The sequence below is a fragment of the Marmota flaviventris genome, chromosome 1 (genome assembly GCF_047511675.1).
Source record: "Marmota flaviventris isolate mMarFla1 chromosome 1, mMarFla1.hap1, whole genome shotgun sequence".
Taxonomy (NCBI): Eukaryota; Metazoa; Chordata; class Mammalia; order Rodentia; family Sciuridae; genus Marmota; species Marmota flaviventris.
Genome location: NC_092498.1, coordinates 113,322,561 through 113,383,229, shown reverse-complemented (window position 1 = coordinate 113,383,229; position 60,669 = coordinate 113,322,561). Strand labels below are relative to the sequence as shown.

The window sequence follows — 60,669 nt, the reverse complement described above, 5'->3', positions numbered from 1 at the left end:
TATAAATGTCAGCTTTATGTAGTACATGAATGATTATAAAAAAAAATAATAAAAAGGTCTGGAGGATGTGGTTTAGTAGTAAAGCACCCTTGGTTTCTATCCCCAGTAATAAAAAACACAAAGAAAAAAAAAAAAAGAAATACTTATTGATTTCTTTGTGCACCAATCTGTGTAAGGTCTGAGAGCTCTAGAGGTAAACAAAACACAAGTGGGTTTTCTGCCCATTCTGAAGCCTACAATTTAATGGGAAAACAAATAATAAATAGTAGTACAGCTGGGTGAGGTGGCACATGCCTGTAATCCCTGAGGCAGAAGGATTGAGAGTTCGAAGCCAGCCTCAGCAATGGTGAGGTGCTAGGCAACTCAGAGAGACCCTCTCAAAAAAATACAACACAGGGCTGGGGATGTGGCTCAGTGGTTGAGTACCCCTGAGTTCAATCCCTGGTACCAAAAAGAAAAAAAAAAAAAAAGAGCACACAAATTATTATATAATTAAATGTGTTATGTTTTATTCTAGGACCTCTGTGGGTTTTTGCTCCTAGCCTCTGTCTCCTTTTTTCTAACAATCCTTTTTTCTATTTGGGAAACCATACCTCCTCACTCTCAGGCCATATAGTAGACTAAATAATGGTCCCCTAAAGATATCCAGGTTGTAATTTCCAAAACCTATGTGCATGTTATCACATAAGGTATATGGGACTTTGCAGAAATGATTAGGTTAAGGATCTCAAGATGTGGAGATAGTCCTGGATTATCTGGGGAGACCCAGTACCAACCAAAGGGTCTTTGTAAGAGAAGGACTGGAGGATCAGCCAAAGGAGGTGATATGCTAATGGATGCCCAGATTGGAGTGACTTCACAGATGAAGCAAAAAGCTACAAACCAAGAAGGCCTATAAAAGCTGGAAAAGCAGAAAACAGATTCATCCCTAGAGCCTACAGAAGGAACCAGATTTTTACTGTAGTCCAATGAATCTAATTTTGGACATATATGTGTTCCAGAATTTGAAGAGAATAAATCTGTTATCTCATCAAGTTTGAGGTGTTTTGTTACAGCATCCATATGACCCTAATATAGGCCATGTGCTGGCAAGGAGGGACCAAAGCTTCCAGAGTTGGAATCCCTTGGCAGAGGAAGGAAGTATCCAGTGCAAAAGGCCTTCCTCATCCAAGAGGCCCCTTCTCTAGGTTGAAACCTGGAGGGCAGGGATGAGTCTCCTGTCTGCTGAGCAATCCTAAATACTGGTTATGGTACCAAGAGTTGATACTACCTACCTGTGAGAAAGGTTTTGTGGCTACTCCCAGTAGCAGGGGAGGACCCCCAAGGCTTAAAGTGAGTCAAATAACCAGGGTTATGCAGCTGCTCAGGTTGGAATGAGGACCTAGATGAGTCAGTTGGACACCAAGCTGTTAGCTCCTGATAACTGTGTTACTCTGGGTGTATTGAAACGTACAACTTCTGTTGCTGAAATGAATATATGGCCCAGCAAGTGTGCCAGCCTGGATGAACACTGAGCCTGAAGTAAAGAGGGGCTGCACTTTGGAATGTGCCCCAGCAGGGGAACTATGGAAATGTCATGGACAATTTCAGCTGAGTAGATTCTAGGTGCTCCCTTCCCTTTAGGCCCCTTTCCTCAATCTGCCCACCCTTGTCATGAATGGCTCAATTGAGTAGTTCAAAGGGGTCTTTGTCCTGGATTTCTCATTTGCTTTAAGACCCTTCTTAGCAGGGCACAATTGCTTACACTTGTAATCCCAGCCACTCAGGAGGCTAAGGCAGGAGGATCTTGAGTTCAAAGCCAACCTAGCAAAAGTGAGGTGCTAAATAACTCAAGTGAGACCCTGTCTCTAAATAAAATATAGTGTAGGGCTGGGGATGTGGCTCAGAGGTCGAGTGCCCAGGATACACACACACACAAAAGAACCACTTCTTAAAGCCAAGGGATTCTTTTGTTCAGCCTGCTTCTTTTAAAAGAGAAAAATCTCCTTGGGAGGGTGACAGGCTGCAATGAGCCCTGCCTAGGAAAAAGAGCCTCCTCCTAGTCCTCACAAGTCCCTATTTCCTTTGGAGGAGAGCTTTTGTGCTGAGTCAGACTGGCCGTCTTCCAGCCAAGAACAGAAGTGGAAGCTGCAATGCAGGAGCCAGTAAAGAAACTATTTTTAGGTTCCATTTTAATCGTATTCAGCACAGGCAGTGAGATACAAGGACTGAAGGTGGCCAAACCAAGAGGATGCCTGCAGGGACAAAGTCCCAGGTAAGTAGGTCAGGAAAAAAGACAAGATTTTGCTATGGGGAAGGAAAGAAGTGCCTAGAGGCTCGAGACAAAATTTTATTTTTTGGGATATTCCCAGTAAAACTTTCTCCTTTCGGGGCTGGGGCTGTAGCTCAGTGATAGGATGCTCGCCTCACACGTGTGGGACACTGGATTTGATCCTCAGCACCACAAAAAAATAAAGGTATTGTGTCCATCTACAACTAAAACATTAAAAAAATTTGTTCCTTTTACAACAATAAACAAACTTTGGTCTCCATTATAAGCACATTTGGTAAAAGTGGGTTTATTGACTGTTTCTCCTGCCTGCTCAGCTGATCACTGAGCGTCCCAGGATTAAGATTTTTCTGAAGGAGAGGCCTATCACTGAGCTCCTAAGACAAGAGACTAGGTGCAAAAGACAGAAGAGGGGAGCTGCTCAGAGAATTGAATACTGGAAAAATAAGGGAGGAAAGTACAGCACCTTCCAAAAAAAGACTAGGGCACACTGCACCTGGGGAGCTTGTTAAAAATATACTTCCTTGGCCCATCTCAGGTCAACTGAGTCAGAATAGTGGGAGTGGAGCTTGGAATGTGCACTTCGGTTCAGTTCCCAGGATAGGTGATGCAGGTGCAGTTTGAGGGCCTTTGGGCAGGAAAGTACCTGTCTGTGTTGGGCACTCAAAGGAATTATTAAGGCCAAGGTGAAGGAGAGGCTCAGGTAGTGGTGGTCATTTGGTGGCTACTTAAGGTACCATTTTCCTCTCTGGCTGGGGTCCAGTTTCCATATATAAAACAAAGGGCCCTAATAGGCCTTTCCTGTATTGATTTTTTTTTTGGGGGGGGTGGAGGGCAGATATAATTTTTCTGACAAAACTATCCAAGAATACTCTGTGTCATCCTTCACTTTGTCTTCTAATAGAGGATCATGAAGGAGGTAAGCTTAGAAACATTTTCCCAGGACTTCTCCTAATCCCAAGAATCAAATCATTTTTTAGGGGGACATTTATCATGTTATTTACATGAAGATTCTCCACAAATGTCATCTGGTCTCATTTTGCCATTGTCTCACTGGCCAGCAACTTTGCACATGATTCTCGTAACATCACTCTCACTGACTTCATGAAATCTTGCAAGATTTAGAATTATGCTGTATGATGTATTTGTCTTCTATTTATACTGTCAAATATTTATTTATTTATTTTTCATTATTTATTTTTTAGGTGTAGATGGACACAACACAATGCCTTTATTTTTATGTGGTGCTGAGGATCGAACCCAGGTCCCGGACATGCTAGGCGAGTGCTCTACCACTGAGCCATAATCCCAGCCCCTGCACTGTCAAATATTTAAAGCACCCATCAGAGAGAATCCAGCCATCATGGATAATGAAAGTAGTAGTGAAGAGTTGGGGCAGGAGGAACAGGAGCTTGTGCTTTTTGGCTCTGCCTTTGGCTTCTCCACCTAATAGCTGAGACCTAGGAAAATAAATATGAAGATGATAAGAAACGCTCTGCCCCAAGCCAGGCGCAGTGACACATGCCTGTAATCCCAGCAGCTCAGGCAGTTTTGAGACAAGAGGACTGCAAGTTCAACGACAGCCTCAGCAATGGCGAGAAGCAACTCACTGAGACCCTGTCTCTAAATAAAATACAAAATAGGGCTGGGGATGTGGCTCAGTGGTTGAGTGCCCCTGAGTTCAATCCTTGGGACCCCCCCTCCCCGCAAAAAAGGTATCTGCATACTAGAGGATGGCATCTCTTTACAGAATCAGAATCTCTTGTTTGCTTTTCTTGGCCACCTTTTAAAACGCTCTTTCACACTGTATCATGGCTCCCAGCTGCCCTCAAATCATAAAACCACCTCCTCAAGGAGGCACAAACAAAGGCTGTTTGGTCAGGTGACACTTTAATAACCTAGTATCTCCAGAAACTATCAAGAGCCACATGTGGCCAAAGCAGAAAGCAGAGGCCTAATACTCCGGGCAGCAACAGGCAGAGTAGCAGGTCAGCGATGGCTGAAGAATCCTTGAGGATGGTTATATTTAAACGGCTTCATCCTGCTTGGACCCCTAGAGAAACAGGAGAAGGAAAAGCAGTTAATACCATGCCTCCCAGACTGATAAGTTACAGTTCACTCACAGAGGGAATATCATGTAGCTGTTAGAAAAAAAGAAAGGGGGACAGAGATACATGGCACAGGACATTGTGAGAAAAACAGACTGTAATACAGTAAGGTGTGACACTATTTTTGTAAAAAGTCTCTATGTGCTTGCAAATGTGTACACAAAACCTGGAAGGGCCCTAAAGAAGATGGGCACTGAGGGGACAGGGATTGGGCACCCTCACTTTTTAGATAATTATTGTTTATATAACAAACATGCTTTGTTTCTATAATTTACATCATGTAAAGAAAAAAATTAAATATTCCTTGTAGGGAGATTCCCATGCAAGCAAGAGTCTGGGACTAAAAAGAATCTGCACTACTGCGTTCGGTGGCACACACCTGTAATCCCAGCAGCTTGGGAGGCTGAGGCAGGAAGATCACGAGTTCAAAGCCAGCCTCAGCAAAAATGAGGCCCTAAGCAACTCAGTAAGATCCTGTCTCTAAATAAAATACAATACAGGGCAGGGGATGTGGCTCAGCAGTTGAGTGCCCTGAGTTCAATCCCTGGTACCAAAAAAAGATCTGCACTATCTGCCAAGAGCTATGGGTTTATACTTATTACCTCTTAGGTGCCACTTCTATCATTGTACAAATTTTACAGATGAAGAAACAGGTTGGGGGTGGGGTTAAATTATCTGCTAACACTGTATGGCCAGGAAGAAACAGAGCCAAAATTTGATAACAGGTCTGATGCCAAGCCTGTTTGCCCCAGGAAGGCTGAGAGTCATGGCTGGGCAGGGCAGGACCTGAATCCAAAGCCTTGATCCTGTGAAACGTAGGTGCTTCAGCTGTAATTCCAGGTGCCCTAACAAAACTTCACATGGGGCCTCTTCCCCACAACTCCACAAGCAGTGGATGCCCAGCAATAAAAGACTCCTTCCCCGTTTCTGTCTGTCTATGATTGAAATTCAATGGTAACCAAAGGTGATGTCCTGCGTCTTGTTTGTGTGCATGTGCGTGTACGAATGTGTGGCAGGGATTATAAAGAGGGGAGAAAGATTTTTATTCCACCACCAGTGGCTGAGGGTGTACTCAGCTTGCAGTACTTGGCACTTGACACCCTCCATCTCATTTAATTTCATCCTCCCAGTAACACCTGAGGCAGGTGCTGTTACAGATGAAGAAACTAAAGCTCAGAGGGGCTAAGCATAGGCTTAGCCTAATCACACAGTCAGAAGCTGGAATTTGAACCTTCCAGAGCCTCTTTCTGGCACTGGAGTTGTGGCTCACATCTATGACATCACTTGTCTCCCAACACTATAAGAGCACAGAGTCACCAGGTCTAGATACAGTGCTGATGGAGAAGCCTTAGCCTGGCAGTCCCTGGCCAGGGGCTAAGTTGCATCTTAGGTCTCCTGCTGCTCACACCAGCACTCTGAACTTGGTCCCTTGGTTCAGTCCCAATCCCAGTGATCATCTGGACTCTGGGCCAAAAGCTTCACATCTCCCATCTGCCAGTCATGGAGTTAATTAGATCTGAGTCATCAAAGCAGCACCTTTCCACAGTGTAGACAGAGGAGTTAACACTTCAGGAAATGGGTCCTTTGGGAGAAATCTGAGAAGAGGAAATAAGCACAGGGCATATGGGGGTTCCTATCCTGGAAATGTGCTACAGGGAGCTGGGAGGGTGGGAAGAGCTGAAGTCTCACACTGACCCACAAGGGATAGCAGATCCTAGAAGGTTCTACAAGAGTCACCAGCTTTGCCTCCCTGCAGCCACATGGGGGTTTATTATTAGTCAACACAATAAACCAACCCAGTGGAGGTGCTGGGACTGCTTCCTGGGGATGGAACTGCATCTGAGAACAAGATGAGGGCAAGATATAGCACCATTCAAACTGACAGGGACAAGAAGGGTGGCCCAACTAGAAAGAGTTAGCTCGAACTCCACTTGGAAAGGAGGCCTGAGCAGTAAATTCAGTTTTAAAATGTATAAAAATAGGAATTAGTGGATGAAAAGAAAACAAACTAATGCCAAAGAGAAAGGAAAAACAGCCAGAACTGACGTGAGCCCAGATACTAAACATCAAGGTAAGGTACTAGGATCTGCTGGCATATTCTGAGGAGCTGTCTTATGCCAGGAACCACCTGGAAACTACATGAATCATCTTGGATTCACAATGAGCTAGAAAGGTATGCTTTTACCACTTCGGCCGTAGGGAAAGAGGCTCAGGGCTGAGTAGTTGCAATGACTCTTCTGTGGTCTCTGCACTCGTCTGTCTCACTTGGGAGCTGGTTCCTCTGTGCTGCTGACTATGCACAACCAGAATCTCCAGACAGGGAGCACTCTAGAAGACTACAGAAGACTACCCGGGGACTATGGCGTGCACATCACTTAAAATACTTATTCAGATAGTTAAAAGCAAACAGACCCTACTGTTTTCCATAGAAAGTTCTGGAAGTTCAGCCACATCCTCTTGGTTTGTGGCCTGGCACTGTTTCCTTGGTTGGCTGTTCATGGAGAACAGGTAAATCAGGCTGCAGGACTCAGGAAGGAGGGCATAGCTCTCCCCAAGGAAATCTGGCAGTAGGATTTTAATTTCTGCTCTGAACAGAGGTAAACGCACCTCAAAAAGCACATACCCTCCATGTCTGGCCCTGAGAGAATTGGTCTCCTGCAAGACTCTGATCTCTGCTCCATCTCCCTTCAAGAGGTCACCAGAAGGTTGAGGCTTGGGCCCTCCCTCACCTGAAAAGCCGCAAACACATCTTCTCCTGAGGAAATTCCTTGGGCCCCTCCACACTGTCATCGTGACTCTCTGTCTCCAGGTAGACATCCAACAGCACGCACAGCCGCTGCAGTTGGTTGGTTAAGAGCTGGTGGCTGGGCCGGGGACCGCACAGCTCCTTGTAGCACACATTGACCTCGCTCTCCATGGCCTGTGTGGGTGGGAAAGCCAGCACCTTAGCACTACCTTCCTGAGGGTGGCTCACTACATTGGCCAGCCTTTTGTCCCAGGGTGGGTGTGAGGGTGCCACAGGAACTGTGGCTGTGCCTCAACACGAGCTACGCCTGCAGATAAAGCCAGACTGCCTCCTATTGAGGTCTCCTTTTCCTCTATACAATAAGGTTTTCCTGATCCTGACCCATAACTTTCCCTGCCTCAAATACCCACAGCCAGGAACACATGTATGGAGAGAAAGAATCTTGAGACAATAGGCAAGTCAGAAGGTAAGACATCCTTTATAGCAATAAGGGTACTACCAAGTCATATCAGCAGGTGTAACCCTAATTAAACAGAGTGATTTCATCAGTTTCTCATTCCAGAGCTTCTGTAATGCTTCTGAGTTTACTCATGTCTTCACAGAAGTCCAAAACAACAAACTTTCAAGGCAAGCATTCCTATTTTATAAAAGGGGAAACCCATGAGCCCCAAGGTAGGTGAGCAAGAGAGATGAGCCTAAGCCTTCTCATATTATAGGCTTTGGCATACTTAGTGCCCATGACCTCAGCTGAGACAGGTTGTGACTGCCCACCTCTCCACAAGGCTTTTCTTGTTCCTCCTGTCACCCCTCACCTCCTACCCTCACCCAATGGGCCTCACCCGAATGTTGTCATCATTGCTGTTGGTTTTCTCCCCTTTCCAGTTCAGACAGAGCTGGAAAATGGGTGGGATGGAAGAGTAGCCAGGGTTCAACACCACAGCAGCCTGGAGTTTGGCTGGGAAGAAAGGAGAGGAAAAATTAGTTCTACCACCCAGTTTCCCAGTATGGCAGCCTTCCCACAGTACCCAAGGCCAGCTCAGATGTCTCCTATTAATCCAAGTGCTGCAGAGTACACTCTGGCACTAATTGTTCTAGAATCTCCTAAGTGGAATTGCAGAATGTGAGGTCTGGTAACTCTGGTCCTTTCAAGGACTTTGTTCTAGTTGGTGTGCCACAGAGCTATGAACCCTCCAGCATCTGGCCTACCTTGGGTTTACCCACAGGCTCAATTTGCCATTCTAAGAGAATTTTTATTGTTATTTCTTCATATGCCAGGTTAAGGTGTGGTACTGTTTTGTTTTGGGAATTGAACCCAGTGCCATTTTACCATTGAGCTTCATCCCCAGCCCTTTTTATTTTTTCTTTGGAGACAGGGTCTAAGTTGCTTAGGGCCTTACTGAGGGTCTAAATTGCTGAGGCTGGCCTCAAGTTTGTGATGGTCCTATCGCCTTCCAAGTGGCTGGGATTACAAGTGTGCATCACCATGCCAGACCCCCTAGCCCTTTTTATTTTGAGACAGGATCTCACCTAAGTTGTTGAGGATTTTTCATATGAAACTTATTCTATTGTTTTTTCTTTTCAACAATATTGTTATAGGGGCTGGGATTGTAGCTCAGTGGTAGAGTGCTCACCTAACACGTGGGAAGCCCTGGGTTCGATCCTTAGCACCACATATAAATAAAAATAAAATAAAGGTCTAACTACAATTAAAAAAATAAAAAATAATAATATTGTTATATAATACCAGCAGTTATATAAAACATTTTGTCTATTCTCTTTCTTTTGTTTTATATTTTGTTATATAAAATTCTTTTTTTCTTTTCTCTTGTCCTTTCTCCAGTTCTGGGACTGAACTCAGGGCTTATGCTAGGTAAGCACTCTATCACAGAGCTATGCCCCCAGCCCTGAAATTCTTTTAAACAGCCAACATTTGTTGAGTCCTTACTGTATTCTAGGCTCTACTAAACACATTTTATTCCATCCTAACTATGATTCTATGAGATGGGTACAATAATCCTGATATACAGTTTATTATGTGGCAACTGGGGCTGACAGAAACTACCTCACCACCAAAGAGTTGCAAAGCAGTAATGCTGAGTTGAACCAGAACTGCCTGATGTCAGAGTTGCACCCATAATTTTTAAACAAAATATCTGTATTTCTAACTATATTCATTTTTCCTCTGATGACAGCCTTTGTCTTTTTACAGGATGACATTTATCCTCTCTACCCATGGGCACTGTCTTAGAACTTGCTGTGATTTGCATATGGTTTGAGTGTGTCCCCTGAAGGTTTATGTGCTAGAAGGTTGGTTCCCTGTGTGGCAGTGTTGAGATGGGGGTAGAACCTTTGAGAGGCAGGCCTAATGGAAGATGATTAGGTCTTGGAGTTGGACACTGCCCTCGGAAGGGATTAACATAGTTCTGGTGGGATTCTGGTTAGTTCCCATATAAGTTGCTATAAAAAGAGCAAGCCTGGTCCATCCATCTCTCTGGCTTCCTGTTTCACCATGAGCTCTCTTCCACAAATGCTCCTGTCCTTGTGATACCATTGATAAATATTAAGTCCTTACCAGAGATCAAACAGATGGGCCACCTAATCTTGGAATCTCAGCCTACAAAAATGTGAGCTAAAAAAAAAAAATCTCTCTTCTTTATAAAGTATCCAGCCTTAGGAATTTTGTCACAGAGTCCCCAAACAGACTAGTACAGAAGTAAAAACAACTTCTATAGCTTGGTGATTATAGCAGCAAACCTAGGAAGTGAGATCTTGTGAACAGGGCCAGGCTTGCTGAGGCTGGGGTGAGACAAATTCCTTGAGCACAGGATCTGAGTAGCTCCATCAGGAAGCCTCAGAGCCAGATGCTGGAAGAGGTGTGAGGAATCACAGCTTTTGATGTCTCCAAGGGGAATACAGGAGTGGAGAAAAGGAAGGGGATCCAGGGCCCTGCTCTTTTTTTTTTTTTTTTTTTTTTTTAGTTGTAGCTGGACACAATCCCTTTAGTTTATTTATTTTATTTTTATGTGGTGCTGAAGACTGAACCCAGAGCTTTGCACATGCTAGGCGAGCACTCTACTGCTACATCACAACCCCAGCCCCTAGGACTTGCTTTTTTTTTTTTTTAAATATTTTTTTGTTGTTGTAGTCGGACACAATACCTTTGTTTTATTTATTTATTTTTACGTGGTGCTGAGGATCGAACCCAGGGCCCCGCGTGTGCTAGGTGAGCGCTCTACTGCTGAGCCACAATCCCAGCCCGGACCTGCTCTTTATAACCTGAGAGTGACACCTCTGCCCTTCTGAGGAGAGGATGGGGGTCTGATGCTTGACAATGGTTAAGCAAAGGGTAGAGGGCTCAGGCTTTGAGGTCATCCCAGGTGACCTATAAAATGGGAAAGATCCTATCATCCCCAAGACTATCGTGAGGATTAAATGAGATAAAGGGTAGATGTGAATGCATTACAGAACAAGTCCTTGCTGAGAGTAGCTCTCACAATCACTATTTGCTAAGTCTCTGCTGGCAAGATTCCAGGATCTTTTGCTTCCTTTAGGCCACCCCCAGGCATGTTTGATTCTTGGTGGCTCCCCTTACCTAGAACCATTGTCAAGAGCAGAGAAATCACCTACCTGTGCCCCTTTCAACAAGCGCCATGTAGTAGAGATTGGTGTCCCCAGCCAGTCCTGCCTCTACAATGTCTTTGGTAAAATGCAGATCCTAGAATAAGCACCATGGACAAAGACTCAGTTGTTGTCTTCTCTAGTTAAGCTCCTTGCACTTCTAGGATGGGCAGGAGCTAAAAGGTGACATGATCAGTATTTGTGACCTGTCACTCCTCCACTTACCATGTAATCCTCATGAGCAATTGTCACCCACTTCACCAGGCGAGACACAACCTTGGCAGGGAAGAGATACTGGCAATCGCTGGTAACTGGCACAATGCCATGTTCTAAATGATAGCAAGATAGGTGATGTCATGTGTGGAAATCATGTACCATAGCTAGCATCTGTTCAGGGCTGTCTGGAGGGCTATGGTGGCCCTCCATCTGTCCAGATACACCTGGCACTCAAGAGACACAGGCATACCAACCTGACCTTCACTCAGAACTATGTGCATATGCACAGACCCAGCACCAGCATTCACAGTGCTTTCTCCTTAATGCAAATGTTGGCCAGCAAAACAAACCCTGAGGCCAGAACCAGTTTCTGGGCCTCTGCAGCAATGACTGTTAATTAGATCAAATAGCTGAGAGGGCTGCATTTTCACAGCTGACCTTGACAGAGGAAGCCAGTGAAGTGTTCTGTGTCAGTTCCTCTAAGGGAGAAGAGCTGGAGAACTGCTCCAGGGTAAATTCCTGCTGGCAATTCAATAAGCAAATATGCCAACACAGTAAATGCTGTCCTGGATGACAATCATTCAACCTTGGGACAAAACAAATTCAGCAATGCTGATAGGGAGCAAGGTCTAATGGACAGGCAATGCTGCCCTGCAGAGAACAGGGTCCATGTGGAACCAGTGAAATAGCCTGGGAGGTGGGGTCTCTTAATGGGTTAAGGAAAAACAATGCTTTTCCTGACAGTGACTCAGAAAGATCTGACACTCCCACCCTGCAAGTGCTGTACACTCCGTAAACCAGTTAAGTATTTACCAAATGAATAAATTAAAAGCCCCAGATGGCTACTACCTAGGTCAGAAGTTCATCAGAATCACCTAAGAGCCTAGGAGAAAACACAAGGACTCATACCACCTTAGGGAGTATCAGATCAGTAGGTCTTGAAAAAGAGATGAGGGTGTAGATCCACAGTACAACGGTATTCAAATGAGCTGCATGTGAGCGCCATGAAGGCAGGGGCTCTACTGTTCTTTCCCCTTCATTATGCTTGGCACCTGGCATGAACTAGATTCTCATTAAATACTTGTCAGATCACATCATCATCTGTGATGAATGGATCTAGGATGAGCTGCCCTGATCAGCCCATGAACTTGTGACACCCAAAGGTTTGGGGCCTCTTCTGAGAAGGCAGGACAGCCCTCATGATTCTGCAGGGAGCTCAGAACTCTGCCTGGATAGGTCTGCAGCTCTCCCTAATGGCCCTGACAACATCCCTGCTCAGTAAAGCCATAAATCCAGGTCTCTTTGATTAGAATTAGGAAAAGCTTGTCATTTTTGTCCTGTGTTGTCTGAGTGGCTGTTAAGTCCCAGCCCCAACAGTGACTTACCCAGGGATGCAAACTGTTTGTGGAGGGCCAAACGGGACTGTACCCTGGTCTTCAGCAGTTTCATCGTGGTTTCCATGTGGCTGGCACTCAGTGAGTGGTCAGCGATCACCGTGTGCTGTGAATGACAATGAGAGGCACATACCTGACAGCTCCCCCACTTCCTCCAGGGAACACGACTCTCCAGGGATTTGCCAGCCTGCATAGCCTGAATCATCCATGCCCTAAGGTGCATGCCACTTAGGAGTGGCAGGGTTTACCCACTATGAATGGCCACACAGGAACAACATAAGTTGCTGGGTTCTCAAGAGACTGTGGCTAGCTCCTGAGAAAAAGCAGGCTTCTGCTAAGATGCCTGGTCCTCTGGGATTTTGTTCATACCTCATTTTTGGCATCCTTGCTCACAAAACTGAGGGTGGCAGAACCTGAAGCCATGTTGCACCCAGAGGAAGAATCCAAGTTACCTTGGTCTAGAAAGCCACTAGGCTTACAGAGAAGGCAAAAGGCACATTAATACTCATAGCCCCAGACATCTGAGTGTACTGAGTGGATGGACAGAGAACAGATCACAGTCCCAAATAAAGACATTCTGCTAAAATAAGCCCACAAGGCCACCAGAAGCCTTTCTGGAATCTATACAGGAGAGGAGACATAGAGCCCTTTGTCCAAAGAGACAGGGTTAGTGTACATACCTGGGGCTGCTCTTTGGGGAAGTGGAGGCCACCCAGCTTCTGTACCCACAAATAGGGGTGACCCAAATCAAGTACATAGTCTCTCAAAGTCAGGATGCTACAGAAAAAAACACACATTAAGATTATTTAAATAATGTCTGCTATAGTCCCTGGATACAGCCTTCTCCCATCCTCCTATGTCCTATAGACAGGAGGGTTCACAGACTCAACCATGTTCACAAACAGGCAGCCCACAAAGCCCCTTCACTTCATCAGGTCCTTACTGGGAATTTCATCTCTCCCACAATTGCTTTCTTCTTTTCCCCCCTGCAGCCCCAAGTCAAAAGCAAATAAAAACCAAAAAGGCAAAGGGTACACTGATGTCTTCATTGGCCTACCAATTTATAAAATGCTGGGGCTGGGGATTTGGCTCAGTGGTAGAATGCTTACCTAGCATGTGCAAGGTCCTGGGTTCAATCCCCAGCACCATGAAAAAAAAGAAAATGTTACATATGGGCTGGGGGTATGGCTCAGTGGCAGAATACTTGTTAGCATGTGTAAGGACTTGAGTGTGATCCCCCAGCACACTGAAAAACCAAAACAAAACAAAAATGCTACATATTTTTAATATGTTTTTTTTGTTGTTGTTGCTAGGTTTTTAAAAAAATGGTACTGGGGATTAAACCTAGTGGTTCTTAACCATTCAGCCACATCTTCAGTCCTTTTTTGAATTTTTTTTAGTTGTAGAAGGACACAATATCTTTACTTATTTATTTTTATGTGGTGCTGAGGATCGAACCCAGTGCTTCACACATGCGAGGTACGCATTCTTACCACTGAGCTACAACCCCAGTTGCCCACACCCGCCCCACCTTTTTTTTTTATTTAATTCATTTATTTATATGCGGTGCTGAGAATCAAACCCAGTGTCTCACACATGCTAGGCAAGTGCTCTTTTTTTTTTTTTTTTTAATTTCAATATTTATTTTTCAGTTTTCGGCGGACACAACATCTTTGTTTGTATGTGGTGCTAAGGATCGAACCCGGGCTGCACACATGCCAGGCGAGCGCGCTACCGCTTGAGCCACATCCCTAGCCCCCCGCCCCACCTTTTTTATTTTGAAATAGGATCTCACTCAGTTGCTTAAGGCCTCACTACATTGCTGAGACTGGCATTGAACTTGTGATGCTCCTGCCTCAGCCTCCCAAGTTGCTGTGATTACAGGTGTAAGCCACCAAACCTGGCTATATATGTGTTCTTTCAGTTTTTGTTTTTGTGGTGTCAGGTACTGAACTGAGGGCCTTGTGCATATTAAGCAATCATGGGAAGCTACAACCCCTGCTCTTATCATAACATACTTTTCAACTTTTCTATGACATTCCTTTGCCTTGAAAACAAGAAAAGTGCTGCCTCCTGTCCTGGGGTCTCCCTTGTCCCCTGGGTGGCCACTGGCCCTAACAAATCTCCACCTTGGGCTTGAGCCACCAGAGATACTCAAAAGCATAGAGGTTGGGAGAGAACAAGACGCAGCAGACTCACCCAACTTTATCAAACTGATACTGATTGGCTGGATTTGGAGTTTTCTTTCCATGATCTCCAGGATACAAACAGCTCAGGACGGAGTCAGGAGATAGCAAGTCCCTGAAAAAGGGAGAAGAGGCCACAGTGAGAATGCCAGCCAGAAATCTTGCCTTGAGGTAGACCTGTGCATCTGAAGGTGAGTGCTTTCTATGGGCCAAAACTTTTTTTTTTTTAATATTTATTTTTTAGTTTTCAGCAGACACAACATCTTTGTTTGTATGTGGTGCTGAGGATCGAACCTGGGCGGCACGCATGCCAGGCGAGCGTGTTACTGCTTGAGCCACATCCCCAGCCCATATGGGCCAAACCTTTTATGTGCTGAAGTTACTGGATTGTGACAACCATATGAGGTAAGGAGAAATATTATTTCCGTTTTGAAATACATGGCTTCTCCAAGCTTACACTGCTGGTAAGTGCTGGAGCAGGGTTTGCACAGTCTGATAAAAAGGAGTAATAATTTATATAGATACTTTGTGGGGGTACCAGGGGTTAAATCCAAGGGTGCTTAATCACTGAGCAACATCCCCAGCTCTTTAAACTTTTTTTTTTTTTTGAGACAGGGTCTCACTAGGTTGCTTAAAGTCTTGCAAAGTAGGTGAGGCTGGCTTCAAATCTATGATCCTCCTGCCTCAGCCTTCTAGGCTGCTAGGATTACAGGAGTATATCACCACACCTGGCTAAGAATAGTATTTTTAATCACCAAGCCTTTTTTTTTTTTTTTTTAATATTTATTTTTTAGTTTTTGGCGGACACAACATCTTTGTTTGTATGTGGTGCTGAGGATTGAACCTGGGCCGCACGCATGCCAGGCGAGCGCGCTACCACTTGAGCCACATCCCCAGCCCATCACCAAGTCTTTTATAAAACCTACCTCTTCACCAGGCACAGTGGTGCACACCTGTAATCCTAGTGGTTCAGGAGGCTGAGGCAGGAGGAGCCCAAGTTCAAAGCTAGTCTCAGCAAAAGCGAGGTGCTAAGCAACTCTATCTTTAAATAAAATACAAAATAGGGCCGGGGATGTGGCTCAGTGGTTGAGTGCCCCTGAGTTCAAACCCTAAAAAAAGCAAACCAAAACAAAAAAACCCTACCTCTTCACTTCAAGAATTGTATGGTGGCCAGGGCCTTACCCTGGAGGAGCAAACCTGCATCACGCTAGCAATAATTATAGTAATAATTTATTTTGTTTACATGTGAAGTTAGGTTTTCTGCTTGTTTTTTGTGTTTTTGTGAGCACCCAAGGCCTCACTCATGTCAGGCAATCATTCTAACACTGAGCTACATCCCAGACCTACGTTTTTATTTATATAAACTGCATGTATTTATGGTGTTCAGTGTGATAATTTGATATATACATACAATGTGTAATGATCAAATCAGGGTACTTAGCATTTCTATTTCCTGAAATGTTTATCATTTCTTTATGTTGGGAACCCTTAAGCTCCTCTCTTCTAGTTCTTTAGTCCTTCATAACGTACAGTAAGTTATCATTCTACTATGCTGTAGAACATTAGAACTTATTCCTCCTATTTTGGACCTGTTATCCAATTTCCCACCATACTTCCTTCCCAATAAATATTATCTTCACAAAGCACAACACATCCCTTTCCATTCCAAAGAGAAAAAGTATAGAGCTTTGACTTAATCTCATGATAATCACAGAAAAAGCCCTCCTTTATAATCCTAGAAAAAGATAACATTACAAGTGCTAGAGACAAGGTGACCCAATGCTATAAGCAGAGAAAGACAGTTTCACTGTTGCCACCCACCTAGAATGGTTAGGGGACAGCATGTAATTAAATGTGACAAGCAAGAAGAGATGGTGCGGGGATAATGTAGTAATTTTTATCACAAAGGACAACAAGGCCATTCTTTTCTTGAACCAACAGGGGTTCTCCTTCATCTTTCTAAGGAGAGCATCAGGAGCTGTTCATCAGGACATGAAAAACGTGCTACTGAGTCACAGGAATGCCTTTAGGAACTTAACATTAGGACAGTGGTAGCTGCTGGCTCTTCCCTGTTCTGTCTCAGAGTCTCTCTGCTGCCCCTGGGCCTCTGCCCTTTTCTCTGTCTCACACAGAGAACTGGCCAGAAAACTTAAGTTTTTCGGTCTTTCAGTCTTCCAGCATGTCACACATGCTAAGCTAGCAAGCTACCACTGAGCTACAACTCCAGCCCCATCTTTTAGTCATTTTTTTGGGGGTATTGGGAATTGAACCCAGGGGTGCTTAATCACTGAGCCACATCTCTAATCCTTTTTTATTGAGATAGGGGCTTGCCAAGTTGCTTAGGGCCTCACTAAATTGCTAAGGCTGGCTATAATTTGCTATCCTCCTGCCTCAGCCTCCTAAGCTGCTGGTCTTACAGGCATGCACCACTGCACCCAGCCAAGTTTTTCAGTCTTTTAGCCAGATTGAATCAACCCTAATAAAAGAAAACAGATAAAGTACATGACAAAAAGTTTTAAACCTGGGTCCTCAAACATCTCATATGTGCTATTACACAAGTGCTCTACCACTGAGCAACACACCTAACCTTTTTTATTTTATTTTGAGAGAGTGTCTAAATTTCCTGAGCTGGCTTTGAATCTGCAATCCTCCTGTTTCAGTCTCCTGAGTAGCTTGGATCATAGATATGCACCACCATGTCTGCAACAACAAGGTTTTTTTTTACAGTTTTTTTTTTTTTTAACAGTACTAGAGATTGAATTCAAGGGTGCTCTACCACTGAGTTACAACTCCAGCCCTTTTTAAACACAGTCTTACTAAGTTGCTCAGGCTACTTTCAAACTTACAATCCTCCTGCCTCAGCCTCCTGAGTCACTGGAATTATAAGTAAATGCCACTGTGTCAGGCTATTGTAAAATTTTGATGAAAAGGTATTAAAAAACCTTAGAAAGGGGCTGGGGCTGTAGCTCAGTGGCAGAGCACTTGCCTAGCATGCACGAGGTACTGGGTTCAAACCTTAGCATCACATAAAAATAAACAAATAAAAGGGCTGGGTTTTGGCTCAGTGGTAGAATGCTTGCCGAGCATGTGTGAGGTACTGGGTTTGATTCTCAGCACCACATTTAAATAAATAAATAAATAATAAAGTTCCATCAACATCTCAACATCTAAAAAATATTTTTAAAAAGATAAAGGCATTTTGTCCATCTACAACTACCAAAAAACAAAACAAAACTTAGAAAGTTGGTGTGGTGGCACATGCCTATAATCCCAGAAACTTGGGAGGCCGAGGCCAGAGGATCATTAGTGCAAACCCAGCCTCAGCATCGTAGTGAGGCTCTAAGCAACTCAGTGAGACCCTGTTTCTATTAAAATATAAAAAAGGGCTAGGGGGGGCTGGGGATGTGGCTCAAGCGGTAGTGTGCTCGCCTGGCATGCGTGCAGCCTGGGTTCAATCCTCAACACCACATACAAACAAAGATGTTGTGTCCACCGAAAACTAAAAAATAAATATTAAAATTCTCTCTCTTAAAAAAAAAGGGGGGGGGGCTACGGTGTGGCTAGGTGGTTAAGTACCCCTGGGTTCAACCCCTGGTACCAAAAAATAAAATGAAAATAAAAAACCTTAGAAAAGTAAAAATGATTAAGTTTAGTAGGGCTGGGGTTGTAGCTTAGAAGTAGAGTCAATGCTTAGCACACAGGAGGCCCTGAGTTCAATCCCCAACATCCAAAACATCAACAACAACAACAACAACAAAAAAAAAAACAGAAAAGGAAAAGAAGAAAGAGTGGATAATGAGAAACCAGCTGTCATTTACCAAATGCCTCATCTATGCTAAACACATGACCTGCCTCTTCATTAGGGCCCTAGTGGAGGGGATATTACAATTAATGAACAGAGTGAGGAAATAGACTTTGAGGTTAGACATACAGCTTACTGAGGAACTGGTATAAAGCATTAAATTAAGCCAGACAGCAGCCCTGTCATTAGCATAAATCAAGCAGACTTCTCCTAACAAGACAGCAATGGTGAGCTGGGTGCAGTGATGCACGCCTGTAATTCTAGTGGCTTGAGAGGCTGAGACTGCAGGATTTCGAGTTCAAAATCAGCCTCAGCAAAAGCAAGGCGCTAAGCAACTCAGTGAGACCCTGTCTCTAAATAAAATGCAAAACAGGGTTGGAGATGTGGCTCAGTGGTTGAGTGCCCCTGAGTTCAATCCTCGGTACCCATCCACCCCCACCCCCACCCCCCAAAAAAGAGAGAGAGAACAATGGTGACATACCTGTAACCCCAACGACTGGGGAGGCTAAGGCAGGAGTTTGAGGCCAGTCTCAGCACCTTAGTGAGACCCTGTCTCAAGCTAAAAATAAAAAATGCTGGGGATATAGCTCAATGGTAGAATGCCCCTGGGTTAAATCTCCAGTTCCACATACTAAAAGAGCTTCATCCCATACAGGGAGCACTAGAGTTACTCACTAAACCAAGAGCCCTGGCTGAGCAGTGTAACTGGGCACTCAGAAGCAAGTCCTGGGCTCCCTCTGCTGGGAACAGGGTAGATTTCATCCAGTGTCCCCTGGTAATCAAGCACTTTTTTTTTTTTGGTACCAGGGATTGAACCCAGGGGCACTTAACCACTGAACTGCAGCCCAACCCTTTTATTTTTTGAGACAGGGTCTTACTAAGTTGCTGGGGCTATCTTTGAACTTGCAATCCTCCTGCCTCAGACTCCTGGGTCGCTGGGACTACAGGAATGCACTACCGTGCCCAGCCCTACAACACTCTATTTTTTTATTCTGTATTTTATTTATTTTTATGTGGTGCAAACCAAGTGCCTCACATGTACGAGGCAAGTGCTCTGCCACTGAGCCACAATCCCAGCCCCTCTACAGCACTCTTAATGTAGAGAATACTGATGCCAAAAGGGGACTAAAGAAGACACCTGAAAAGAATAAAATTAAATGCATATACAAACAAATAATAAAGGAGTCACTCTATTGTCAAGCTCAATGAGAAGGGGTGGGAAGAGCCCCACTCTACCAAGTGCCAAACCTGTGCCCCCCTGATCTGGGCAGGGCCTGGAGAACTGGGCTGGGGTGGTATTCTTTTTCAGTGAAAGCTAGTCCATCCCTAGGCTGGCCCTCTTTGTCCTCCCTTTTTCCTACACCTGGCTGCAGAGCGAGACTGACAAGGTCAGGTGAGTCCTGGGGATGCTATGGCAGTCATTCTCATGCCTCTGCTTACCCTCCTCAAAATCTCCACTGGGATGCTTCAGTCCTCCACCTACCACCCAGGTAAGGACAAACCTGGGGATTGAGTGAGATGGAGAGCAAAAATCCCAGCACCTTGGGACAGAAAGAGAAAGAGTGGCCTCATTTGTCAACCTCGTCATGTCTGCCAAATCTCATTTTTGTATTCACATGCTTTCCACTGGTTTCAAGAGTTTGGTGGCTCTGCCCTACTCACTCAATTTGTATATATGCTGCTGGATTTATTATCTGCTGTGTAATAAGAGGACTTCACTAATACAAGTCAGAGAACATTTCTAAAACCCAATGAGGTGCCAGGACTTCTAGGCCACAGGGACAGGACAACAGAAAACAAAGTGGCAGTGGGCTCCCTTAGGGCCTGAGGGAGGAATCAAGAGTAGCCTCCAGGCTGTCATCACAACCCCTCTCACATCCCATACCCATAGTGACTGCCTCATACCCTGCACTGATGGGGGTGATCAGCTCTGTGGCAGTTGTCACTTTGGCTTTCACTGTCATGATGTTGAGGTTCATGAGGTAGTAGAAAGTCAGGTGAAGCACGCTGTCATCTGGAGGGGAGGAGGAAAAGAAGGGATCATTTCTGGGTCTAACAAAGTCAAAGTCTATAGTATTACAGAAAGGAAATTCAAACAGACTTTACGATCTTCTACCATGAAAACAAAAATGCAATTGCAATAATGTTGAACAAAAAAGAACAGTGGTTTACAAATTCTTTGCTACTCTTCCCCATAAAAGGAGGAGGAGCTTCATTTCCTGACCCTTGAGTATGGGTTGAACTTGGTTATTCTGCTTCTAACAAATACAATATAGAGACATAGCCAAGGTGTTAAGGTTGAAATCATTCGTAACACAATGATATCATGTACTCCCGATGTGAGGTGATGATGACCACATATTTGCTACTCTTCTCCCAATTCTATAATCTCAATCTAATCAAGATCATAAAAGAAGAAAGAATGAGAAACCATCACTGCCCAAAGGAGGTTAAGGAGTATGACAACTAAATGTAATGTGGCATCCTGGCTTGGGTCCTGAAACAGAAAAAGGACACAATTTACAATAACGTTATAATAATAATATTGTAGTTAATAGTATTAGGCCAATGAAATTAACACTGGCTTTGATCACTATACTGTGGTTAATTAAGAATGTTAACATCAGAGGAAGCTGGATAAAGAGTATATGGGAAGGCTGCGGGTATAGCTCATGGCAGAGTACATGCTTAGCATGCATAAGACTCTGGGTTCAAACCCCAGTATCCCAAAAACCCTAAACCAAAAGCATACGGTGATGTTCTCTATTACCTTTACAACACTTCAACAAGTCTATAATTACCCCAAAATAAAAAATTTTTAAAATGAAGGGCAAAGGAAGGACCAGTGTGTAGAGCATGTCATTTTTGTACAAAATAAAGAGGCAGAGGATAAATACACAGTTGCATAAAAGCTTCTAGACGTATAGAATACTTTTAGAAAATGGATAAGAAATCTGTATCAATGGTTGTCCTTGGAAATAAGACCAGGACTAGCATCTGAAAGTCTGGGTAAGAAGCAAACATTTTACTGTTAACTCTTACACTGCCAGAATACTTTATCATGTTCTACTTTTTCCTTAAAAAAACAGTTTCCAAATATATTCTCTGTGGAATTCCAAGCTTTAAATATATATTTACTAAATTAAAGATGTTAATTGTATTCAAAATCTGCATACTCTTGCGACTTATTCTTTGGATTTAACATGTCAAATTCAGAAAGAAGTATAGTTTTTTTATCTTGCCTCTCTTATATGTTTGGAATTTTGTTGGCTACATTATTATGGTTAAGACTTTAAAAAAAATCAAAGAATGAAAGAATATTAAAGAGGAAAAACAGAAATAGGAGATCAAAATAATTTTGGGGGCAGAGAGGCTTCTGGCCTGCTGGACCCCCTCCATCTATAGTAGGCCAAAAAATTATGGGAGAATGAGATGAGTGCAGTCAGACCTTTGCACTTGAGGTCAAGCAGGACGGACAGCGGGTGTCTCTTTAGCATCTCCTTGCGCTTGTCATCCAACTGAACCCCCAATGTGGGTCGACGCCGTTTCTGGACAAAGGAATGAACCAAGATGGTAATCACTGATCATGGTAATCTCTCCCCTTCTGCTCCCTCCGGACCTGCTGCCTCAACTCCCCAGGCTGCCCAGCTCCCCTCCCAGAAGCCCTGTCTTCAATCATCTTTCTTTTGCTTCTAGGGAGAATGACACCCCTACAAGATAAAAGGATACTCACCGTGGTCTGCTCCTCCTCAGCATCCGAGTCACTCTCGTCATCTGCAGTCACACAGAGAAGGCAGTAAGAGATGAGAGGCCTCCAGAGGCTCCCTGAAGCCCCTCAACCAAGAGGGACCAAGAGGCCCAGACTCTGTTTCTTTAGAATAAATATTAATATTCTGCTTCTTATTCAGTATAAAAAACATGGCGATGGAAAAAAAGAAAAAAAGAATGGCTCATAATCTCACCATCCCTGATCTCTACAGGGCTTTTAAATATCACTTCTATGGAGCAGAAGCATATTTCCATGAGCCAGTAATAGTGATATGAATAATAATAATAATAATTACTCAAATAATTAAGAGTGGCTGCTATGTGCCAAGGGTGATACTAAGGGCCTTGCAACCATTATTACCTCATCTAATCTGCATACCTACATGAGGCTACTGTAAGTAAATTATGGCTCGAAAAATGTTGAATACCTTCCCTAGGGTCAGTGGACTAGTGAGTGGCAGGGCTGAAATCCAAAGGCAAGGACTGTTAACTCCAGGGACTGAGAGCTCTGCTCTTGTCCACCCCAAACACTGACACTAATATCAAGCTTCCTTCTACAAAGAACCAGTCCAGCTAATTCTCAAAGGACAAGGAATGCCCTTGGGTGGTGACTAGGGTATCCCTGGAGGAGGTATCCCAACCACTATGTTACCTTGGGAGTCCTCAGGAGGCTTGAATAGAGCCTTGGCTTCGTCCACACTGCCTTCGATAGCCACAGACAATGTCTTATCTGGGGGTAAGAAAAGTTTCATGGGAAAGCTGCTGGGAAGGGCACCAGGCAATGCAGGCAAGCCAGCTCAGGGGCTGCATGTCTTCTGCTTCTGCCCCATCTTCTCACTGACTCGGGTGGAGGGCAAAAGCCCTTTCTCCACATGCACAGGAACAAAATTGGAAACTTAAATCTTTTCCCCATCACTTACTGAGTACACCAAATTCAATGTGCAGATTCCCAGACAATAATCCCCTGAGGCTAATGGTGAATGCTTCTCTGTTTAGGCTCACACCAAGGCACAGATATTCAAACCCAGGGCTAAAGCCCCACGGAACTCTTCAGTTAGCTGTGCTATAAGTTCTCATCAAAAAGTCCACACCTGCCGGGTGGGTGCAGTGGAACATGCCTGTAATCCCAGCGGCTCAGGAGGTTGAGGTAGGAGGATCTCGAGTTCAAACCCAGCCTCAGCAAATGAGTGAGGCCCTAAGCAACTCAGCGAGATCCCGTCTCTAAATAAAATATAAAAAAGGGGCTTGGGATGTGGCTCAGTGGTTGAATGCCCTGGTTTCAATCCCCAGTACCCACTGCCCCTGGCAAAAAAAACACAATAAAAATAAATGAAACCAGTCTACACCTGTCTACCACCCTGAAACAACAGCTCTCACCTAAGTGCTTACTCTCTTCTGCATGACACCAAGCACCTGGCTGGCATCATCTCATTTAGTAGGGATTTGGATGCTATAGTCCAGTCCCAGACCTAAGTCCCTCTTTCCTACTTTGCCTGAGCACATAGCCTGCAAAGTTAAATCACTACTCTGAGGGTCCACTGGTCTCAGGTTCCACATCTACGAAATGGAGATTAAATAAGTAGTAGCTGCCCTGTTGAGCGGTAAGAACTGAATGATGTTTATATAATTTTAATTATAAAATTATTTTTAAGCTGGGAATGGTGGCGCAGGCCTATAATCCCAGTGATTTAGGAAGCTGAGGCAGGAGGATCACAAGTTCAAAGGCAGCCTCAGCAACTTTGTGAGGCCCTAAAGCAACTCAGCAAACCCTATCACTAAATAAAATATTAAAAAGAGCTGGGGATGTGGCTTAATGGTTAAGCACCCCAGGACTTAATCCCTGGGACCAAAAACAAAAAGAAAAGTAAAAATATTTTTTAAGACTTGGGTATTTTTTATTTGTTTGTACCAGGGATTGAACTCAGGGGCACTCAATCACTGAGCCACATCCCCAGCCCTATTTTGCACTCTATTTAGAGACAGGGTCTCACTGAGCTGCTTAGTGTCTCGATTTTGCTGAGGCTGGACTCAGCCTCTCTAGCTGCTGGGATTACAGGCGTGGGCCACCTCCCTGGACTTAAAACTAAATTTTGAGGCTGGGGATATAGTTTTGTAGTACAGGGCTCATTTAGCATATGTGAGGCCCAGGTTCTATCCCAACATGGACAACAAATAACAACAACAACAAAAAAAAAAAACCCAAAACCAAAAAACAAACACACACAAAAACTTTTTTTTTTTTTTTGATGAAACTGAGGATCTGAGGAAAGGATTAAAAAAAAAAAAAAAGAAATAAACTTTTTAATCTTCATAACAATCTTGTAGGAGGTTGTTATTCAACCCTATTATAGAAGGAATAATATTATTTTAACTATTTAGATATGAAAAACTTAAGGCTCAGAGAAGTTGGAAACTACAGCCAGGAAGTAGATAAACCAGGATTCAAGTACAGGTCTGTGCAACCTGAGCTTACTCTCTCAAAACTGAGTTAACAGCCTGTTTCACATACCTGGCTTGAAGACACACTGAGTGACTCCTTGGGTCCTTCTTTGTGGAACTCTGGGGGCCTAGTGCTACAAAGTCAGGCACCTTTCCTTTTTTTTTTTTTTTTTTTTTTGTGGTGCTGGGGATGAGACCCAGAGCTTGAGCTATAGCCCCAGACCCTCCTCTATCCTTAAGGGTATAGAAAGTCACATACGCCTGAAATAGTCTCCCAGCTGCCCAGCTGCATTAAGGAAGAAAGGCAAAGTCCCTCAATGTAGCTGACTACTGCCTTATCTCCCACAACCATACACAAACCATCACAGCCCGCCCCCAAATCAACTGGATCACCCCCATCAAGCAATGGCAAATTACAGAGCATTCTCTTTTAAAAATGTTTATAGAGATTGAACCCAGGGCCTCACGCAAGCTAGGCAAGTGCTCCACCACTGAGTCCCATCCCAAGCTCCACACTGGCTGTTAATGCTTGAATTCTGTAGGGGCAAAATGGGAGTAAAAACAAATAAATTTTAAACACAAAAAGAAAAGAAAATTACTCACCCTGTCTAGGGGGCTGGGAGGAGGATTTCATATGAGCTGATGATGGAAACAGGAGGGAGAACAAAGGGGAGGGAGATGAGAAGGACCAGGAAGACACAAGAAAAGAGACAGTAATGTGTTGGTGCCCGTGGCTGGGAGGAGAGCATGCACTGGCTCAATATAAGTCTGTCTGATGCAATGCAGTGGGATGGGGTGAGATAGAAAAGTTTAGGTGCTGGGTGGAGCTGCATTAGGACAAAAGCAAAAATTTCTCAAAACCTTAGCAGAGTCCCTTAAGCATAATGAGGACACATCTTCTCACATGGTAATTCACTGTAACGACATGCAGCCTGTTTTGAAGCATCCTGAAAGCCTGGGAGAGCTGGCCAGGACCTGTCTTCACAAGCACCACCCTCCACCCCCCACCCAAAGCAGATTAGGAAGCACTGACTACCTGCCAAGCGTGCCTTGATAGAGTGAGCACCTGGGAGCCCAAAGGGGCTTCCTGGACACTGCACCCATGGGCCATCCAGACAGGCTTAGGAAAGTTTCAAAGCCATCCATTCTGAAATACCCATTAGGTGAGTCCAGCCTCAGGTCAGCTGGTCAAAGCAGCCATGCTGGGTGTGGTGCAGAGGGAAGGTAGCATCCGTCACCTGAAAGCTTCTGGCAAGGCTGGGGAGCTCCTTGGTAGGCAATACTTCCAAATGACTCAGTAGGTCATGGCTGCTCCTCCCATAGCCCTCCTCCTCATCCAGCCCCCATACTCACCACAGGCCTGCCCATATGCAGTAGCCTGGACAAAGAGCACGTAGAGGGGAGGTGGCAAGTGCCTAGCTGTCTCGTATTGCTTGTGAGCCTGGTCAAATGGCATGAACAAGTACTCCTGCACCGGAAGGGAAGCCTATGCAATAAAAAAGAGTGTTTTTGTTTTTTCTTTTTCAACCGATCCCACATAAGAACATGCAGTTACTTTGCGATTGTATGTAGCTGGGGTACCAGGGTCTGAACCCAGGAATGCTCCACCACTGAGCTACATCCCCATTTCTTTTTGAGACGAAGTCTTGCTAAATCACCCAGGCTGGGCTTGAACTTTGGAATCCTCCTGCCTCAGCTTCCCAAGAAGATGGGATTACAGGATGCAACACTGTGCCCACTGTATGTAGTTTTTATTTTTTTGTACTAGGGATCAAAAACCAAGAAACTTGACCACTAAGTTACAGCCCCAGCCCTTTCTTATTTTGAAACAGAGTCTCACTAAGTTGCTTAGGGCCTCACTATGTTGTTGATGCTGACCTTGAACTTTTGATTCTCCTGCCTCAGCCTCCCAAGTCACTGGGATTACAGGTGTGTGCCACTATGCCTGGCCTGTATACAGTTTTTTATTCACAAAGTGATACATGACTAAAAGAATGTATAGGTGGAAAAAGGCCAAATAAATGAATCCATTGTATTTTTTATACCAGTCAGAGAGAAAGAAAATGAAATTATGAAAATATACCATTTCCAACAGCATCAAGTAAACATCAAGGGTCTGGGGATAAAGCTCAGTGGTAGAGTGCTTGCCTAGCATAAGTAAGGTCCTGGATTTGAGACTAAGCACCACCAAAAAAAAAAAAAAAAAACCAGAAAAAGAAAAAGACTTGTCATGCTCAACATCACTAGTTCCCAGAGAAAGGAAAATTAAAACCATAATGAGATACCCTCCAGAATAATATCAAAGTGTTGGCAAGGATATGGAACAATCAGACCTTTCATATGGTGCTGGTGGGAATTACCATAAATCAGTATGATCATTTTAGAAAACTGATTCTGTGTCTACCAAAGCTAAATATATGCACAGCATATTCTATATGACTCAACAATTTCATTCCTCTGTATATCCAACAGAAATGTACATACAGGTTCACCAAAGGACACAGGTAAGAATGCTCACAGCAGCATTACTTACAATAGCCCCAAACTGAAACTAACTAAAATCAAATACTAAACATCAATAAAAAGAAATGAATTGGTACTCAAAGTAGCACAACTACTATGAGTACTACTTAGCTTTTTTTTCCCTTTTTTTTTGGGGGGGGGATGGGCGGGCGGTACTAGGATGAACTCAGGGGCACTCGACCACTGAGCCCCATCCCCAGTTCTATTTGTACTTGCATTCCTTCTGCCTCAGCCTCCTGAGCTGCTGGGATTATAGACGTGCGTCACCATGTCCAGCACTACTGATCTTTTAAAAGATAAATTCCACAAACATACCATTGAGCAACAAAAGTCAGACACATAAGAGTATATACAATTCTATTTGCATGAAACTCAAAAGTAGACAAAACTAGGGGCTGGGGTTGTGGCTCAGTGGTAGAACACTCACCTAGCACATGCAAGGCCCTGGGTTCGATCCTCAGCACAACATAAAAATAAATAAATAAAATAAAGGTATTGTGTCCAACTACAACTAAAAAATAAATATTAAAAAAAAAGTAGACAAAACTAGCTATGTAAGAAGTTGGGATAATGGTTATGAGTGGTAAATAGTGTCTGAGAGTGGTAATAAAGAACTCTAGAAAATTGGTAATGCTCTCTCTTGATTTTGGAGTGGCAATACAGATGTGTTTGCTCAGTAAATATTCATTCAGCTGTACACCTGTATGCTTTTCTGTTATTTTGGTGCTAGGGAATAAACCCATGGCATTGTGAATGCTAAGTATTCACTCTACCACTAATCTAAACCCCCAGCCCTATAAGATTACTATTATTATATTTTGAGATGTGGGGCTCACTATACTGCCAAGTTGGTCTCAAACTCATGGGCTTAAGTGATCCTTCTGCCTCAGCCTCCCAAATAGCAAGGACTACAGACATGCATCACTGCACCCAACTACTGTTTAAATTAATATATGTATGTTGTATCAGAAAGTTGTAGGCAACTTTATAAAGTAAAATCTCTCAGTTTATAGCCCCACAAAGGTAACTGGTAATGGTTTTGTGTAAATATAGATTCTTCTAAGCACACACACAAAACACACACACGTAAATCCACACAGCTTCTTTGTAGATCAAAACATAAAAATGAGACCATACTATACACTCTACAATTTATATCTGTTTCCCTTAATACTATTAATAGGTTTCTTTCCTGTCCAGTTATTCTACCAGTAGTATGCCATTCCATACTTCCATCACAGCTATAAGGCCATATTACACGCCAGGTATTGTAGCACATGTCTGTAATTCCTGCAACTTGGGAGGCAGAGGCAGGAGGATCACAAGTTTGAGGCTAGCCTCAGCAAGGTGTTAAGCAACTTACTGAGACCCCGTCTAAAAAGAAAGGGTGGAGGGCTGGGGATGTGGCTCTGTAGTTAAGTGGCCCTGGGTTCTAATCACCAGTATTTTAAAAAGAAAGGCTATACTACACAAAAAGTTTATTTAACCTAGATCCTATTTACTGTGTCCAGTTAACTGAAGAAAATTTAACCATGCAGAGGATTTGGAGTGTTGAGTACAACGAAACCTTTTCATTTCCATTTTCTTTTTCTCTGGTTATTTAGTGCTACTGGAAAATATCTTTGTTAACAATTCTAATTCTATGCCTACAGTTGAAGAGAGGAAATGCAGGTCTTGCCAAGTCCGGGAAAAGTGAATTTATAATTTCTCTAGGGTCCTTTTACAAAGCTCCTCCATATTACCATTTATCCTGCTTCATAAAACCATAACAATTTTTAGAACAAATCTAGCTTTACAAAGCAAACAAAAATCAGGTCACCTATATAGAAAGACAATCTATTTCATAGGTAATGTGGGAACTTTTCCTCCTAAGGAACATAATGGATTTCAAATGCGTCAAGTTCTTTACAAAGTAAGCAGATCTGCTGAACAGTCTGCCCTGAGCTCTCCTCAGTGGGATGTAACAGACATCCACAGGAAGCATGTTTAGATAACCTGAGACGGGATAGGGATGTAGTTCAGTGGTAGCGCACTTGCCTAGTATAATGTGAGACCCTAGGTTTAAAAAAAAAAAAAAAGGCGCCTAGAGACTATAGGGCTAGTGGGGACCATGAAGGGGGTTAACTGAATTTATATAATCTGAAAAAGTATGACACAGTGCAGAGGGGGCTCTAGATATAAAGAAAATGCCCATTACATGTGTATATATGTTTCTAAAACCACCTGGCCAGAATTTATTTATTTATTTCCTTCCTTCCTCCCTCCCTTCCTTCATTTCTTTTATTGCAGTGCTGGGGATTAAACCCAGTGTCTCATGCATGTGAGGCAATGCTCTACTACTGAGCTACCCTTTAACCCCTGGCCAGAATTTCTTTCTCTTCCCTTTTTTTTTCCTAAATGTTTTTTTTAGTTGTAGATAAACACAATACTTTGTTTATTTTTATGTGGTGCTGAGGATTGAACCCAGTGCCTCACATACTAGTCAAGTATTCTACCACTGAGCTACAATCCTAGCTCTAAGCATTTCTTTACTGCAGGACACAAGCTTATTGTACAATCAGGTAGGACTTCACATAAGACATTCCTATTATGTACTCAGATTAGCGTAAGACCTGGCAAAGCCTAAAGGGCGATGTAGCTTCTGGTGGCCTCTGGGCAGTGGTAAAGGCAAAAGCAAGACTGGCAGGCCTCACCTGCATGATGCTGTTGAGGCGAGGCTGGAGGCTGCTCAGGTATTCCTTCTTCACCTCAATCTCCTTAAGGATTTTCTCCTTGTTGGACAGGCACTCTCGGTACTTCTCCGCCAGCCTGAGAGGATGAACAGAGCTCTGTCACCTGATGTCTTGAAGGGACATCTCAACAATTAATCTAGGTATAAAAATACAGTATATATATTTTTTCATACTGGAATTTTCATGGTTGCTGCTCTCCTGTTAGAGTAATTTTTTATATTTGTTCAAGAATTCTAGGGCTTTTGAATGGTACATCTGATTTTTTACATAAGCAGCATTTTCTACACTTGCCTTTTTCTGTAATAAGAGAGAAGAACAGGTCAGACTCTACCTATAATAGCAGCTACAATTAAATGCTAATGTTTGGGGCTGGGGTTGTGGCTCAGTGGTAGAGTGCTTGCCTTGTATGTGTGAGGCCCTGGGTTTGAGCCCCAGTACCGCATATAAATAAATAAAATAAAAAATTCATTGATAATTTAAAAAAAAAATTTTTAAATGCTAATGTTTGCCAACATTTGCCATGTGCAAGACCCTTAGGGAACTCTTTATAAGAACTATCACATTTAGTCCTTATACAAACACAGGAAGATCTTATCCCTAAAGGAGAAAACTAAGGTTCCAGGAGGCATTAACTTGCCCAAAGACATCTAGTCAAAGAGTCAACTTAACAGGGGAGTGACAGTCCAGGTCCCTCTGCTCAAACACAGACGTAAATTCCCTAAGAACCAGACTCAGTGCAAAGTGTCTAACATGGACCAATGGGACAGAATATCTCCTATTATAGAAAAAGGCAAGTATAGAAAAGTGCTGCTTATGTAAGGAAAAACAGGACAGATGTGCCAATCAAAAACCCTAGAATTCTTGTACAAATAGGCAACAGGAGAGAAGCAACCATGAAAATTCCAGTATGGAAAAACATATATATTGTATTCTTTGACCTAGATTAAAAACATTCTATTACAGATTAAAAACATTCCATTACAGATTAAAAACATTCTATTTATGGTTAACAAAGAAAAGCTCTTTATTAGTACAGAAAAATTTAATATGTAAACAGCATTATTTATGGTAGCAAAAATGGAAATAACCTAAAAGTTCAACAAGGGGAAAGGACTTTTTAAGTTACATTTTTCTATACACTAAAATGTTGTACAACTTTCTAAAATAACAGAAAGCATATGATGCTGCAGGATTATGCTTAAAGATGGGGGAAAAGGCAAAACAAAAATTAGATTTATGGTACAAAAGACATTTAGGTCTCAGGTATTGAATTTTTTTTTTAAATATTTTTTAGTTGTAGTTGGACACAATATCTTTTATTTTTATGTGGTGCTGAGGATGGAACTCAGGGCCTCACACATGCTAGGCGAGCACTTTGCCGCTGAGCCACAATCCCAGCCCCTCAGGTATTGAAATTTTAAAGAAAAAAGGTTACTTTGCTGTGTATGATGGTGCATGCCTGTAATCCCAGCAGCTCAGGAGGCTGAGGCAGGAGGATCACAAGTTTGAGGCCAGTCTCAGGAACTTAGCAAGGCCCTAAGCAACTCATCAAGACTCTACCTCGAAATAAAATAAATAAAAAGGGCAGGCTGGAATTGTGGCTCAGTGGTAGAGCACTTACAGAGCATGTATGTGTGAGGCACTGAGTTTGATCCCAGCACCATATAAAAGTAAATAAATAAACAAAATAAAGGTATTGTGTCTGCCTACAACTAAAAATAATTTTAAAAAAAATAAACAAATAAAAAGTGGGGGACTGGGGCTATAGCTCAATGATAGAGAGCTTGCCTCACACGTGTGAGGCACTGGGTTCAATCCTCAGCATCACATAAAAATAAATGAATAAAGATATTGTGTACATCTACAACTAAAAAAAAAATTTAAAAAAATAAATAAAAGGGTATGTAGCTTAGCAGCAAAATGTCTCTGGATTCAATCCTCACTACCCCCCTAAAAAAAGTTACTTTAATGGCCAGGTGTGGTGGCTCCTGCCTATACTCCTAGTTAATCAGAGGACTGAGGCAGGAGGATCACTTGAGTCCACAACGTGGTGGCCAGCCTGAAAAACACAGTGAGACTCCATCTCAAAAACAAAACCCAAAAACCAAAAAAAACAAAAAAAAAAACCCAAAACACCACTCCAACTTTCTATTAATAACCTTAAGCAAATACAATCCCACCCATGATGAGGTTGGTCTGGTTTGGTCTCAAAATAAAATAAAAAGGGCCGGGAATGTAGGTCAATGGAAGAGTGTTAGCCTAGAGGTCCTGGGTTCAGTCACCAACTCCACAAAAAAAAAAAAAAAAAAAAGTCTTGGAGATTATTCTACTAATTGCACAGTACTTGGCTGTCTGATCCTGGATCATGACAAAGCACTATCACTCTATGGTTAGGAAGATCAGGAAGGAGAAGCCAAGCATGGTGGTAAACACCTGTAATCCCAGCAATTCAGGAGGCTGAGGCAGGAGAATCAAAAGTTCAAGGTCAGCTTCAGAAATCTAGTGAGGTCCCAAGCAACTGGCAAGACCCTGACTCAAAATAAAAAAAATAAAAACTGGCTGGGGATGTGGCTCAGAGGTTAAGTGCCCCTGGGTGTAACCCTCAGCAACAAACAAACAAACAAAGCAGCAGCAGAAGCCAAGAAAAAGTAAATTCTACCTTTTCCGTTGCTCCAATTCCCAGTCCAGTCGTGCTAAGGTCTGCTGATGAGGGTCTCCCATGGTGACTTCAGCTTTGCTGATGTCTGGTGGAGCCTCCTTATAAAATTCCTCTAAACTGACCAGATCTATTTCTTCATGCTTTGACCTACAGGAAGAAAACAGATGTCAAGCTGCTGTTCTCAAGAACCCAAACTGTGGCTTAAGTTGGGAGTCCCTTCAACTGCACTCACTCAGCCCTAATCCACAATTACTCAAGATACTGGAATCCAATTTCAGAATATGCTCATTAGCAGATGTTTCAGTATGATGAGAGGTCACTGGTGACATGCGATAGGATCCTTGTCCATGCTGTCCAACCTTTTTATCTATGAATTAGCTAAAGGCCTGGAAAGGATTCTTACTGAATTTACAAATATCTCCCAGTTGAACAGGAGAGCTAAGAGTCAAAATCAATACAGCCTAGACCTAAACTGTCAGGTTGAAAGCAGGACATGTCATGGAACAAGAATAAACGTAAGAGTCTGAATGTAAGTTCAAAACACTAAGTATAAGTATAGGAGGGAGGGAGATCCAACATGCCAGAACCAGATGTAAAAAAGATAAAAGCTTTTAATTGTTACATGAACAGTGACATACTGGTATAAAAGAAAATAAATCCAATACTTTTTGATGCATTAACAAAGTTGAGTGCTCAGATCAGGCCACATTATCATGGCCATGGTCAGCAACTACTACGTATTAATTAGTACCCACCAGCTGGGCGCAGTGGTGCACTCCTGTTCTTTGTTTTGTGTTTTGGTACCAGGGTAGACCCAGGGGCACTCAACCACTGAGCCACATCCCCAGCCCTATTTTGCATTTTATTTAGAGACAGGGTCTCACTGAGTTGCTTAGTGCCTGGCTGTTGCTGACTGGGATTAAAGGCATAAACCACAACACCCAGCTAGTGGTATACTCCTGTAATCCCAGGGACTTAGAAGGCTGTGGCAGAGGGGAACACAAGTTTGAGGCCAGCCTCAGCAATTTAGCAAGGCCCTAGGCAAATTAGCAATACCCTGTCTCAAAATAAAAAAGGACTGAAGATGTGGCTCAGTAAGTAGTAAAATACCTCTAAGTTTAATCCCTAATACCGCATCAACCACCCCCCAGAAAAAAAAATAATTAGCACGCTATATATGTGTCTTCACTTAATTTAATCTTATAACAATTCTAGGATGTGAGGATTTTTATCTCCATTTTTCAAGTGAGATGGAGGCTTTTATTCAGTGCATAGTAGAGCTCAGACATGGACCCAGGCTATCTAACTACAGCTCTTTTCACATGGCTGCCTACTGCCCCACAGGCCCGAATTCCACCGCATTCTGAGTTTGTCAGCTTCCATCTGAGCAATGATTATGGAATGGTGCATTGTATTCTTTTATTTTGTTTTCATACTTTTTAAATTCTGATAAAGTTTAAGATTCACAAGAAGTTTCTAACATAGTACTGAGAGGGGAGAGGAAGAGGTTGATCAATAGGTACAATGTTATTGTTCAATAGGAAGAAAAAATTCTAGTGTTCTAAAAGTATAGCAGGGTTAAGTACAATGAACTTTTAAGTTTCTCAAATTGTTGGAAGACAGAAGTATGAATGTACTTACCATAAACAAATGATGAAAGTTTAAAGTCATGGGTGCCAATTATTCTGAGTTGATTATTACTGAATGTATACATGAATCAAAACACCATATTGTATCTCATAAACATGTACAAATATTATGTGTCAAACTACTGAGAGTTTATTTTCTGTGTACTCTTTGTCCAGGTTCCCCCAATGATAATAAATATAGTACACTATCAAAACCAAGAAACTGACGATGGTACAATAGTATTAACTGATGCAATTTTTTTTTTTTTTTTTTTTGAGAGAAAGAAAGAGAGAGAATTTTTTAATATTTATTTTTTTAGTTTTTGGCGGACACAACATCTTTATTTATATGTGGTGCTGAGGATCCAACCCAGTGCCACACGCATGCCAGGCAAGCACACTATAGCTTGAGCCACATCCCCAGCCCTGATGCAAATTTTTTATTAGTACTTTCTCTGGGGGGAGTGGGGACACAGGTACCAAGGATTGAACCCAGGGGCATTTAACCACTGAGTCACATACCCAATCCTTTTTATGTTTTATTTTGATAGGGTCTCACCATGTTACTTAGAGTCCAACTTGCTGAGGTTGGCTTTGAACTCGTAATCCTCCTGCCTCAGGCTCCTGAACTACTGGGATTATAGGCATGAGCCACCAAGTCCAGATCTCTATTAGTATTTAAGTGTTAATATGTAACATGTACCTCAAAAATCAGCATCATCACTTGGGAGGCTGAGGCAGGAAAACTGCAAGTTCAAAGATAGCCTCAGCAACTTAGTGAGGCCCTAAGCAACAGTGAAACCTGTCTCAAAATAAAAAAAGGCTGGAGATGTGCCTCAGTGGTTAAGTACTCTTGGGTTCAATCCCCAGTATTTAAAAAAAAATAAAACAACAACAAAACTCGCATTATCATCACTAAAGATATGCTGGACCCTGATGTCAAATGTGTCCCCATTCATACCAAGTTTGTTACAAATAAGATCTGCCTTCTTTCAGTTTGAACAATGTCCTTCCAAGCAAGAATTCCTTCCTTTCTCTTCCCATTTACTCCTTCTTCTATCTCATCTCTCAGCTTGGTTTTGCCAAGAGGTATCACATCCTAAGATTACTAATAAACTGTAGATTGTTCACCTGAATATAGCTAAGGAGCAAGAAGTTCAGGTCCAAAGAATAAGATTCATATGCAAAAATGAACTGCTGTGCTTTCAGAGAGGAAAACTGGGCCAAAATGTTAAAAGGATATGATTGGGAGATTGAGGATTGTAACTTGGGAGACTGAGGGAAAAGTTGTACTGACCTTGGCTCAAAATGAAAAACAAAAAAGACTCAGGATGTAGTTCAGTGGTAAAGCACCTCTAGATTCAATCCCTAGTACCAAAAAAAAAAAAAAAAACAAAAAACAAAAAACAAAAACCTGCTCCCATATAATGTGCCCAGGAATCAAACTGGTAAAGTAAAGGCTCCTGCTGGGGACAGAGAAGCACTCTTTACCAACTGTGGAGCTCACAAACTCAAAAGGATCAGAGAGGCTTCTATGGTTCTTTGTGCAGCCCCAAACTACTGCTTACAATTCTACCACTCAGAGTGATCTATTCACCCTTCTCCCAGATCCTGCAGTCCTTCAAGCTCATTGAATTTCTTTTCAAAGAAACTAGCTCACACTGAACTATGTAGGAAAAAGCAGTTACAATAGACCAGGTGTATCAAAGCCCTGCGTTCCCAAACTCACTTAAATTCCAGACATTTGGTGATCTCCTTCTGCAGGTGCATCACCTCATACAGCAGGTTCTGTAGTTGCAGGTGATAGGCGTCTACTTTCTGCTTAGCCTGAAGGAAAGACAAGGCTGAAGGTGAGAGCAGGTTAAGTTGGGGTGGAACAGAGCATCTGCAAAGTCAGAAAAGGGGAAAAGGAGATAGAGAAGGGGATGAGGAAAAGCAGGAAGGAGGATTCATTAAATCTTTCAACTCTACCTCATGGGTCTGATCCCTTCCTTTCTTCAACCTTATGTGGGCTAATCGGTTAAGCTTCTTTAGAGTCATGAAATGTACACAGCTTTGGATCCTTCGTTCTTCAATTTCAATTGCCTGTGGGCAAAGAAAAAGGTAAAGACCACTAAGAATAGGTGCTGCCGACCCATCCCCATTCAGGACCAAAGGAAGACACCAGGGGGAGCTCTAAACCACAGGTACTGTCATGAGGGAAACACCAACAGAAGGGATGACTGTACAAAGGAAGTGCCTAAGGTTCCCAGGCAGAAAAGCAATTTCTACTTAGACTGAAGTGACAGGAATTAAAGATAGACCAGGTGCAGCCAATACACGATTAATAGCTTTCCCTAAGATCCTAAAGAGAACTTCATAATAGTAGCGTTGTGACTCAAAATCTGACCTCTATCAATAGCATTACAGAATAATTTAAGTGATAATAACAAAAGTATAGTCATAAAGTTTGGCTACAATAAAACAGATATGATGTAATAACTTTAGTAATGTTGGCCAGCTTAAGCACAAATAAGATCCCTGGGGAAAAGATGAAAAGTATTTTTTAATTTATCTAGTTTTTAGACACATTACTTAGTTTTTCTGCCACTAAAGTCTGGTTTGTTCATTTAACATTAACGAAAACTTCATTTTTGGTCTCTACCAATTTACTTATGCATACTCATGCTATCACATCAAGGGAATTGATATGTACTATCATTTATCAGCACTAAGCAAAAATGCTGGCTACTTATGCAATAAATGTTATGTCAAAGAAAGATCAAATCAAAGTTTTTAAAAAATAATTATCCTGTACATTCATTACCATAACGGGTAATCAGGTAATGATGACAGGTTCCAATTAATTAATAGGCAGCTCTGGAGTCTGTAGGCTCCAACCACCTGATTATGGCTAGAACAGAAGATCAAGATCAAGAAGGGCCCCAGTAGGTGCAAAAGTTACCCCTCTGCACAGACCTACCAGGTTCAAGTCTGCCTGGTTCCATTCCTTACCATATCCTTGCCACCCCGGCTCTTCAGATCCTGGATCTCGGCCATCAGCCTCTGTAGCTCCTGGCACGTGTACTTATACAGCTCATAGTCTCTGCCAGGGTCCCGCAGGTCCACCTCAGCCTCCTCGCTATAGTATTTACCTTCCTGTGAAGGCAAGGAGAGAGGCCCCAGGTGAGAAATGAGTCTCCCTGTTGGGACTAGAGACACTTGACTGAGATCTCTTGTTAAACATGTACAATTAACAATGAAGCCCCAAATTAGGTCACTAAAGAAAATGGTTCTCATATCAAATGTTTTTATTTTCAAAACAGAAACTTCTTTTTCTTATTACAAAGTATGCATATTTGGTGTCTAAGAACAGAAACATCACAAAGTTCAAGGTCAGTCTCAGTAACTCAGCAAAACCCTAAGCAACCTAGTGAGGCCCTGTCTCAAAATAAAAAAATAAAAAGGGCTGGGGATATGGCTAATGGCAGTGTTTAATCAATCCCCAGTACCAAAAAAAAAAAAAAAAAAGAAAGAAAGAAATAACTTCCTATAATTTCACTTTCCAGCCCCAAACAACTCCATTGTGAATACTATGAATAAATATATATTTTTAAGCAAGACAGAATCATCATTGTCCATGTTATTCAGTGAAACTTCTCATAAAATAAATATAGATTTCTATCAAAACAGCTGTATGGGTCTGGGGTTGTGGTTCAGTGGTACAGCGCTTGCCTCATACATGTGAGGCACTGGATTCAATCCTCAGCACCACATAAAAATTAATTAATTAATTAATTAATTAAAGGTATTGTGTTCATCTACAGTTAAAAAAAAAAAAAAGTCCACTGTAGAGATAAGCCAGAAATCACTTAATCAAATTTCTACTGATAGATATTTAAATGGTTATAGCAAGCTTTGGCAGACTATAATATCAAAACTAAGACAAGAATGCCATAATCAAAACTCAAAAAAAAATAAGGTCCTTCAGCAATCTGATTTCCTAAATCAGAGAAAAGCATTGTTTTTATCTTTCATAATATTCTTTCTTATATGTATCAAGACTCATACTGAACAATGAGTTTTAGATTGCAAAAAAGAGGTTTAATATTTGCACCTGTTTATAAGTTTGTCCATGAGTTAAATGAAAAACACACAAAAGCAATATATATGTGCATATATACATACACATGCATACATATGTGTATGCATGCATGCACATATACATATACACACATATATATATAATACAACACAAAACTATCACAAAGTGCTAAAAGCATTGTTTTCTGGTTTTGATTTGTGTGTGTGTGTGTGTGTGTGTGCGTGCTGGGGATTAAAACTAAGCCCTTGCATATGCTAAAATAGGTTCTACCACTGAGCTATACCTCAGCCCATACTGTGTTTTAATTGAAATTTTTTTAAATATACATATATATATTTTAGTTGTAGATGGACACAATACCTTTATTTTATTTGTTTACTTATATGTGATGTTGAGGTTTGAACCCAGGGCCTCACATGTGCGAAGCAAGCACTCTACCACTGAGCCACAACCCCAGATCCTGTTTTAATTGAAATTTAAGCTAGTGTTTCATGATTCTACTTAAAACAAACAAGCAGACAAACAAAAAACCAACTAGCCAAACAAAAACAGCCAAGTCATGAATTGGCTTGAAAGACTCAAGGACAGAAAGACAAAAAGAAGTACCACCTGTTGACCACAAGAGCTCTCGGGTCACAGAACAGGTTCTGTGGGTTTAAGGTTCTGGTACCATCTTAGTAGCATACTTGGGGATGTAACATCTCTGAAGCGCCAGAGCTATGCGGTAGTCAAGCTCCTGTCTTCTGACCATCAGGAAATTGGAGACATACATCACACTGTGTACGTACCAATGATGTCTAATACAGGATTGCTGGTTCTTGGGATGCTCAGCTAAACCTGATGTGGACACACAGATTTTATGGGGCCACAGAAATTCTAGTCACCTGGTCAAACAGAGACCACCATGGGACTGTCCCTGGTAGATACAAACCTGAGCTGACACAAACCCCTATGTAAGTGCTTGACCATAGCTGCAATTTCTTTTTTTTTTTTTTTTGGGGGGGGGGGGTACTAAGGATTTAATCCAGGGGCACTTTACCACTGAGTTATATTCCTAGACCTGCTTTTTTTTTTTTTTTTTTTAATTTTGAGGCAGGTCTCACTAAGTTGCTGAGGCTAGCCCTGAACTTGTGTTCCTCCTGACTAAGCCTCTGGAGTCACTGGAAATACAGGAGTGTACTACTGTGCCCAGCACAAGCTGCATCTCTCAGCACCGTGGCAACCTGGCTGATCTCACCTGCTCTGTGTCAGATCGATTCCGCTTTCCTTCAGCTGGAGCTCCATCACTTCGGATCACTTTGGGCTTCCGTTTTTTGCTGGATTCTGATGACATGGTTGTTCTTTAAGGTTAGGAGAAAACAAGAGAGAGCTGGTAAGAGGAAAAAGCTTTCAGGATTTTTTCTGAAGTAAGAATACTAAGTCTAACTAGCAACTCTAGTTATTTATAGATGTAGTAACTCAAGAAAAGCCACTCAACCTCTAAAGCTTGAGTGTAATCCTCTGTAAAACAGGGACTCGTCTTTCAGCATGTCCAAAATGAACTTGTCTCACATAAATCCGTTCCCATTACCGCTGACTGGTCACTATGTGGTGGGCCTTGATCTAAGCACTTTATGGGTATGTTCTCATTTGATTACTATTAAAAATTTTTCAGATAAGAACCACTAACATTTTACAAATGAGAAAACTGAGAATTGCAAAGGCAAATATCTTGCCTATCCCACAGCTAGTACACTAAAACTTGGACCAATGTCAAAGCTCTTTTTTTAAAAAATATTAATTTTTTAGTTGTAGTTGGACACAATATGTTTATTTTATTTATTTATATGTGGTGCTGAGAATCGAACCCAGGGCCTCACACATGCTAGGTGAGTGAGCTACCCCAGCCCAATGTCAACGCTCTTGACAACTATAGTATTAGGCCTCCTAGTCTTGACAGCATTTCATCTGGTGATGCCATGATGGCTGAACCTAAAATTTAAAGAACAGAATGCACATTTCAGGGGGTTCTAGGCTCACAAAACATCCTCCCTTGTAGTCATCACCTCAGCCTCCTCAGGTAGGCAGCACTGTCCCTCTTAGTTAGCTGCCACACTTATTGGGGGGAGCCAACAGTGTGTTGAGGCAGAGTCAAAAGTGCACTAACTAGAATCTCCGCTCTACTATTTTATGGCTTCAAGTTCTGGGTCAAGTCACTTCACTTTTTTCAGGATCCGTTTCCTCACAAATCAAATGAGAATAACAGTCTCTATATCAGGGCTCATGGGGAGGGAAGGCATTAACACAAAAGACACTCTACTAGGAAAGATGATAAACTTGAGCTGGGGCTGTGGTGCATGGGTGATATTACGTAACACTGAATACCCAAGGAGAAAATTAATCCCTTTCAATTCTTTTTTGAAACTTCCAATTGCTTCAAGAACTTATATCTTCCATAATTTATTTTTGACATCTATGAATACCAAGGTTCACTTGTTTAAAAAAAACCCAGGACTTTATCTCCAAGCCTTAGACAATGAAATCTGGGCAGAATTTGTTAACAAAGGCCTGTTTTCATTATATTAAATATATTTGTATCATTATCTTCTGCATAAAACAAATGAAAGCAATTTTCCAATTTTCATGGTAAAATAACTTGACATTTTTTCTCCAAGTATTTATGTTTAAAAAGTGAAACGGGGCTGGAAGTGTAGCTCAGTGGTAGAACGCTTGCCTAGCATGCCTAAAGACCTAGGTTCGAGCCCCAATAACCACCGCTCTCAAATAAATAAAGTGACTGGAATAAAAATATTTGGTAAACTAATTGTACAAGTGGCAAACTGAATTGGTAAACTCCACAAAGGTGGGACCCGAAATCCCAACACTGGAACACAATAGAATGCCCAGCACACAAGACTGCACAATAAACGTGAGCTGTTACCACCATCATTAACATCATGAGGCTACAAAGCAGGGCCTGAGGATGCTGCAGCAAACATTTTCCAGATGAGGATACAGCGCGGAGCCCGGGGACCAGGAACCCCAGGAGGAGAGGGCGGATAATATGGTTGGTACTCCAGCCCAGAGACACCCCTTGCGCTGTTTGCACCTCAGTCCAGAAGCGCCCAACCCGATTCCGCCGTGCCGCGGGTCACACCACCCTCTTCCCTTCCTCACCACACTGCTTCACCGACCGGCCCCGACTGGACTGCGAGCTACTTCCGGCCGCCCGGCAATCTAAGCGCATACACCATAGAGAAGCGGAAGAAAGGAAAGAGCGGCCTGGCGGAAGTAAGGAGCGGAGACCGGAAGCAAAGGCGAGGGCCCCGGAAACCCGCGGGTGCGCGTGGGAGGAAAGGAAGTGGCGGTTCTTATCAGGGGTTGCCCCATCTCGCTCTCGGAAACCGGGTAACTTTGGCTGTGCGGTTAGGCTCTTCGGTGACTAGTTGTTTCCCCAAAGCGTAAAGCAGTCGCGCTACTAGTGGGCGCTCACTTCCCAAACTGTTTAAATAACTGTGATATGCAGAAGATTAGCACAAGAGCATGGCATTGTCTAATTTGGTCCCTAGTGAATTTGCCTCCCAAATAGGGCCTTTCCTTTTTTCAATGGCACTAGGAATTGAACCCAGGAGCATTTTGCCTCTGAGCTACATCCCCAGCCTTTCAACTTATTTTGAGACCTGGTATAAGTTGCCAAGGCCGGCCTCCAACTTGTGATCCTCCTGCTTCAGCCTCCGGAGTCTCTGGAGTTATGGGCGCGGGCCACTTCACCCTCACTCAGCCATAACCCGACTACGACCATATTCCCCATAACACAATACACCAATGAAGGTGGCAATTCAGGGAGGGTAGAATTCAATTTTACACTGTTTTTTCCACAAGTGTGCATCACCTATTTCTCCATGTTAGTCTTGATTTGCCCAGTTCAGAATCACAACTTTTACGCAGATTTTGGATGCATCAAGTGTTTTCTATCCCCAGCATGAATTGTAAGGGTCCAGGATTTTTGGTGTAAATCCCATTTATCTGGAGCTACATTCAATATTCATTCCGAATTCCATGTTGTGCCCTTGGGTAAGGATGAAGATGCCCTCCTTGAGAGTAGCTCCAGAACACAGTACCCTCCAGAGAACGGATCACCAGGTGAAACTGAGAAGCCTGCCAGTTCTGCTTTGGGCTGAAATTACTTGCAAATGAGGAAAAGACACCATAATTTGTAGTAAATATTTAATTGATTCCATCAGCAACTCCAGCGCATTTTCCTGGTAAGGAGGCAGACTCAAGCTACCCAAGGGTTCATGAGGTATTGGGGTCACTGAGGAAGTCCCCAGAGTCACTGACCCTACTCCACAGGCTTCAGGCCCTGTAAAATAAGAGTTGGGCTGACAGAATGTCAAGTAAGGGGAAAATAATGCTGGATGAGGGAAATACAGGCCCTGTCCTGTAGTTTTGCCTGTAAGAAGGAGGGAGGGCAGGATAAGGGCTGGAACTACATATTTAAGTTCTCAATCCCAGATAAGCTTCTCTATCTAGTATTATGGACCTTCTTGCCAATTGGTCACCTTTATTCTGTCTTCCCAGTTCTGTTTTACAAATTGTGCAAGTTCTCTTGAGTTCTAAGTTCTAGTTTCTGTTTCATGTCTGTCTCTTGCTCCCAAATTAATCCTGCTCCAATCCCTTTTCCCAGCCTCTCTGGATAGATTCTGGATTTCATTCTAACCTTTAAGATTTGAGGGTTTATGGCAATACCAGGCTTTTCCCCAACAAGTGGGACTTGACTCAGTCTTTGCTTATGCAGTAAGGATGGCACAGTGGAGATCAGGGAATTCCTCAAAGCCTGGCCTGGTCTGACCTCCTCCTTTCACACTACCTTCTGTGCAACTATGCTAACCCAAGGGTTTCCATGCTGATACCTGGGACTGGTGGCCTTGATTATGAGGAATCTCGGGGAGAAATGTGAGAAGTCCTAAAAGGTTGCTATTCTTCATTTAGGGAAATTAGAAACTACCAGCAGAGGGGAAAGAGGTGAGTGGAAAGGCTTAGGGAAGGATGGATCTGGACAGAGCTTAAGTCCTCAGAGCCTTGTCATCTTTGTCTGAGCTGTGCACTACCCTTCAGAGTCTTCCCAGAGCCAAGAGAAATCAGGACTGGGAACTCCTCTGTCCTGGCTGCCTTGAGGGAGAAGGGGAAGGAGCTAGAGCCATCAGCAGCATCATTGTAGAGGCGAAATCTTCAAGGGGATCATGATCCGAGACTCCATGTGTCGCACCAAGGGGACTGTGGAGAAAGGAAGAGGTTGGGATAGGGGTGTAGACAAGCCAACAACCCCTCATACACACATGGACACACAAGCCGTTGAAAGAAGAGGCAGCTCAGATGCTGAAACAGGAAAGACTCATTGCCTTCCTAAAAAGGCGGATTGAAAGCATCAGGTCTCCCAAATTATGGAATGAGACAGGACTTTCAGGGTAATGAGATGAACATTTTTATTGTTCTGCTTTTTGGTACTGGGGATTGAACCCAGGGGCACTTTACTACTAAGTTACCTCCCAGTCCTTTTTAGTTTTTTATTTTGAGACAGGTTCTTACTAAATTGCTGAGGCTGGCCTCAAACTTGTGATCCTTCTGCTTCAGCATCCAAAATTGCTGGATTATAGGCGTGTACAATGGTGCCCAGCAGAAAAATTAAAAATTTACCTTCGTGTATATGTGGAAAAATAAGTGGCATAGGGCTAGGGATTTAGCTCAGTGGGACAACACTTGACTAGCATGCATGAGACCCTGAGTTCATCCCTAGCACCACAGAAACAAAAAAACCGAAAACTATCATAGTATAAAAATGCTTTCACAGATATTATTGCTAAGGACAAAGTAGGGAGATTTAAAGAAAGATATCAAAAAATCATTGTAAAGGTGGGGGTGTAGCTCAGTGAGAGTGTGTATGCTTATGAGCATGTGCAAGGTCCTAAGTTTAATTCTTGGCACTAAAACCATTTTTTTTTTTTTTCCAGTGCTGGGATTGAACCCTGGGCCTGTGCATGCAAGGCAAGCACTCTACCAGCTGAGTTATATCCCCAGCCCTAAGACAACTTTTTAAAAAAACTGGTAGGCCAGGCACAGTGGCGCACACCTATATTCCTAGTGGTTTGGGAGGCTGAGGCAGGAGGATGGTGAGTTCAAAGCCAGCCTCAGCTATTTAGTGAGGTCCTAAGGAAGTTAGCAGGACGCTGTCTCTAAATAAAATATTTTTTTAAAAAAGGGCTGGTGATGCGGCTCAGTGGTTAAGTGCCCTTGGGTTCAATCCCTGGTACAAAAAAGAAAAAAAAAATTGTGGTAGTACAATGGAGAACAAAAGCTGTGAGGGGATCCTCAAGGTGCTGAGGTTTGAAAAACACTGAGTTAGTTCAACCACCTCATTTTACAGATGGGGAATCTGCAACCCAGAGAGAAGAGGGTCAGCTCAAGGTTACTCAGGAGGTTAGACTCTTTCCTCCTGCTCAGAGCTTTTCAGACTCTAATGTGCATACAAATCACCTGTAATTTCTTGTTACAGTGCAGATTCTGATTCAATAGGCTGGGGGAGGCTGATGCAGCATTTCTTACAAGTGTCCAGAGGATGCCAACATTGTCAATTGGAACCACACTTTGAATAGCAAGGCTCCAGCTACCTTTTTTGGAAGAGACATTCTTAGCCAGGAATGGTGCATGCCTCTAATCCCAGTGACTCAGGAGGCTGAAGCGTGAGGATTACAAATTCAAGCCCAGCCTCTACAATTTAGGGAGACCCTAAACAACTTAGTGAGACCCTGTCTCAAAATAGAAAATAAAAAGACCTGGGGATGTGACTCAGTGGTTAAGCACCTTTGTTCAATCCTTGGTCTCTGCCTCCCCTCGAAAAAAAGACATTGTTCCTGACACTAGCTGTTAAGTGTGGAAGCTTAATTATGCTCAAGAGAAGGGACAGGCTCTTATTTATGAGGCTCCACCCACCCACCACAGTTCCCCACAGATAGTCAACATCTACTGACTCTAGGTGGTTCTCTGGGGTTCTAGTGGCAAACACCATGAGCAAAAAACTTGCTTAAAAACTTTACTGAATGATTTCTCTATGCCAGAGTCAGGACATAGCACTTTTTAGCCAGACATGATCCCAGTGACTTGTGAGGCTAAGGTAGGAGGAGACACAAGGCCAGCTTCAGCAACTTAGTGAGGCCTAAACAACTTAGATGAGACCCTGTTTCAAAATAAAAAATAAAAAAGGGCTAGGGATGTGGCTCAGTGGTTAAGTACCCCTGGGTTCAATCTGCTGTACAAAAGGGGTGAGGAGCACTTTTCATACATTAGTTCATGAAGTCCTCTCTGTAGCCATCTGAGGGAAACTAGTACCATCACTCTCTCACAGATGAGGAAGCAGCCTCAGGCACTCAGCTATAACACCAACACATCTCCATCCCCCGAGAGTACTCACTTAAGACTGCTTATATCATGTGGAAAGTACCACTATGATAAAAACACACAAACTTATTGTTTAAAAGTGAATTCTGAAGCCAGGCACAGTGGCATGTCCTTGTAATCCCAGTGACTTGGGAGGCTGAGGCAGGAGAATCACAACGTCAAAGCCAGCCTCAGCAATTTAATGAGACCCTAAGAAACTTAGTGAGACCTTGTCTCAAAATTTTAAAAAAGAAAAAGGGGTGGGGATGTAGCTCAGTGGTAAAGCACCCTTGGGTTAAATCCCCAATACCAAAAAAGAAAAAAAAGAAATGAATCCCCCAATTACTGGATGTGAAACTAGATCTCTTTGTAGAGGGGATTGCATCCTTTCATTCTCAGACAGGGCTCCCAGCAGATGACCTCCAAAGGTCCCAGTGACTGCCAGAATGGTGCTCACCTGTATAGTAGACATTTTCATCCCAGCCCCTCTTCCTCCAGGCAGCATTTCGAGTCTCCTCCCGAGACTGCAGGTCTTTATAAGCTGTGGGAAAGGCACAGAGGATCTGATCCCTTCTCCAGCACAGGGTCCCCTTTCCACTGCGCCAAATTCTGCCCAGCTTTTTTTTTTTTTGTTCCCCAGATGCCTCCCTTGGACTATTAGCAAACAATGTCTACTTTGTCAATCTTATCCAACCAGATGTACAAAAAAGATTAATTTCAGATGACCACAAATACTGCTATTAGAAAAGAGACAGGGAGATAAAGAAGACAAGAAAAGCCTCTCTGAGGGGGTGAAATGGAAACTCAGAGCTACAGGAGGAGGAGCTGGCTGTGAATTGCTGGGGGATGGCATTCTTAAGGGAAAAGCACTTACAAAGGCCCTGCAGTGGGGAATGGCCTTCAGGGTTTAAGGCGTGGACATGTCAATTCCAAAATGTATATGTTTAGCCCCAAACTCTCCTGTGGATTCCAGACTGCATTGCAGTGCCCATGTGACATCTTAAGTATGTCAGTATCTTAAATGTAACATTCTGAGGGCCAAAATTACACTCCTGACTCCTCCTCCTTGCTCTTCTCCTTGCTCCACCACAGACGATTCATTCTCAAGTTCCACTGGTTGAACCTCTAGACTAATGAATCTGTGGACATCTCAGCAGTCCACTGCCACTTCCTGAGGCTAGGCCCCATCCTTGTCTGCATGAACTGATGGAGCATCTCCTGAGGCCCAGCTTTCTCTTTTGCTTCCCTACCAAACACCCTCAGTAACACACACAGCAGCCAGAGGAATCCTGTTAGAAGGCTGCTCCAGCCTCCCACTCCATTTATGATAAATCCCAGCTCTTCTCTGTGGCCTGTAAGGCTCAGCCTGATCTGGTGTCCGTTCCTTCTCATATCCTGTCTCACTTTATTCCCCACTCATTCCATACCAGTCTCCTTTCTCTACCTCAAACCTCAAAGGCCTTTCCTCATTGCATGGCCTTTGCACATGCTGTTCTCTCCATTCACAATGCAATTCACAGCTGGCTCCTTCTCACCCTTTAATTCTGAGCTTACATTTACCCCTCAGAGAGGCCTTTTCTACCCAAGCCCATATAGGTTCTCCGTGTTTTTTCCTATCATCTCCCCCAGTCTCTTTTCTACAAATAATATTTGTAATCATCTGAAATGAGTTACTTTGGCTTGTTTACATCTGAAGTAATGTCTCCCTCTACTAGTCTGTAAGTTCCACAAGGGTACTAATGTATCCCTCTGGTTTACAGAGTGCTAATGGATAAAGGGGACAAACAGAAAGCTCCTGGAAGGTCCCTGACCTACCCCAGAGGTGGTGCACAACGTAGAGCTCTCCTATCTGTGAGAAGAAGCCGCCTACTGCCTCCTGGTTCTCCTGTCGGTACTTGATGGCCCGAGCCCTAGAGATGGCAGAGAGTGTGGGGCAGGAGCCAGTCTGGTGCACAGGGCCTCCTGAGCTGGACCCAGGCTGATTCCTTGGCCACACCTCACAGCAGAGGGCTGAGGTGGGGCCCGTGGCTCTCAGAGATGCTGAGGGAATAGGATAATGGAGATACAGATGCTGGCTGCTTTCCTACAAAGGGAAACCTCACCATTTACTAGGAGATCTGCATCTCCTCATAGGATCTTTCTCCAGGATCTGGGAGGGACAGAGGATGCTGGGTTTCCTGTGACATGGCCCTGGGAAAGTGGCCCACCAGAAGCCGTGCTGGGGCAGGACAGCAAGCATTCCCCACATTCCCAGCCCCGATGCCACCACTCACCAGTTGTTCCCCCACTCAATCATGGTTCCTGGCTGAAAGAGAACCAGAAAGAGGAGGGGAATGAGCCCCCACCTTGGATTCCTAGCATCATAACATGGCAGAGATGAAAAACTGTCCTATCTCCCTAGCTCCGGGAGCAACTTGGAAATAGGCCCCATTCATGAGCCCTGACTTACACCTGGAATGCAGGTACAGACATGAATGTACACACCTCTGCTCCAAGCACATAGGAAGGAAAAGGCCAGAAATACAGACTATGTGCTGGGGCACATGGCCCACCCACCTAGGGGCATCCATAGAGCAACATGCAGCAGGGAGGGTGGGGGACAAAGGGGATCTTTTGGGAGGGAGATACCTTGAGCTTGTATGTTCTCAGTTCATAGATGTTGGGGCCCGCTCTAGGCTGTGGCTCATTCCAGAAGCTAAACTCCAGGAGCAACTGGTTTCTCCTAGATAGCAGCATACAGCTCCGCTCCTTTCGGAACTCCAGGTACTCCTGTGGGCATGGCAGTATGGGTACAGCAGCTAGGAAGTGCCCTCCACCCCAGCAGTGTGCCCTGTGGGCTAGTGGAGGAGCCCCCAGCAGCAGGGCTGGGCCAGAACTAATATCCAAAGAGGTTGGTCAAGTGGACACTGACATACCTTGTTGTTTTTGAGCTTGTTCATGCAGTCCATGAGGGCCGGGTAGCCGCCTGAGAATCTCCACAGGTGCACTGTTGTGGGGAGGTACAGATCAGGGGACTTCCAGGATCCCGCCTGGCTCATGCAAGTGTGGATGTGGCAGTGTGCATGGAGGGTGAGATAAGGCTCGATGGAGAAGGACTCGCAGGTCACAGAGGGTACAGGAGAATCCCGGCCCATGTTTAGCAGGGGAGTGAGGCAACAAGATGTGTGTTGAGAAAGACCCTCCCCTGCTAGGAGCTGTTGTGAAAGGAGTACAAGGCAGAGAGATGCGAGAGGTCTAGAGGACAGAGTGAGTAGTTAGTGCGTCTGAGGCAATAAAATCAAAAATCATCTTATACTGGTAATATATTTGTAGGAGCATACAGAAAGATGAGTAGGTGGTGTTAGGGAGATGGGCACCTCACCTGCCTGGTCCTGTTCCCCATACCATGTGTTCCAGTTGCCCACAAGTGAGCAGGGATAGTCCTCATCCAGGTGCAGCTTAGGCAGCACAGCCTCCCTGTGGGAGGAACACAGAGAGAGAGGACAAGGCTCACACCAGCCAATAGGGCCCTATGAATAAGGGTTCCAAATCAGGCCCCCTGAATCAGAGCTCAGTCTATCTCTAAGATGCACAGGCTGGACAAGACATCCTTAGGACTTCCAGCAAGGAAATCCACATCTCCTGGATTTTGGCAAGAAGGAGGGAGAAGATGTTCTGAGGCTTTTCTGGGATTGGGGTTCCTCAAGCAGGGGCTACGACAGGCCAATGGAGAAAAGATGCTCACGTCAGGCTGTTGTAGGCATCCAGACACTCAGGCTTCACATTGTGAACTGCAACAGAGGACAGATAGTGGGAGGTGAAACAGGGTGTGTGTGGGTGTGTCTTCATTTGGGGTGGGTGGAACCATTAAAGCCAAAGCTCCCAGGATAGCAGAGAATGTTCCCAACCTTTCATCTCCATGTTGGAACCTCAAAGAGACCTGAGACCCTGAGAGGGAAGGGCTGTCAGCCCAGCAGCCACTCACACTGGATCTTATAGAGGTTGCTGGTCTCCTTCTTGGACAGCAGGGTGGAGTGGGCATCCTTCCGAGGATCCACCTTGTGGACAAAGAGGGACCGAAACCAGCTGCCTTCATTGTCCTTGGAATAGAAACTGTAGGACAAAAAAGTTTAGGGAGACATGCACGGGTAGTAATTCCATCTGCCTAGATGTCTTGCTCTGGGATTAGAGATGTAGATCAGTGGTACAGCACTTAACTACCAAGCCTGAGGACCTGGGTTCGATCCCCAACACCCCCACCAAAAAAAAAAAAAAAAAAAGTGTCAGATGTCTTACTCCCCAAGGCTGGTGATTTTGGGCCATGGAATCCCATTGCAGCTTGAGTGTGAAATGCCAACAACCTGGCTGACTTGAGATCCCAGCTGTCCAGTCTGCAGCTTTGTAGGATCTCAGAAGTATGGGAGAGGCAGCCTCACCTCTAACCTCTCTCTTTAGCCTCCTTTCATATACTTCCCCCTTTCCCAAAGGGTCTTCTACTTGGGCCAACAATTGTAGCCACTTACAAGAGAATCAACCCCTGCTTGAGATTTGCTGGGATTGGGGTCTTGTCAAGGGCTTGCCTAAGTCCTTGACAACCCAACCTATCTCGTTGCCCCCCCCCCACACACACACCTGTGTTTGCCACTTTCCAGGTGTACTCTACCCTGAACACACCAGGCTCTTTTACTATGTTGCTTCTTTGTAATTTCTGTCCCTTCCGATGGGAAGACTGTACTCACTGTCTTCCCCTCAGCTCATACTGCACTTGCCCTGTGCCCACTTAGGTCCTACAGAGAGCCAAACACAAATAAGCCTTGTCCTTGAGGAGGTCACAGTTCACTTTAAGACACCGGGTGAGCAGGCCTTAAACTCTGCCTTCAGCAGTCTGGGAAGTGAGGAGATGACTTGGTCAGTCTCCAGGGCTGATTTGGCAGATACAGGCAGAGGGTGGGTAAGAAGCATTACAAGGCCTTGATTTATTCACTGGGCCAAAGCTGGCCCACCCAGATAGGGTGCAGTGAAACATAATAAACCAGTGAACATGATTATGCATTTTGATTATGAGACTGTAGTTTAGAGCTGGGGGACCTGTGGAAGATCCTGCCAGTTGGGGACTGTTACCTCCCCATACATATGCAAGGTTCCAGCAAGGGCAGGCTTATTTTGAGACTGTCTCCTTATTCTGTGGTCTCATGGCCTGGCCTGAAAAGCAAATGTGCTGGAGAGATGGTGTGTAGCAGCAGCAAACCCTCTTCCTTTTCAAGCCTCTAGCAAATAACAACATCACTTTTGCTGGGCATGGTGGCGCACACCTTTAATCTAAGCAGCCTGGGAAACTAAGGCAGGAGTATCCCAAATTCAAAGCCAGCCTTAGCAACTTTAGTGAGGCTGTAAGCCACCTAGTGAGACCCTGCCTCAAAATGAAAAGTAAAAAGGGCTGGCAATGTACAAAGCTCCTGGGTTCTATCCCTGGTACCAAAATATGGATCAGCCTCTGGGACTGATAAAATAAAAAGATCTAGAGGGCTGGGGTTGTGTAGCTCAGTGGTAGAGCACTTGCCTTGTACACTTGAGGCCCTGGGTTCAATTTTCAACACCATATAAAAATAAATAAAAATAAAAATATCGCATCCACCTACAACTAAAAAGAAAAAAAAAAAAAAATATATATATATATATATATATATATATATATATAAAGAAAAGATCATGGGACCAGAGGTATTGCTCAATGGTAGAGCGAGTAGTTAGTGCATCTGAGGCAATAAAATCCTCAGCAATAAAATTAAAAATCATCTTATACTGGCAATATATTTGTAGGAGCATACAGAAAGATGAGAAATTATTTTTCAAAACCATTAATTCAGTAGTGTCTCCTTATCTGTGAGAGATATATTCCAAGACCCCCAAACCCTATATAAACTATGTTTTTTCAAACTATGTGTATACTTATGCTAAAGTTTAATTTATAATCCAGACACAGTAAGAGATTAACAATGCTAATAATAAACTAAAAGAAATATAACAATATTCTGTAATAAAATCATGAATGTCATCTCTGTTTACTTCTGGAATTTTCCATTTAATATTTTCCAACTACAATTGGTGGCAGATAATGGAAATCATGGTAAATGAAACAAGGGATAAAGGAGGACTACTATATTGCTTTCCTGGGAGAGGGAAGAGGCAGATGGTTAAATTTTTCTCTATTAATTTTAAGTTTTTCTAAAAGATAAAAACTATTGGTTTAAGCATTTCTAAATTACCTGTCAATCACTGTACATATATTTATTTTATTAACAAAAAGCAAAAAGATAATTATCAATAGATGGATAGCATGGTCTGGGAAATTAGGAGCCTCTAAGCCAGGGATCCCTGATGAATTTTTTTTTTTAATATTTTTTTTAGTTGTAGATGGAGACAGTACCTTTGTTTCTATTTTTTGTGGTGTCGAGGATCGAACCCAGTGCTTCATGCATGCTAGGCAAGCGCTCAACCACTGAGCCACAACCCTGGGCACCCCCGATGAAATTTTCAGTTATATAATCTCACTGAATCCATGCAATGACCTTATATTGTTGGTACTACCACTGTCCCCATTTCCAGGAGGATAAAATAGAAGCTCAGAGTTCAAGGGATTTGCCAAAGTCACACAGAAAATTAGGGAGCAGAGTTCTTTTCTGTCTTCTTCCTTTCTTTATTTCTATTTATTTATTTAGGTACCGGGGATTGAACTCAGGGGGACTCAACCACTGAATATACTCCCAGCCACTTTTTAAAATTTTATTTATAGACAGGGGCTCACTTTGCTAAGCACCTTGCTGTTGCTGAGGCTTTGAACTTGTGATCCTCCTGTCTCAGCCTCCCGAGTTGCTGGGATTATAGGCGTGTGCCACCATGCCCAGCCCAATTTATTTATTTTCTTATTCTGAGTGAGGGTTTTGCTAAATTGCCAAGAGTGGCCTGTAATTTGCAATCCTCCTGCCTCAGCCTCCCAAGTAGCTGGGATTATAGGCATGCAATATTGCACCTGGCAAGAGCTCTTTCCTTGAAGGTCAGCCCTCTCACCTCATGTAGGCACTGAGGGACCTGACCTTGGTTTGAATGTAAAGGGGCTGCTAATTCCTGGAGGAGAGTGGATCTCTATTTGTCAACCAAGACCTTTGCTCCACAGCTAGGCTTCCTATAATTTATTAACATCAGTAGTACCAAGATAAATAGGCAGTTATCTAGTCCTGAGGAAAGTGCTAGGGGGCTAAAATGCTGGGGAGGAGAAAAGGACCCAGGAGCTCTGATGGGCTCCCATCTCTTCCCACTATCCTCTAATCCTTTCTGCCTATGGGCTTCAGTTTCTGCATTTGTTAAGTGAGCAGGGCAGAGCAACCCACTTTGAAATATCTTTTTCTAAGGTAAAATCCAACAATTGACTTGTCCAAAATCCTGGGATGGATCTGAACTCCAGCACCTTCAAGTACATATTTTGAAGAATTCAAGTTTCACTTTTTCAGTGAATCTGCAATGTCCTATCCTTGATCTTCTCAACCCCATTCACACTGCTCTTTTATTTTGTCTGCAGTGACTTCTAAAACACCATGTCTGGGTACAGTGGCACACACTTGTAATCCCAGCAGCTCAGCAGACAGAGGCAAGAGGATCACAAGTTCAAGGCAAGCCTCAGCAACTGAGTGAGGCCATAAGCAACTAGGATATGGCTCAGTGGTTAAATGCCTTGGGTTCAATCCAAAAACAAAATAAAACACTATGTCAGGGGCTGGGGTTATAGCTCAGTGGTAGAGTGCTTGCCTCACACATGTGAGACACTGCTGAGTTCCATCCTCAGCAACACATAAAAACAAATAAATAAAGACATTGTGTCCATCTTAAAAAAAAAAAAAGCATTATATCAGGGCAGGGGGTGTAGCTCAGTGGTAGAGAACTTGCCTAGCATGCACAAGGACCTGGGTTTGACATCCAACCCTACAAAAAATAAAACACATTGTATCAAAAAAATTTTTTTTTGTTACTTATTATATACTAAGTTTATTGTCTGTGTGCCCATCAGAAGCAGCCCCACTAGGCAGCGACTTGGTCTGTTCTGCTACATCTCCACTTTATCCCCAGTTTCTGGAATAGGACTGGGTACATGGTATCTGTGACTCAATCTGTATTTGGGAAATCAATAAATGGGCTGAGCAGGAAGGGTTAAGATATAGTTGCAATGAAAATGATGAAAGCTGGAGGTAAGAAAGGAAAGAAATTTTGGAACTTGGCCTAGAATACAGACTCAGGAATCAAGGACCTTTTTCATTCTCAACAACAGCAGAATTAGCCCCTAAGAGCACAGACTCTGGACAAACCCAGGTTCTAGTCCTAGCTCAGCTTCATCTTTCTGGGCCTCACTTTCCTCATCGGTAAAATAGGAGCCACTGAGCAGGTCTTTAGAGAAAGGGCCTAACATACAGTGCAACTAATATCACCATCCCTACCTACTTACCTTCCTACTGGATCTCCCAGCTCCCACTTTCCCCATCTTTTCCTAATCTGCTCCTCTATCTTTAAAGTGCCTTTTACCTTTTTCTTTCTTTTCTTTTTCCTAAAGGGATGGGTATGGAACCCAGGGCCTCTAGCATGCTACGCAAGTGCTCTACCACTGAGCTACAGTCCCACCCTTTAAAGCATCATCATATGTATGTGTATGTGTTTGTATATATATGTATATACATATATATATATATGTGTGTGTGTGTGTGTATATATATATATATATATATATATATATATATATATACATATATATATAGTAGATGGACACAATACTTTTATTTATTTTTTATATGGTGCTGAGGATCGAACCTAGTATCTCACATGTACTAGACAAGCACTCTACCTGAGCTACAATCCCAGCCCAAGCACCATTTTTAAGATGCCCAATGCCTCTAAAACAAAGGTTGAAGGTCTCCTCTGGGGATTCTAGATTTTATCTACTTTGGTGAGGGTTCCAGAGTGAATTCCTTTTTGAAGTTGGCAACTAGAGAGCCAGGATTCCCTATCTCAGCAGGTATCAAACTAACAGTGTCAGTATTACCTGGGAACTTGTGAGAAATTCTTAGGCCCCACCCCAGTAGTGCAACAAAAACTCTAAGGATAGGTTTAGCAGTCTGAGTTTTTATAAGCCCACTGGGGATTCTGATATAGGCACAAGGTTGAGGATCATTGCTTCAGAACTGTTCCAATTTCATCTTTTCTTCATGTAATCTCAGTAAATCATCTCAGAAATGCCAAAAATCCTGGAATCTAAACTATATTAAGAATGCCACTTAAGCTCAGAAAAACAAGATAAAGTTTTGTCCAATCTGTTAGAAGGATCTGCCCCAGCTAGACTGCTCCAGCCCTTCCCCACAAAAATATCTCTAGTATTTCCCCCTCAACTCTTTCATCAATGTTATCTGGATATGTCTTTTTCCCTAGGCACATGGGATGCTACTAGTTAATGTCTTTCCATCTCCCAGATACCCAGTATAGTGCTTTTGACATAGTAGTTGCCAATAAATATTTGACCCAGATGAGAACTTTTCTCTCTCTTAAGGAAAAGCTATTGTAGATGACATATTCATACTGCCAATAGTGATCAACAGTCTGATGCCTCCCCACATAAAACCCAGAATGTTCTAGTTTATACACTAAAAGGCTTGGCTCTATGCATGTCTCATTTGAAAAGCTTGACTTTAGAGAGGGGCTGCATTTCTGCTTCTTGTTCTAGGGCTGTCTTCAGCTAGAAGAACTGAAATTTTGTTAACAAGACAACTGAAGCAGCAGTTAAAAGTAACCAGTGTTACTTATTATGAGCACTTACTGTATGCTAAATATTAATCCTTACAGCATATTTTTTAAATAATGAGTCTGGCACTGAGGATATAGCTCAGTGGTGGAACACTTCCCTAGCATGCACAAGGTCCTGGGTTTGATCCCCAGCACCACCCATCCACCCACCTACACATGAAATACAAGGAGGCTCAGAGATGTTTCCAATTCAGGTCTGTCTGATCTCAAGGCCCAGCCTCTGTTTCCATCCCAGCAGCCTCATTGCCCCCAAACCTCAAGAAACCAGAAGGGCTATTGATGGTCCCACTAATGACTCCAGAAAGGAGGCAGGCAGAGGATCAGCAAGAGGTACCCAATGTGGGACCACAAACTATAAAACTGCAAAACAGTTTTTGAGGGACTTGATAAATACTAATCTATATGCCTTCCCAGCAATCCAGTGAAAAGTGCCAAGCAGGGATTACCATGCCCACTTTACAGAGAAGGAAACCATAGCTCAGTGGAGCTTTAATGACACATCCCAAGTTACCAAATGCAACTGAGGACAGCAGGCTGTCTCTAAGTCTCCCACTCCTTTTGTAGCCCCTGGGTATCCACACAAATGATTTTATCACCAAATGATTCTGTTCCTTCCCCAATCTCAATGTCTTCACCTAGAAAACATGGGCCTACAAAAGATTATCTCCATGAGGCCTTTTCAACCCTGACATTTTGTGGGGTCTAGGGTAGAAATCGCCTGAGATACAGGTTTGAGCAAGGGATAACACTTGAGTGCATCAGGTGACACATCACAAGCATGACCTCTTCAGTCCTCAACACTCCTAGGATATACATCCTATTTGTCATCCTCATTTTACAGATAAGGAAACTGAGGCTTGAAGAAGTCAAATGTCATACTGAAGGGCACCTTTCAAAAAATGGCTGATTTAAATTTGCTAGCGCCAGGCAAACTCCAGGTTCATTTTATGATGTCAACCTTCTCATTCATTATCAGGTAGTCCAGGTGAGGGGCACATGCTTGGCTCCTATTTCCCAGTGTCCAAAGGGCTCACTGCATAGTGCTCTAACATCTCACAGGTTTAACAGAACTCTGCAGCTTCACTCCTGGGCTGCTGGGCAGGAGGAAATACTGCTTCCTTTTCACAAGTGGGAGAAAGTGTTCTCACTTCTTTGGCAAATATTCTTGAGCATATACTGTCCTGATCCCTGTGGGGGTGGGGAATTGAGGAAACAGAAAAATTAGGTAATGGTCTAATGGGGCAGATAGATAAGCACCAAGTCATAAGTACACAGGGTGATATGTGCAGATATGGGGGAAGTACAGGGCACTGAATGGAGGAGGGAGGAGTTTCCTAGAGTCACTCAGGGGAAGCCAAGCCCTGTCTCAGCCCAGGACAAACAAAAGCCTTGGGTGAGCACATGGTCCGGCCAGCCTCCCTCCCCCAGAAAGCCATCAGTTATGGTGCAAAGTGCAAGGTACACTCAGGCTCCACTACTGCCACTGCACAGCATGGAGACTGACCTTGGACAATTCCCATCTTAGGCTTCTGTTGACCCACCTGTACAGTTCAGAGTGGGGAAGCAAAAGATCTGTAAGGCAATGGTCCTTGGGGCACCCCCACCTGTACCCTCGCCCTCATCTCTTCCTTCTAGAACTTGCTGAGGAAGAAAGTGCCTCGCCCAGAAACCCCCAGCGGGTGCTAAATCATAGTCTCAGGCAAAGGCCCCAGGAAAGGGGCAATACTACTATCCTTGGTTCCCCCAGAACCTGCCCCTCCCACTCAATCCATCTTTCATTCTTCAGGGACAGCCAGATTCCCACCAGCACAAAGACCCTGCCCTTACTTTCTCACCTCCCCCATTCTTTCCCAGACCCTCCCCAGGCCTAGATCCTGGCTCCGCCTCTAATCCTTGGACTCCAAACCAGGAGTCTCCGCCCCTCCCCCAGGCCCAGACCCTGGCCGCCGCCCCTGCAACTCAGCGCGCGGCCGCCGCCTCCCAGCCAGGCTCTCACCGCGTCGCAGCCGCAGCCGCGACGTCCCCTGCGCGGGGTCCCGGGTTCCCCAGCACCAGCCGCGCCGCTGCAGAGATGCTGCACAGACGCGGAGCCATGTTGTAGCGGCGCAGGTTGGAGGAAGGCCCCGCCCCCGAACCCGGCGGCGGAGGCGGGGCGCTTGTAGGCTCCGCCCCTTCAAGTCGCCTGGCCTCCCTCTGCTCTTGGCCGGGTGGGCGCTGCGCACCTGCGTTCTCCAGCTCCGCAGGTGCTCGGTAGAGAGCCTGGTGCAGATTTCTGAGCTCTTGAGGCTCTACGGCTGACTCGCTCTGTTGTCTTGAACAAGCCTTTTCCCACTCTGGGTCTCAGTGTTCAACTCGATAAAACGGGAGCCTCAAACAGTGATACCTGGGATCCAGAGAATGGGCCAAGGAAAGTCAGTAAGCCCCCTGAAATTGTATACAAGATTATGTGAGTTCTCCCATCCCCAGTGCTGGGAATCAAACTCAGGTGCTCACACATGCTAAGAATGTGCTCTGCCCACCCCTCCCTCTGGGGCATGACTACCCTTTATCATACTATCAAAGAAACAAACTCTTTAACAATTTAAGACAATTGGGCAAGACTCTGGACAACCACTGTGTTTTCTCTCCAGCATCTTTTGCTTTTTAATCTTCCTTTACCTTCTCTGTACGAACCTCCTAGACCTCACATACACTTTCAAAGTTCCTTTGCCTGTCGTCCAAATTAATTCCTTCTCAACCCATAATCCCTCAGATAACAGACAGGAATGGAAAGCCTAAAGATCCCACGGTGGGCGGACCCAGGGACAGAGCTACACCTCCCCCAAAAGAATGTCCACCCACTCACTGGTGTTTTCCTCCTGGTGTGCTTGGGTGGAGAGTTGGAGGGCAGGCTTTAATTTCTTGATTGTTTTAAATAGTGAATCTGCCTGGCTAGGCCCTGTGCTCTGAGACACCAAAAATTGACAGAACAAGCACCATACTGCTCAGCGGGTCCGAAGAATATCAAGTCACCACTGATTTTGAACCCCTCCAGGGCGAGGCCTCAGCCGCTTATCCTTCCCTCATCTCTCCTGCCTGATGTATTAAGGATTTACCAAATAAGTGAAAAATATTCATACAGATACATTTGCCAATTGTGATAGAGGCTATGAAGAAATATGGGTAGAACTTGTAATGGGGGTGAGGAAAGCATAGGGAAGTTCTTTAAAGACTTCCAATATCTGTGATGACTTTTGTAAGGAAGTTATATTTGAATGATGTTTTTCTTTTTTCCCTAAGTTTTCTTTTTCTCTTTCTTTTTCTTTTCTTATTTTTTTTTTAGTTGGGGGGCGGGGGTTACCAGAATGAACCCAGGGGCGATTAACTGCTGAGTCACATCCCCAGCCCTTTTTTGTTTTATTTTGAAACAGGGTCTAAGAGCCTCCTAAATTGCTGAGGCTGGCTTTGAACTGAAAATCCTCCTGCTTCAGCCTCCTGAGCAGGTGTCAGCCTTCTCTTCTGGTGCCTTTCCTAATTTTTCTAAAGTTGCTACAATGAACATGTATTTTGTGACTTATTTAAAAAGGAAACTGTATATCAACTTGATAAATGGAAAGCAGAATTAATTGTCATAAGCAGGTGGAATCATCAAAATAAATGCAATGAAAACAACAGTATTGATGTTCCAATGTAGCTAAAGCAGAGGCTATGAGTTTATAGCTTGAGCCCTTTGATAACAAAGTAAAGCACCTAGAAGGGGTCAGAGGCATAACTGTGCCCCATTTATGTGCACATGTGCTCTGTCTCTCTGTCTCTCTCTCTCTCTTTTTTTTTTTTTTTGGACCCGAGATTTAACCCAGGGTCATTTTACCATCGAGCCACATCTCCAGCCCTTTTTAGTTTTTGTTTTTGAGTCAGGGTCTTACTGAATTGCTTAGGACTCACTAAGTGTCGAGGTTGAACTTGAACTTGCAATCCTTCTGCCTCAGCTTCCCAGGCCACTGGGGTTACAGGCGAGCACCACTGGCACCTGGCCCTAATTGCTGTTTGAGGTTATAAGAAAACCTGAAAGCAGTGAGTTTTTCATTCTGGAAATCAGTGTATTCTCTACAGGGCCCCCAGTTACAGCCACTCTGGAAAAACCAGATGGGTAGACAGAGGAAGAGCAAATGGAGACATCACTAGAGTCATGCAGTGGGAGCTTGTTCTTCCCTTAGAAACCAAGTGTGACAGACTGAGTGTAAGAGACAGAAGCAACCACTTGCAGAAGGCCTGACTTTGGACTTGAATTTCTAAGGATGAATAGAAGTTTTCCAGGAGTAGAGGGAAGGGAAAACCTCAGAAGCAATGTGTACACAATACAGTTGTCCTCAGAAAATCTGTGGAGGGTTGGTCTTAGGACCTCTTATAGATAAAAAGAAAACCCATGGATGGGGCTGGGGTTGTAGTAGAACTCTCACCTAGCATGTGCAAGGCCCTGGGTTTGATCCTCAGCACCACATAAAAATAAATAAATAAATAAATAAACAAACAAACAAACAAACAAATAAATAAAGGTATTGTGTCCAACTACAACTGAAAAATAAATATTAAGAAAAACCCATGGATGTTCAAGTCCTTTATATACCAATAATATTCGTATAACCTATGTGTTTCTAACATCAAAGATTATGTGTATGTTAATGTAAATAGTTGTTATACTAGTAACAAAAAATAAGACAAGCCAGGCAAGCCAGGCATGGTAGAGCATGTCTGTAATCTCAGTGGCTTGGGAGGCTAAGGCAGGAGAATCACAGGTTTGAAGCCAGCCTTAGCAACTTAGTGAGGCTATGAGCAACCTAGTGAGACCCTTTCTCAAAATAAAAAAATAAAAAGGGTTGAGGATGGAGCTCAGTGGTTAAGAGCCCTTGGATTCATTCCCTGATACCAAAAATTAAAATAAAAAATACTTATTTTACTGTATTATTTAGGGAATAGTGATAAAAAAAAAGTTTGTACATGTTCAGTACAGACACTATTTGGGAGGGAGATCCCAGGGATTGAACTCAGGGGCACTCAACCACTGAGCCCCATCCCCAACCTTATTTTGTATTTTATTTAGAGACAGGGTCTCACTGAGTTGCTAAGTGCCTCACTAGTTGCTGAGACTGGATTTGAACTTGCAATCCTTCTGCCTCAGCCTCCCAAGCTGCTGGGATTATAGGCATGTGCCACCAAGCCTGGCTAGACACTTTTTCCCAAATGTTTTCAATCCACAATTGGTTGAATCCAAGATGTGGAACCCAT

General features: G+C 43.5%; 2 protein-coding genes and 1 non-coding gene across 5 annotated transcripts; all 3 read right to left on the bottom strand.

Annotated features, from left to right (window-relative positions):
- Positions 1–4,142: 4,142 nt before the first annotated feature.
- Positions 4,143–41,394, bottom strand: Thoc5 (THO complex subunit 5). 2 transcript variants are annotated; one of them, XM_027956030.2, is made up of 21 exons: positions 41,329–41,394; positions 39,410–39,512; positions 37,083–37,226; positions 36,060–36,173; positions 35,818–35,915; positions 32,461–32,607; positions 29,763–29,877; positions 25,900–26,032; positions 25,150–25,185; positions 22,760–22,837; positions 22,073–22,113; positions 21,788–21,887; positions 20,245–20,353; positions 14,551–14,652; positions 13,032–13,128; positions 12,343–12,457; positions 10,967–11,070; positions 10,751–10,838; positions 7,963–8,078; positions 7,107–7,297; positions 4,143–4,322 (listed from the first exon to the last, which is right to left on the bottom strand). In XM_027956030.2, exons 2-21 carry the CDS (start codon positions 39,503–39,505, stop codon positions 4,259–4,261), a joined length of 2,088 nt encoding a protein of 695 aa, XP_027811831.1. In that variant the 5' UTR covers positions 39,506–39,512; positions 41,329–41,394; the 3' UTR covers positions 4,143–4,258. The 2 variants fall into 2 exon arrangements, with proteins under 2 accessions (XP_027811831.1, XP_027811832.1); XM_027956031.2 differs by lacking the exon at positions 25,150–25,185.
- Positions 38,106–38,231, bottom strand: LOC114108444 (small nucleolar RNA SNORA40). The gene has a single exon (XR_003585474.2). It is a non-coding gene; the product is annotated as a small nucleolar RNA SNORA40 (small nucleolar RNA).
- A 970-nt stretch (positions 41,395–42,364) lies between the features above and the next one.
- Positions 42,365–57,518, bottom strand: Nipsnap1 (nipsnap homolog 1). 2 transcript variants are annotated; one of them, XM_027956036.2, is made up of 10 exons: positions 57,401–57,518; positions 49,550–49,677; positions 49,310–49,355; positions 48,947–49,041; positions 48,501–48,571; positions 48,214–48,354; positions 47,859–47,890; positions 47,401–47,495; positions 46,043–46,126; positions 42,365–43,428 (listed from the first exon to the last, which is right to left on the bottom strand). In XM_027956036.2, the coding sequence occupies exons 1-10, from the start codon at positions 57,496–57,498 to the stop codon at positions 43,364–43,366; spliced, it is 855 nt and encodes a 284-aa protein (XP_027811837.2). In that variant the 5' UTR covers positions 57,499–57,518; the 3' UTR covers positions 42,365–43,363. The 2 variants fall into 2 exon arrangements, with proteins under 2 accessions (XP_027811837.2, XP_071470975.1); XM_071614874.1 differs by lacking the exons at positions 47,401–47,495; positions 47,859–47,890.
- Between the last annotated feature and the right edge of the window lie 3,151 nt (positions 57,519–60,669).

Coding starts and splice junctions, on each gene's coding strand:
- Thoc5 (XM_027956030.2), bottom strand. CDS start 39,505: ATGTCATCAGAATCCAGCAAAAAACGGAAGCCCAAAGTGATCCGAAGT. Junction 11,071..12,342: donor CAAACAGTTTGCATCCCTGG/GTAAGTCACTGT, acceptor GCTATCATTTAG/AACATGGCATTGTGCCAGTT. Junction 7,298..7,962: donor GCAATGATGACAACATTCGG/GTGAGGCCCATT, acceptor CCACCCACACAG/GCCATGGAGAGCGAGGTCAA.
- Nipsnap1 (XM_027956036.2), bottom strand. CDS start 57,498: ATGGCTCCGCGTCTGTGCAGCATCTCTGCAGCGGCGCGGCTGGTGCTG. Junction 48,572..48,946: donor TGGGGAACAGGACCAGGCAG/GTGAGGTGCCCA, acceptor TCCCCACAACAG/TGCACCTGTGGAGATTCTCA. Junction 48,355..48,500: donor ACAAGCTCAAAAACAACAAG/GTATGTCAGTGT, acceptor CCATGCCCACAG/GAGTACCTGGAGTTCCGAAA.